This window comes from Papio anubis, chromosome 5, assembly GCF_008728515.1.
Source record: "Papio anubis isolate 15944 chromosome 5, Panubis1.0, whole genome shotgun sequence".
Classification (NCBI taxonomy): Eukaryota; Metazoa; Chordata; class Mammalia; order Primates; family Cercopithecidae; genus Papio; species Papio anubis.
Genome location: NC_044980.1, coordinates 121848464 through 121920552, shown reverse-complemented (window position 1 = coordinate 121920552; position 72089 = coordinate 121848464). Strand labels below are relative to the sequence as shown.

The 72089-nt window shown below is 38.0% G+C and overlaps 1 protein-coding gene across 1 annotated transcript; it reads right to left on the bottom strand.

The window, feature by feature from the left end:
* Positions 1–51201: 51201 nt before the first annotated feature.
* On the bottom strand, positions 51202–70698 carry ISOC1 (isochorismatase domain containing 1). The gene is made up of 5 exons (XM_003900065.4): positions 70281–70698; positions 60285–60404; positions 59973–60176; positions 58295–58411; positions 51202–52425 (listed from the first exon to the last, which is right to left on the bottom strand). The coding sequence occupies exons 1-5, from the start codon at positions 70587–70589 to the stop codon at positions 52279–52281; spliced, it is 897 nt and encodes a 298-aa protein (XP_003900114.1). The 5' UTR covers positions 70590–70698; the 3' UTR covers positions 51202–52278.
* Between the last annotated feature and the right edge of the window lie 1391 nt (positions 70699–72089).

Genomic DNA, 72089 nt, shown 5'->3' with positions numbered 1-72089 from the left:
TATCAGACCAACTGGTTTAAAGCAGACCTCTCAGCAGAAACCCTACAAGCCAGAAGATATTGGGAGTCAACATTCAACACTCTTAAGTTCCAACCTAGAATTTCCTATTTCTAGTCAAACTAAGCTTCATAAGTGAAAGGGAAGTAAGACAAACAAATGCTGAGGGAATGCATTACCACCAGATCTGCCTTGCAAGTGCTCCTGAAACCAGCACTAAATATGGGGGGGAATAAAAGACTGTCAGCAGCCACTACAAAAAAGCACACTGAAGTACATAGACCAGTGACAGTAGAAAGTAGCCACATAAACAAGTCTGCCTAATAACCAGTTAACACTGTGATGATGGGATACTGTTAGCATTCAATATTAACCTTGAATGTAAACAAGTTAAATGTCCCCAATTAAAAGGCACAGAGTGGCAATCTGGATAAAGAACTAAGACCCATAGGTATGCTATCTTCAAGAGACCCATCTCACATGCAATGACACACATAGGCTCAAAATAAAGCAATGGACAAAAATCTACCAAGCAAACAGAAAACAGAAAAAAGCAAGGATGGCAATCCTAATTTTAGACAGTCTTCAAAACAACAAAGATAAGAAAGACAAAGAAGGGCATTATATAATGGTAAAAGGTTCAATTCAACAAGACGACCTAACTATCCTAAATATATATGCAGCCAACACAAGAGCACCAAGATTCATAAAGCAAGATTTTGGAAACCTTCAAAGAGACTCAGACTTCCACACAATAACAGTGGGAGACTTCAACACCTCACTGAGAGTATTAAACAGATCAACAAGGGAGAAAATTAACAAAGATATTCAGGATCTGAACTCATCACTGGATGAAATAGACCTGATAGACATCTGCAGAACTCTCCATCTAAAAACAATAGAATATACATTCTTCTCATTGTCACATGGAACTTACTCTGAAAATCAATCACATTATCAAGAACTGAAATCATAAAAAATCACTTTTTTTGGACCACAGCACAATCACATTAGAAATCAAGACTAACATTTGCCCAAAATCATACAGTTGCATGGAAATTGAATAAATTCTCCTAAATGACATTTAGGTAAATAATGAAATTAAGGCAGAAATCAAGAGAAGTTCTTTGAACCTAATGAGAACAAAGATACAACATACCACACTTTCTGGGACAGAGCTAAGGCAGTGTTAAGAGGGAAATTTACAGCACTACATACTCACACCAAAAAGGTAGAAAGATCTCAATTTAACAACCTAACATTACAACTGAAAGAACTATAAAACAAAGAGCAAACCAGCTCCAAAGCCAGCAGAAGACAAGAAATAATCTAAATCAGAGCTGAACTGAAGGAGACTGAGACACAAGAAACCATTCAAAAGAAAAACAAATCCAAGCAATGTTTATTTGAAAAAATTAATAGTTTGCTAGCTAGACTAATAAATAAGAAGAGAAAGAAGATCCAAGTAAACACAATTAGAGTCAACAAAGGCAATATTAGCACTGACCCCACAGAAATACAAATAACCATTAGAATATTACAAACACCTCTATGCACATAAACTAGAAAATCTAGCAAAAAAGGGATAAATTCCTGGACACATACATTCTCCCAAGACTGAGCCAAGAAGAAATGAAATCTTGGAACAGACCAATAACAAGCTCTGAAATTGAACCAGTAACAAATACCCTACCAACCAACAATCAAAAAAAAAAAAAAAAAAAGCCCAGTGCTTAATGGATTCACAGCCAAATTCTACCAGCTGTACAATGCACTGGTACCATTCCTACTGAAACTATTGCCCCAAAATTGAACACGGAGTCCTCCCTTACTCATTCTATGAGCCAGTATCATCCCTATACCAAAACCTGGCAGAAATACACACACACACACACACACACACACACACACACACACAAAACTTCAGCCTCGATGAACATCAATACAAAAATCCTCAACAAAATACTGGCAAATCAAATCCAGCATCATATCAAAAAGCTTATCTACCATGATCAAGTAGGCTTTATCCCTGAGGTGCAAGACTGGTTCAATGTATGCAAATCAACACACGTGAGTCATCACATAAACAGAACCAAAGATGAAAGCCACGTGATCATCTCAGTATATGCAGAAAAGGCTTTCAATAAAATTCAACAGCCCTTCACGTTAAAAGCTCTCAATAAACTAGGTAGTAAAGGAAGATACCTCAAAAAACCATCTATGACAAACCCACAACCAACATCATACTAAATGGACAAAAGTTGGAAGCATTCCTTTTGAAAACTGGCACAAGACAAGGATACCATCTCTCACCACTCCTATTCAACATAGTATTAGAAGTCCTAGCCAGAGTAATGTAAATATCTTGCTGTCCTTGCTGCAAGAGAAAGAAATGAACAGCATCCAAATAGGAAGACAGGATGTCAAACTATCTCTGCAAATGACGTAATTCTATATCTAGAAAATGCCATAGTCTTAACCCAAAAGCTGCATTAGGTGATAAAAAACTTTAGCAAAGTTTCAGGATACCAAATCAATGTACAAATATCACTTATATGTGGGAGCTAAATTATGAGAACACAGGGACACGTAGAGGGAAAAAACAGACCCTGGAACCTACCTGAGGGTGGAGGGTAGGAGGAAGGAGAGGAGAATTTTCATACACTAACAACAGCCAAGCTGAGAGCCAAATCAGGAATGCAAATCCCATTCATAATTTCCATAAAAAGAATAAAATACCTAGGAATTCAGCTAACCAGGGAGGTGAATGATCTCTACAAGGAGAACTACAAAACACTGGTCAAAGAAATCAAAGATGACACAAACAAATGGAAAATTATTCCATGTTCACAGATAGGAAGAATTAATATGAGCTTAAAAATGAAAATTATAAAAATGAACTAGGAGAATTTTACTTCTGTCTATGGATGATTAAAGGCAACAGTAATTTCCCTTCCTCAATAACTAGAAAACTCAACAAAATTCATAAAACAACTGATCTTAGATATTATAAAATAGCAAATGACTATTACCGTTATAGGTAGTGAGACAAGCATTAGCAGGGCAGGAGGAGGCTCTTCCCCCACACACTAGAAATGTTGGGTGATGGTTCAGCAATTATCACATTGCCTCCCTAAAAGTGATAAATTGGCAGCTGGTTTCAGGGAGAAGCCATTTCCTGATGGTCCATACCTGTTGTACTAAAGTGTTAATTGAATGCAGATGCCAAAAAGAAGCAACTTTCCAGGCATGTGCATTAAGAGACAAAATGGCGGAGTATGACCTTCCAGGGGCATATGACCGGAAAAAGGAAGAAAGCCTCAGATAGACACGTACACAACTTCCTAGACACACTGTGCATGCTCACCTGCCAAGGGTAAGGAGGGCACTGTGCATGCGGACAGCCCAGCCTAAGGGAAGAATGATGGGAAAGGGGTCAGCTTATAAAGTCCTAGGATCATGATTAAACATCATGCTTGTCCTTGAAGTCACCTGATTGGGTCTCTTCCAAGCACACTTTCCTTTCTTTCCTGTTCTAAAGGCTGTTTCAATAAACTTCTACTCCTTCTCTGAAGCTTGTCTCAGACTCTTTTTCTGCCTTATGCCCCTCAGTCAAATTCTTTCTTCTGAAGAGGCAAGAATTGAGGTTGCTGCAGACCCGTACAATTTGCCACCAATAACTCAGTTACTTCTTACCAGTTATATTATTCCTTAGGAAAGACAAAGTAAGCCAGATAATTGTCAGAGCTTAGAGTTTGGAGGCATTTCTATGACACACCACAGAAAGGGGTAACCCTATCAGAGTCTGTTAGTTTTACTGAGCTACAGAGACAAAAATAAGAGTCCAGGGAGATAAAGATAGAATTTGTGGGAGAGAGTATTGGAGAAAACAGAGTTGAAGACAAGAGAGAGAAAGCATGCACGTGCAAGAGAGTGAGCCCACAAAATGGTCATAAACATTTAATAATATATCCAAACTGGAAATAATCTAGATATCCATGAGCAGAGGAATGAACAAACTGTGATAAATTTCAAAGAAATACTACTCAGTAATAAAACATTAAACGATGATATATGCAAATGAACAAATTTCAAATACATGCTAGGTGGGAAAAAAAAACCAGATACGAAACAGCATATATTTTATGATTCCAGTGATATGAAGATTTAGAACTGGCAATACTAAGATTGGTAGTTGCTTGATGTTGGGGCAGGATTGTAGGTAGATTGAGTGAAAAGGAAATGAGGAAACTTTCTAGAGGTAATGGAAATATTCTGTCTTGATTGGAGTGATAGTCACATGAGTAAATAACATTTTAAAGAAACTACACACATAATGCAATTACCTCAATAAATTTTATTTAAAATAAACTTTAGTTTTTCTTATTTTACTAGACAGTGGTAAAAACCAGTATAAATGTGTGATTTGCAATATAATAATATAGATTCCATTTCTACACCCATTTTCTGGCACAGAGCTTCTACAACTCTTATAATTTTCTGACTAATAGAAGTGATATGTGCATCTTTTGTTCTTATGTTTTGTCTTTGACCTCAGTTCCTGACACAGAGCACCTAATCCTTTGGAATTGCCTGAATGATAGAAGCATCTTTTGTTCCAATAGGTGACTCTTGGTGGTCTCCAGGACGGGGGCTAACTACCAGAAAGACCAAGCCATTCTTAGAAGCTTGAGACTTTCAGTCCCACCTTCCATGCTCCAGCAGGGTGACAAGGGCTGGTGATTGAGTCAATAATTGATCATGCCTATGTGATGAAGTTTCCATAAAACTGAGCTTCCAGGTTGCTAAACACATGGAGATGTGCTGGGAGGATGGCAGTCCTAGAGAAGTCATGGAAGCTCCTTACCTTTTCCCACATACTTTGCCCTGTGGCTGATATCTGTATCCATTAACATAATAAAATGGTAAACATAAGCATTTCCCTGAAGTGTGTGAGGGGTTCCAGTCAATTAACTACCCCTAAGAAGAGGATCACCTGATCCGTAGGCAAGTTGGAGGGAAGTTGTGGGTAACCGTCTACTTGTGATTGGCTTCTCAAGTAGGGGGCAGTCTTTTTTTTTTTTTTTTTGAGACAGAGTCTCGCTCTGTCGCCCAGGCTGGAGTGCAGTGGCGCGATCTCGGCTCACTGCAAGCTCCGCCTCCCGGGTTCACGCCATTCTCCTGCCTCAGCCTCCCGAGTAGCTGGGACTACAGGCGCCCACAACCGCGCCCGGCTAATTTTTTGTATTTTTAGTAGAGACGGGGTTTCACCGTGGTCTCCATCTCCTGACCTTGTGATCCGCCCGCCTCGGCCTCCCAAAGTGCTGGGATTACAGGCGTGAGCCACCGCGCCCGGCCTAGTAGGGGGCAGTCTTGTGGAACTAAGCCCTCATCTTGTGAAATCTAATGCTATCTCCAATTACATAGTTTCAGAATTCAGTTAAATTGTAGGACAGCCTGCTGTCTACTGGAGAATTACTTTGTATGAGAAAAGACCCCCACTGATTTTAGTGATCAGAAGTGTGAGAGTGTTGGCTGTATAGGAGAAGAAAATGTTTGTTTTCACTTCACGAAATGATACCAGCTTTTGGCCAGCTTGGGAAAGCATTCGTTTCCAAAGAGGAAAAGTTAAATAATTAGGTAGAGCAGCTATTTTGTTGACTAGACACATTTTTCCTTCTCATTTTTGTTTAGATTTATCTGATACAGATCTGCCTTCCTTAACAAAGTAATTAAAAATATGTAAAGGAAAAAGGATGAATAGTACAGTACATAGAAAAGGAAATATTAACCATGTTGGTTATAGTGCTACTGTATGCCATTGATACCCGATGAGCTGAGCTCATAGTCAGTAAAGCCACAGACCTTATATGCACTTGGTTCTTAGTTAAGCCTTAGTTTCTTCATATAACCAGATCATGACTGAAACAGATGTTAGAAAACCTGTAGTGATGTATAGTAGCAATAAGCAGTAATTTTAAAACAAATGCATCCTTTTTTTGAACAGATGATTAAAATTGATAGTATCTATCTTCATAAATTATACATATTAAAGTTTAATGTAGTTATATTTGACCTTCATTTTTTTAGCACAGTTTAAAGCAATCCTTCTCACAGTAGATTATGCTAAACATTTTTGTATTAAAATATAGGTATTGCCTAGAAAGTTGCAGTTTTGTGAGTTTTATATGAATATTTCTCACTTTTTTTCCTCTATAGAAGCATGTATAACTTATAGCTAATAAAATTTATCTTAATCTTGTTAAATATAACATTTAAACCTGTCAAGTATAACCATAGAAATACATTTGGTATCATTGAGAGACACTCTGGAGGCTTTAAAGTAGAAGGAAAAACTTGATTGAGATCAATAAAAGCAGCAAATATTGAGTAAAAAATGAAGTTTATAAATTGCCAATTCTATTTCATAAGTTTCTTAAAATATTAGCATTAAATATAAATGAACCAAGATTATCTCCAAAAATTACTGAATATGTAAGTATTTATACTAAAATGATAAAGTACAAATATAAGTAATTATGTTAATAACAAGTTTCCGCAGTGTATTTTAAGTATCTATTTTTAGGAAACATTTAAGTAAATTTATAGCACCGGTAAGGATAATAATTCTTTTAAGAAAAAACATCCAATTATTATTTCTTATTCATTCAACAAATACTTATTTGTTGATCACCTACAATGTGTCAGGCACTGTGTAGATGCTTGTAATTCATCAATGAAAAACAAAACACATAAAGATTTATGCCCACATTAAGCTTATATTCTATCATGGAGAGAAAGATGTGAGTAATGAATATAAATTAGTAAGTTATATAATATGTTAAAACTTAGTATAAGTTATTTTCCTTAGGGAAAATAATGAAATAAGCAAGCCAATGTAAAAGAGATCAAGAGTGTCAGGGTTGTGTCTGTAAAATCATCACACCCTAATAATCAACTATACACATTTTTCTATTAAGTATTTTAATAAAAATTTTATGGTGCAAATTTTTAAGAATACAATATGCATGGACATCCTCTGACTCAAGGTTTATTACAACAAAATAAACATTCCAATGAATTGTCAGTTTCTTTAGAATTACAATGGAATGAAATTCTATTTAATTCTTCATACCTTATACATCATTTGAAATACACCTAAGAATAATTCAATTTAAAAAATAAAATGCAGAGTGACATCATCAAGATGACAGAATAGAAGATAAGTCTTCACCACTCCTCCACAAAAAAACAAATATAGACAGTTATCCACAAACCAAAATAGCCCTGAGAGGCCTTAAGGGGCTATTAAAGAATGTGCAGCAACATAGTTGGGAAAAAAAATTATATCCACACAGAAAGAATTGCTAGTGAGATCTACATACCTGCGATACCAGAAGACAGCTAGGAACAAAGATGAAAGGCAAATACTATCTACTGATATCATCCATGCAGTGGAAAACACTGGGGACCCCAGTGGTCTGCACTGCAGAAGACACTAGCATATTTTACCAGAGGTAACCAACAGCCATTCTCACTGGGGAACCCCAGAAAGGGAGATGAAGCTACACATACTCTATCTCAAGAAACAGCTGCTGTTGTGCCACTTGGGGACTGGAGCTCCCATTTCTCCTAATCCTGTATGTACTCAGTCCCCAAGCCATAGCTGTCCCACAAGTACCCACACTCCAGAACTGGGTTCTGGATGTACTGTGCCCTCCCATGTCTGAGATGTCAGAGCTCTGACATGGCTTACCATAGCAAGCCAGTCCATGCTCCATGCTCCAGGGTACAGGTCTCCCTGAGCATGTCCATTCTATGGGCACCAGTAAGCCACGATAGAGAGATAAGGCTTGCCCCAACCCCAGAGCTGTTGCACACCTCTCCTTCATTTCTTGACTCTCCAATTGCCTCACAAGCACTTATGCCTTGCATACTGTTAACAATATGGCAGTAGGAATACCTGCACCTTGGTCACCACTGCCATTACCACTTCAGACTCTAGAGTCTTTCCATGTGCATACATGCTTCAGTCCTCACTTTCTGGTTGCTTCATGGGCACCACTCATCCAACACCAGTGCCACCATCAACCACGGCAAGCAAGCCCACAAGCTGTACTCAATGCCAAGAAAGATCCCCTCAGCTATAACTTCTCCAGTGGGAGAAAAAGAGATTGGGAGGACCTTAGCTGCCATTGCCACCAACAACTCCAACAACCCTCACTGTCACTATGGACAACAACAGAGTTGACTACTGAAGATCCCTGCAATCTTTATCAACATTGAGTTCAGCTGACAGAGCTGTAGGGGCACTACACAGCTGTATCTCACTGGTACCAGAATCATTATTCCCCTGCAGCCAGCACCCTCACATTCCCCTCAGGCTCCCAGCCTTCCTGAGTGCATAGGCCCTGCACCCTGCTGGCACACTACCCTGGGATGCCCAAATAAACCTCTTGTCCTCCCCATGGGACACAGGCACCTCCCACATTTTTGCTGGGTAGATGGCCTTGTTACAGGGCTGGCTCCCCTTGGTTGGTTATCCTTCTGCTGAAGTACACATCCCCTCAAAGGCAGAGTCATGCCTTACTTATTCCCCAGCATCTAGCACAATGTTTGACTTCACAGAGTTGACCTAAAGGACATCAGATGGACCAGTGGACAGAAGGGCAGGTGGTGGGATGGACGAATGGATTGATGAATTGGTAGATAAGGAAGGATGGATGGAAGAGTGGATGAATGGATGGATGGATAGAAAGGATAGATGGAAAGAATGACCCTGTAGGGAAAGTCCTTTGCATACCAAAACTACCCCATAAAGACTGAAAATTTTGATTTCCTTTCCAAATGCACAGATATCACTGTAAAGCAATAAGAAGCATACAAAACCAAGGACACATACCATAACCAAAAGAACATAATAATTTTCCAGTATTTAATACCCCCCAACATGGAGAAAGTGCCTTACAAAAAATTCAAAATAATTGTTTTAAGGAAGCTCAATGAACTTCAAGAAAATATGCAGAAACAATTAAACAAATCCAGGAAACAAAGTGAGAAATTTAACAGACAAATTATTTTTAAAAAGTTCCCAACACATTTTGGAGCTAAAAAATACTATAAATGAACATTTAAAATACAATAGAGAGGAGTAACAAAAGTACTGCTCAAAAAAGGAAAACAAACTGCAAACATGAAGACAGATAATTTAAAAATATGATAAAGGAGAAAAAAGAATGAAAATAAATGAATAAAGCTTATGGAGTTTATGAGGTAGCATCAAAGAGTAAATATTCAAATTACAGGAGTTAAAGAAGGAGCAGTGAGAAACAAAGGGACAAAATTCTTAAAGAAGTAATTACTGAAAATTTTCTAAATAAATATCCAGGTATAGGTAAGTCAAAGGTCTTTAATCAGATTCGATCCAAACAAGATGACACCAAGACATAATATAATTAAACTATCAAAACTCAAAGACAAAGACAAAGAACATCCTGAAAGCAGGAAGAGAAAAGAAGCAAGGGACATATAGATCACTTTGGAGCAGATTTCTCAGCAAAAATCTTATAGGCCAGGAGAAAATAAGATGATCCAAAGTGCTAAAGGAAAAAAAATCTACCAATTATGAATACTATACCCAGTACCCATTTCTGAAGGAAACTTCAGAAATGAAAGAGAGAAATACTTTCTCAGAAAACAATAGCTGAGGGACTTCCTAAAATTCTAAAGGTAGTTGTTCAAGCTGAAAGAAAAGGATACTAGTCACACAGAAACAGCTGAAACTATAAAACTCACTAGTAAAAATACACAAATTCAAAACACACTAATATAGTGATGGTGATGTATAAATCTTCAGTATGAAGATTAAATGACAAAGCTAAAAATAACAGCTACAATAATTAAGAAATAATATGAAAAGATGTACATTGAGACATCAAAAAAAAATAAATGGGTAGAAAGAAAGTGTAGAATTTTTGTACGTGATCAAAGTTATTATCAGCTTAAAGTAACCTATTACAACTATTGATGTTTTATGTAAACTATGGTAATCACAAAGCAAAAACTGATAGATACCCAAAGATAAAAGGGAAGGAATCAAATCATACCATTAGAGAAAATCTTCTAATCACAAAGGAAGAGAGCAAGACAGGAACAAAGGAACTAAAAAACAGAAAATAATTAAGAAAATGACAATATTCAGTTTTTTCCTATGAATTTGGTGTAAATAGATTAAATTATCCAATCAGAAGAACATAAATAAAAACATATGTTCATAGCTTTGAATAAATAACATTGTTAAAATATTCATACTACCCAAAGTGATCTTCAGATCCAATGTAATTTCTAACAATATCCCAGTGACATTTTTTCACAAGAATAGAAATAATTCTACAAATTATATGAAACCAGAAAAGACCTTAAAAATTCAAATCAATCTTCAGCAAAAGAACAAAGCTGAAGGCATCACACTACACGTCTTCAATATATATTACAAAGCTATAGTAAACTAAGTATAATGGCATTGGAATAAAAACAGATACATAGACTAACAGCATACAATAGACAACAGAGAAATCCACACATTTAAAATCAATAAATTTTCAAAGACACCAAGAACATGCAATGTGAACAGAATAGTCTCTCTGACAAATAGTGCTGGGAAAACAAATATCCACATGCAAAGTCGCTTTAGCCAGACTGCCTCTCTAGATGTCTCCTCTCTTGGCAGGGCATCTCTGAAAAAAAGGCAACTGCCACAGTCAGGGGCTTATAGCTAAAATCCCTATCTCCTTGGGACAGAACACCTGGGGAAAGGGGTGGCTGTGGGCTCAGCCTCAGCTGACTGAAACATCCCTGTCTGATGGTTCTGAAGAGAGCAGCTGATCTCCCAGCAGTGTCTGAGCTCTGCTAAGGGTCAGACTGCCTCCTCAAGTGGCTCCCTGACCCTCGTGTCTCCTCACTGGGAGACACCTCCCAGCAGGGGCCAACAGATACCTCATACAGGAGAGCTCCAGCTGGCATCTGGCAGGTGCCTCTCTGGAACGAAGCTTCCAGAAGAAAGAACAGGCAGCAATCTTTGCTGTTCTGCAGCCTCTGCTGGAGATACACAGGCAAACTGGGTCTGGAGTGGCACTCCAGCAAACTCCAGCAGACATGCAGCAGAGGGGCCCGACTGTTAGAAGGAAAACTAACAAACAGAAAGGAATAGCATCAACATCAACAAAAAGGAGGTCCAGACACAGAAGCCCCATCTGAAGGTCACCAACATCAAAGAACAAAAGTAGATAAATCCACAAAGATGGGTAGAAACCAGCGCAAGAAGGCTGAAAATTCCAAAAACGAGAACAGCTCTTCTTATCCAAACAACCATAACTCCTGGCCAGCAATGGAACAAAACTGGATGGAGAATGAGTTTGACAAATGGACAGAAGTAGGCTTCAGAAGGTGGGTAATAACAAACTCCTCTGAGATAAAGGAGCATGTTCTAATCTAATGCAAGGAAGCTAAGAACCTTGAAAAAAAGGTTAGACAAATGGTTAACTAGAATAACCAGTTAGAAAAAAAACAAATGACCTGACGAAGCTGAAAAACACAGCACAAGAACGTCATGAAGCATACACAAGTATCAATAGCCGAATCAATCAAGCAGAAGAAAGGATATCAGAGATCGATGATCAACTTAATGAAATAAAGCGTGAAGACAAGATTAGAGAAAAAAAGAATGAAAAGGAATGAACAAAGCCTCCAAGAAATATAGGACTATGTGAAAAAACTAAACATGCGTTTGATTGGTGTACCTGAAGGTGATGGGGAGAATGGAACCAAGTTGGAAAACACTCTTCAGGATATTATCCAGGAGAACCTCCCCAACATAGCAAGACAGGCCAACATTCAAATTCAGGAAATACAGAGAACACCACCAAGATACTCTTCCAGAAGAGCAACACCAAGACACATAATTGTCAGATTTACCAAGGCTGAAATGAAGGAAAAAAATGTTAAGGGCAGCCAGAGAGAAAGGACAGGTTACCCACAAGGGGAAGTCCATTAGACTAACAGCGGATCTCTTGGCAGAAACTCTATAAGTCAGAAAAGAGTGGGGGTCAATATTCAATATTCTTAAAGAAAATAATTTTCAACCCAGAATTTCATATCCAGCCAAACTAAACTTCATAAACAAAGGGAAATAAAATCCTTTACAGACAAGCAAATGCTGAGAGATTTCGTCACCACTAGTCCTGCCTTTTAAGAGCTTCTGAAGGAAGCACTAAACATGGAAAGGAACAACTGGTAGCAGTCACTGCAAAAATACACACCAAATCATAAAGACCATCAACACTATGAAGAAATTGTATCAGCTAATGGGCAAAATAACCAGCTAATATCTTAATGAAAGGATCAAATTCCCACATAAAAATATTAACCTTAAATGAAAATGGGCTAAACACCCCAATAAAAAGACATAGACTGGAAAATTAGATAAACAGTGAAGACCCATCGATGTGCTGTATTCAGGAGACCCACATCATGTGCAAAGACACACATAGGCTCAAAATAAAGGTATGGAGGAATATTTATGAAGTAAATGGAAAGCAAAAACAAAACAAAACAAAAAACAAAACAAAACAAAAAAGCAGGGGTCGCAATCCTAGTCTCTGATAAAACAGACTTTAAACCAACAAAGATCAAAAGAGACAAAGAAGGGAATTACATAATGGTAAAGGGACCAATGCAACAAGAAGAGTTAACTATCCTAAATATATATGCACTCAATACAGGAGCACCCAGATACATAAAGCAAGTTCTTAGAGACCTATAAAGAGACTTAGACTCCCACACAATAATAGTGGGAGTTAACGCCACACTATCAATATTAGACAGATCAATGATACAGAAAATTAACAATGACATTCAGGACTTGAACTCTGCTCTGGTCCAAGGAGACCTAATAGACATCTACAGAACTCTCCACCACAAATCACCAGAATATACATTCTTCTCAGCACCACATCACACTTATTCTAAAATTGAACACATAATTGGAAGTAAGACACTCCTCAGCAAATGCAAAAGAATGGAAATCATAAAAAACAGTCTCTCAGACCACAGTGCAACCAAATTAGAACTCAGGATTAAGAAACTCACTAAAAACCGCACAACTACATGGAAACTGAATGACCTGCCCCTGAATGACTACTGGGTAAATAACAAAATTAAGATAGAAATAAATAAGTTCTTTGAAACCAATGAGAACAAACACACAACATACCAGAACCTCTGGAACACAGGTAAAGCAGTGTTTTATAGCACTAAATGCCCATAAGAGAATGCAGGAAAAATCTAAAATCCACACCATAACAGCACAATTAAAAGAACTAGAGAAGCGAGAGCAAACAAATTCAAAAGCTAGCAGAAGACAAGAAATAAGATCAGAGCAGTGCTGAAGGAGATAGAGACATGAAAAACCCTTCAAAAAAATCAGTGAATACAGGAGATAGTTTTTTGAAAAGATCAAAAAAATAGATAGACCACTAGGCCAGACTAATAAAGAAGAAAAGAGAGAAGAATCAAATAGATGCAATAAAAAAATGATAAAGGCGATATTACCACTGATTTCACAAAAATACAAATTATCATCAGAGAATACTATAAACACCTCTATGCAAATAAACTAGAAAATCTAGAAGAAATGGTAAATTCCTGGACACATACACCCCCCCAAGTCTAAACCAGAAAGAAGTTGAATCCCTGAATAGACCAATTACAAGTTCTGAAATTGAGGCAGCAATTAATAGGCTACCAACAAAAGAAAGCTGAGGACCAGATGGATTCACAACTGAATTCTACCATAGGTACAAAGAGGGGATGGTACCATTTCTTCTGAAACTATTCCAAACAATAGAAAAAGAGGGACTCCTCCTTATTTCCTTTTATGAGGCCAGCATCATCCTGATATCAAAACCTTGCAGAGACACAACAACAAAAAAAATTTCAGGCCAATATCCCTGATGAACATTGATGCAAAACTACTCAATAAAATACTGGCAAACAGAATCCAGCAGCACACTGAAAAGCTTGTCTACCATGATCAAGTCAGCTTCATCCCTGGGATGCAAGGCTGGTTCAGTATACACAAATCAATAAACGTAATCCATCACACAAAGAGAACCAATTACAAAAACTATATGATGATCTCAATAGATGCAGAATGGGCCTTCAACAAAATTCAACACCCCTTTATGTTAAAAACTCTGAATAAACTAGGTATTGATGGAAAGTATCTCAAAATAATAAGAGCTATTTATGACAAACCCACAGCCAGTATCATACAGAAAGGGCAAAATCTGGAAGCATTCACTTTGAAAACCGGCACAAAGATGCCCTCTGTCACCACTCCAATTCAATATGAAATTGGAAGTTCTGGCCAGGGCAATCAGGCAAGAGAAAGAAATAAAGGATATTCGAATAAGAAGAGAAGAAGTCAAATTGTCTCTGTTTGTAGAGGACATGACTGTATATTTAGAAAACTCCATTGTCTCATCCCCAAAACTCCTTATGCTAATAAGCAACTTCAGCAAAGTCTCAGGATACAAAATCTATGTGCAAAAGTCACAAGCATTCCTATACACCAAGAACAGACAAACAGAGAGCCAAATCATGAGTGAACTCCCATTCACAATTGCTACATAGGGAATTAAATATCTAGGAATACCTCTTACAGGGGATGTGAAGGACCTCTTCAAGGAAAACTACAAACCACTGCTCAAGGAAATAAGAGAGGACACAAACAAATGGAAAAGCATTCCATGCTCATGTGTAGGAAGAATAAATATTGTGAAAATGACCATACTGCCAAAAGTTATTTATAGATTCAATGCCATCCCCATCAAGCTGCCATTGGCTTTCTTCACAGAATTAGAAAAAAACTACTTTAAATTTCATATGGAACCAAAAAAGAGTGCACATAGCCAAGACAATCCTAAGCAAAAAGAACAAAGCTGGAGGCATCATGCTACCTGACTTCGAACTATACTACAAGGCTACAGTAACCAAAACAGAATGCTACTGGTACCAAAACAGATATATAGACCAAAGGAACAGAACAGAAGCCTCAGAAATAACATCACAATTCTGCAACCATCTGATCTTTGACAAACCTGACAAAAAACAAGCAATAGGGAATGGATTCCCTATTTAATAAATGGTGTTGGGAAAGAAAACTGGCTAGCCATATGCAGAAAACTGAAACTGGACCCCTTCCTCACACCTTATACAAAAATTAACTCAAGGTGGATTAAAGAGTTAAACATAAGAGCTGAAACCATAAAAGCACTAGAAGAAAACCTAGGCAATATCATTCAGGACATAGGCATGGGCAAAGACTTCATGACTAAATCACCAAAACAATGGCAACAGAAGCCATAATAGACAAGTGGGATCTAATTAAACTAAAGAGCTTCTACACAGCAAACAAACTATCATCAGAGTGAGCAGGCAACCTACAGAATGGGAGAAAAAAATGTTGCAATCTGTCCATCTGACAAAGGGCTAATATCGAGAATTTACAAAGAACTTAAACAAATTTACAAGGAAAAAAACAACCCCATCAAAATGTGGGCGAAGGATATGAACAGACACTTCTCAAAAGAAGATATTTATGCAGCCAACAAACATATGAAAGAAAGCTCATCATCACTGGTCATTAGAGAAATGCAAATCAAAACCACAATGAGATACCATCTCATGCAGTTAGAATGACGATCATTAAAAAGTCACGAAACAACAGATGCTGGAGAGGATGTGGAGAAATAGGAACACTTTTACATTGCTGGTGGGAGTGTAAACTAGTTCAACCATTGTGGAAGACAGTGTGGTGATTCCTCAAGTATCTAGAACCAGAAATACCATTTGACCCAGCAATCCCATTACTGGGTATATACCCAAGGGATTATAAATCATTCTACTGTAAAGACACATGCACACATATGTTTACTGCAGCACTGTTCACAATAGCAAAGACTTGGAACCAACCCATCAATGATAGACTGGATAAAGAAAATGTGGCACATATACACCATGGAATACTATGCAACCATAAAAAAGGATGAATTCATGTCCTTTGCAGGGACATGGATGAAGCTGGAAACCATCATTCTCAGCAAACTAGCACAAGAAAAGAAAACCAAACACCACATATTCTCACTCATTACTGGGAGATGAACAATGAGAACACATGGACACAGGGAGGGAACCATCACACACCAGGGTCTTTCAGAGGGTTAGGGGCTAGAGGAGGGATAGCATTAGGACAAATACCTAATGTATGTGACAGGTTGATGGGTGCAGCAAACCACCATGGCATGTGTATACCTATGGAACAAACCTGCATGTTCTGCACATGTACTGCAAATCTTAAAGTATAATTTAAAAAATGTGCAAGATATTTCAGTGGACAGTTCACCAAAGAAGATGTAATCATGGCAACGCGGCCTTCAAACAATGCTCAGCATCATTACTAAGGAAATGCAGATAAGAACCACAGCAAGATATCACTACATCCACTAGCATGGCCACAAAAATAATAATAAACATAAAACAGACAATAACAGTGTTGGTGAGGACATGAAGAAATTAGAACCCTCACAAGCTGACGGTGGAGACAGAAAATGGTGCAGCCACTTGAGAAACACCTCAGCAATTTCTCTAACATGTTGAATAGAACTTATCACATGACCTAGCAATTCCAAAAACTCCTAGGCATGGAGCTCAGATAGACTAAGAGGAAATGAAGACACATGTCCATACAGTGATGTATGCATAATGTTCACAGTAGCCCAAATTGCAAAGTACCCAAATATCCATAAACAGATAACTGGATAAACAAATGGAGGTATATTTGTATAGTAGAATGCTACTCAGGAATAAAAAGGAACATACTAATGATACTCACAACAACATGGATATGTCTCCAAACAATTCTGAGCGAAAGAAACACGACAAGATAGAATATACACTGGGTGATTCTATTTACAGAACATTCTAGAAAAAGCAAACTAATTGGTAGTGACAGAAAGGAGACCAGAGTAGGCCTGAGGATGGGGGAGCATGGTTGGATGGACAGGTTACAAAGGGCAGGAGCCTTGGGGGAGTGACAGATATGTTTATTATCGTGATTGTGATGGTGGTTTTATAAGTGTATACGTATGTAAAAACTATCAAGTCATTTACTTTATATATGTAAGGGTTATTGTATAGCAAATATACCTCAATAAAGCTGTTCAAAAATGAAAAAAAATTAATAAACATGGGTAAGGACCTGAATAGATATTTTTCAAAAGACAACATACAAATGGTCAATAGGTATATAAAAATGCTTAACATCATTAATCAAGAAAATGCAAACTAAAACTACAGTGAGATATCACCCATTAGAATAGATTTTATCAAATAGACAAAAGATAAGAGTAAGGATATGGAGAAAATGGAATGCTTGCACACTGTTGGTGGGAATGTAAATTAGTATAGCCATTATGGAAAAAGAGTAGGGGGGTTCTGCACAAAATTAAAAACAGAACTACCATATGTTTCTGCATCCCATAACTGGGTGTATAACCAAAAGAAACAAAATCAGTATGTCAAAGAAATGTCTGCACTCCCATATTCATTTCAGCATTATTCACAATAGCTAAGATATGAAACCAAATTGCATGAATGGTTAAGTGGATAAAGAAAATGTTTATATACAAATGGAATACTACTCAGACTTTAAAAAGAAGGAAATCCTGCCATTTGGAATGACATGCATGAACCTGGAGGACATTATGTTAAATGAAACAGGCCAGAAACAGAATGACAAATACCACATGATCTCATGTTTATGTGGAATCTAAAAAAGTTGAATTGATAAAAAACAGTAAAATGATGGTTACCAGGGACTGGTAGGAGTGTTAGGTGGAGATGTTGGTCAAAAGATACAAAATTTCAGTTAAACAGATGGAATGAGTTTAAGAGATCACTTGTACAAGGTGTTGACTACAGTTGATAACAATGTATTGTACTTTGAAAATCACTGAGTAAATTTTTAAGTGTCCTCATCACAAAAATGATATGTAATTTGATATGTGTTAATTAGCTCAATTAAGCCATTCTACAATGTATATGTATACATATTTCAAAATGTCATGTTGTACACAATAAATATATTCAAGTTTTGTTTGTCAATTAAAAAAATAACCTGGCATCTTCATGTGGAACCAGCTGGACATTTGGCCTTCTCCTTGTTTGACACACCCTCACCCCGACTCCAGGTCTTCACACTTCTTTGGTTTCAATTTTCCCTTCTTTAGCCCCTCTAAATTATGATAAAAAATAGGACAGGAATGAGGGTGAATATATGATAAAGGAAGTACATGACACTGAAATATCAGCGGACATCAGGACAAAGTTTTATGTACCTAGCAAATAGGGTGTGCCTTTTAAAGTGATGAGCAAAGTGACATCATCGTTGTGATCTTCATCACAGAAACACACCCATGTTCATCACCCTTCTGTCACTTCACTTCACAGTAAATGTGAGCTTGACTTAGGAACTCAAGTTTAAAAAAAGTCTAAGCCCTTTTTCTAAAATTATGCATTTTAATTATCCTCATGTTTATTTCAAGAATTCTTTGAAAAAAAAAATATGATGAATTCTTGGCTGACTGGCAAAGACATTTATTGGCTTGTCCACAAAGTACAAAAAGTTTAAGACCCATCTTATCCTTGATATCCTGTATCCAGTTTAATGAGGAATTCCAGATGTACAAAATTAGTTCTTTAGAACTAACTGTACAGGGCAGAAAACTTAAGACGGAAAAAAGAATAGAGGTTGATTTGGTGAGAAAAGACAAGAGAAATAGGATATGTTCCATTCTCTACTTCCCCAAGGTAGTAACAAACAGCAACAATTTAGTGCAAGTGCAGGCTTCTTGCAGCTTTGGGGAGCCTACAACTGGAAATAATAGCTCCTTTTTCATTGTTTTCATGGAACTGTGTACTTCCAAAGAGTTCTTATGTTCTACTTTATTCTTATTTCTTCTACTAGACTACATGCAGTTTAGAGATCAAGGATAATATTATCTCTGTAATCCTTGTAGCCAACACAGTGCTTTGTACACAGAAGACAGCAAATAAGCGTTCGTTGAGTACAATTCATTTATATAACCCTTTCTCAAGAAGCCCCCAAATCAAATGTTCCCATGGTTCTTTCAAAAGGCTGAGTGATGTTTATCTTCTTCAAAGTAGACAAAATGTCAATAGTTTTATTGTTTAAAAAAAAAAAAAAAGTATTTTCAGCATCTTGTCTGGTTATCATGACACCAAACAACATACAGAACATAAATGTTATTTATAAAACGACATGAAGGGTTTAAGACTCTTGGCCCAAGAACATAGTCTGCTTAGATCATCCTAAAACATATCAATCACCAGTGGTATCCTAAAGGTACTCTTCTGAAATCTGTGCTCATAACTTTATCTTAAAAGGCTTTCACATAAGCTACAATAAGCACATAGATGATTATGATTAAACATAAAACTTAACTGAGAGTAGATTTAAAATGCAGTTATTAGAAATTAAATTAGATGTTTTGACTCTTTGTAGACATATTCCAAGGCATTGGAATGACTAGCTTAGGTATATAAGGGCATATAGTCTCTTGATAAGATGGAACAGTCCTTACTACTTTCTTTACCCAATGTTGGGAGAATGTTTAAATGACAATTTGAGCTTCCTAGCTTTGAAGGGGTCAGGAGAAACTAAGCTGTAAAACATAACAGTGTCTTCGTAAACTAAATTGAGTATTGGGTAGGAGATTGACTTTCTATTTCCATTCTCATCTTACCAATTTTTAGCCCTTTCTTTTCATTGATCAATGAAGAATTCAAATAGTTTTGGTAAATGTAAACTTCTAGAAAAACAAGAAATACTACATATTAGTTAAACAAATGTTGGGCGAATAGCGGAGGGAGGCAATGTGAGGAGGCCGTGGTGGTAATCTGTTTTCAGAAAACATTAACATGGTTCTACCCATAATGGCCCTTATAAACTCAAAGTGGAGAATGAGAAGACATTTTTATTGTGAATAACTTGTACAAGGATAAAAACTAAAAGGAAAAAAAAACCAGGCACATATCTAGGAGAGGCAGCAAGAAGAAAAGCCTCCTCACAATCTGTCAACAATGGTGTTATTGACTATTTATTTCAGTTTGCAGATGTCCACATGAAATATCAAACTTCTCAGGGTAAGAAGGAGTACTCTAAAGTCTATAGGGACAGGCATAAACAGTTCAGGTAAGGTGAAGTTGGTGTGCATAGTAATATAATTAGTGGGAAGGGAATCCAACTACAGAACCCATTATCAGTCAGAGTCCAGGACAGGGCACTCGCTGCCATGTTTCCTGATATCTGAAACCAACATAGGACAGTGGTCACAAAAGCTTACAAAATGCCAGACATCGCTTAGAGATAGTGCTAGAAACAAAACAGAAAATATAATCCTATTGTACGTTTAAAGATGTGGCATATCTATAGCTTGGAACTTACACACAACTGTGGTTATTCTGCTAAAGAAAACCATAAAAGGTGCTTGTAGATTTATAGAGGGCCAACCAGAAAGATGAAAAAGAATAAAAGCAATGCTTCCTGCTACATAAAAAACAGATTAAAAATTCAGGACTCTTTAATGGATTGAGTATGGGCTCATGGCACAAAATAATCAAAAAGGAAACACACATGAAAGGAAAAAGGACAAAAACTCCAACTAACAGAACACCTGGTCTGTGCCTTGTAAAATGCTTAAAAATAGAACTACTTTATAAGCAGTAGTAGGTTTACAGAACTTTTTTCCTTAATTAATGACGAAAAAAATTTAATATCAAAGTTTTAGATATACATATATATGCTGACATTGACATGGGATATTAAGGGAATCAGTGTATTTTGGCTCTTCAACTAAATTTCTGAGATGAAAAGCAAGGACAATAACCAAGCCCTCCCACAATAATCCTTTAGTGTCTCTGCCAGAGACAGAACCCAGACCAAGATGGAAATGATTCATTTAGTTAATCCAAACCTTGGAAACACATAAAGGAACATTTAAAGATTGTACCTCTTCTTTAGTCAATTGTCTGTAAAAATTTTAAAGGTTACTAATAAAAACTGAGATATTTGTGATACAAGTTCTTTATTTCTCCCTATATAGTTCTTCTATGAAAAGATATAGCAAGAAAAATTCTCCCCATTTAGACACCTTTCTACTATCAAACAAATGGAATAAAAATGTGTCCTGCCTACTTAAGTCCAGAAAATGCACCCTGCTGTTTCATGGTTAATTAATTATGCAATGATTCATCAAGTTCTTATTTAGTCAACAGAATTATAAAAAGAAATCATAATGAAATCAACACTGAGAATAAGTTATATCAAGGGGCAGGATTTAGAAAGTTATATTGCTGCTCTTCTTCCTTCCTGGCCCCTAAGACTAGTATTCTGGACGTTAGACAGGAATTACTCGCCAGTGAGAATGATGAAGAATTTTCAAGATGTGTTGATGGAACATTGGAAGGTGAACTCAGTTTACCTCTGCCTTCTGGCATTCTTCTGTGTCTGCTTATGGTTTTTATGACAGAGAAGCTTATTGTAAAATCATAAGACAGTTTTAGAAATGCAATGGCAGTGAAAATGCATGAAGTCGTTCTCAGATTACTCTATGAAGTAGACAACAGTAATAATCTTAATTATGTCCTGGCCGAGGCACACATTTTAAGCAACTCCCCTAAAGCGATACATCAGATCATTCCAGAGCCAGGTTTAAAACCTGGTCCTGTAACTACTACCACTGCAAAACATACACATATAAGAACATTGGCTATAGATGGGTATAACAGAAAAAGAACTACAAAGGCATGAGGCTAACGAGTTAGCCTGGAATTGGCAGTGACAAGTTATGATTTGAAAGGGAGCTCTTTGTTGCTAGTTTTAAAATGTGCACATACGCTTACCTCTCCTTCTTTCTGAAGCAATAAGGGAACACAAAAATGAATAAACTTAGAAATGTGGATTTACATGGGGAGATCAGAGTCTTTCACACTTTTCTCAAAGTCTAAAAGTACATGGAAGTACGTTGATGAAAAAGTAATACCATGGGGGAGCCTAAGTGGAAGTAAAAGCCAGCCTTCCCAGTAGAAGCCCAGAATGATCTAAGGTTAGAGGAGCCAATGACCTGAGAGTGCTCCTGGAGGCTCTCCCATCACATTCACATGTCCAGCCCACACCCAGTGGAAAGTGACTATATGCACTACATTAGGGGATGGAAACCCTGGGGAACTGAAAACCATTACGGTCATTGAAAACAAGGAAAGACTGAGAAACTGTCATACACCAGAGGAAAATCAGGAAATATGGTGGCTAAGTGACTTGTAGTATCCTGGATTGGAACGTGGAAGAGAACAGAAGGGGTACATAGCAGAAAAACTGGTGAAATACAAATAAAGTCTGCAGTTGATAGTAATGTATCAATGTTGGCTTTTAGTTTTGACAAAGGTATCACGGTTATATAATATGTTAATAAGGAAGACTACTATCTTTGCGTGTTTCTGTAAATCTAACATTATTTCAAAATTTAAAAAAGGGATTTAAAAATATAGGCAATAGAAATTAACAAAAGGATATAGAGAGTCACTTGTAATTACATATAACAGAGAGACAAGGGAAATTGCTTATTAAGTTGACAAAGCAAGAAGACATAAAAGATTGTTAATTTACAAATATTACCAAGCAAAGATAATTTAACCATTATTTTTTGAGGAAGGTGAAGAGAGACAAGCTGGGGTGCAGGGTAAGTGAACAGAACAAGTTTATTATTTTAAAGCTTAAAAAGCTTTAAAGTTTCTCTAAAGTATCTCTAAAGACAGAGTAAAGTCTTTATTTATTTACAGAGCAAATAAGTAAATAAATTTACAGAGTAAAGTAAATAAAGTATCTAAAGGCTATCTCTAAAGACAGAGATACTATTTAGAGAAGTGAGTTACCAGAAGCAAAAACTTTTCAAAGTGATTGGTTCTTCTTATATATTGCTGCTAGGCATATAAAGTGATATGATGACTTCAGAAATCTGTTTAGTAGTCTCTATTAGAGCTCTAAATATTTATAACCTATCACCCAGTAATTGCACTCTTACAAACCTAAAAGAAATGTATGCATATGTTCACCAAAATGAAATCTATTAGATTGTTCATAGCAGCACCATTCACACAACCCAAAGCTGAAACCATTACACAAATGTCTATGAATAGTACAGGGGCTAAAAAATTTTTTCAAGTTCCAAAGCAGCAAAGTTTATCAATAGTATTAGAAGTCAAGAAACAGTTTTACACTGTTAGTGGGACTGTAAACTCATTCAACCATTGTGGAAGACAGTGTGGCGATTCCTCAAGGATCTAGAACTAGAAATACCATTTAACCCAGCCATCCCATTACTGGGTATATACTCAAAGGATTACAAATCATGCTTCTATAAAGACACATGCACATGTATGTTTATTGAGGCACTATTCACAATAGCAAGGAGTTGGAACCAACCCAAATGTCCATCAATGATAGACTGGATTAAGAAAATGTGGCACATATACACCATGGAATACTATGCAGCCATAAAAAAGGATGAGTTCATGTCCTTTGTAGGGACATGGATGAAGCTGGAAACCATCATTCTGAGCAAACTATTCCAAGGACAGAAAACCAAACACCACATGTGGTCACTCATAGGTGGGAATTGAGCAATGAGAACACTTGGACACAGGGTGGGGAGCGTCACACACCAGGGCCTGTCATGGGGAGGGGGGAAGGGGGAGGGATGGCATTAGGAGATATACCTAATGTAAACGATGAGTTAATGGGTGCAGCACACCAACATGGCACATGTATACATACGTAACAAACATGCACATTATGCGCATGTACCCTGGAATTTTAATATAAAAAAAAAAAAAGAAGTCAAGATAGAATTTATCTCTGAGGGGAAATAAAACTAGGAAAGAATACAAGTGGGAAGCTTTGTAGAACTGATCATACTGTATTTCTTAATGTGTTACCAGAATCTGGTCACTGTGTGAATCCATTGAAATGTTCAGGTATGGTTTGTGTAATTTTCTGGATATATGCTAACAATAGTTTTGTGTATTAAGAAGTTGGCATGTGAGAATGAGGATGGGAAGGAATAGGGCAGGCACGTTGTTGCTTTTTCTTATAGACATGTTATACTATGTTATTTTTAAAAACACATGCATGTATTTGAGTTTTAAATTGAAGCCAGAAATTAGAGTTTATTCTTGTATCTCCAGCATAAAATATTGTGCCTATCAGACAGTAGGCACTCATATACATGGAATGAGTGAATGCATGAACAAATGGAAATCGGAGAATTATCAGAGACTGCAAATAAAGAACTGTGAGAAGAACATGAAAAGGTTTCAACAGAACCAAAAATTATATGTATTTATGATTCACTTAGAAAATTAACGCTCATATGTATTTGACTTGAAGACCTGAGGGAAAACTTAGGCATGGTACTAAAGCGTAAGATTAACTGAATGAATGAGTCTAACGTACCCTGATTTAACAGATCAAATGGGCTTAAACCTTATGTAATATTTGGTGTTTAAAAATTCCTACAATTTATGTGTGGTCAAACATTGGAACAAATTCTCAAAGGCAATTCCACTCTGGGGATCTTTAAAATAATAGAAATTCCTTTTCGTCATCAGTGGTTTAAAAGTGACTCTACTTTCTTGGATAAATAGATCACTGACACTCTATTCTGTATTTGTGTAAGACTGTACCTCAAATTTCTACTATTTGGTTTAAAAATCTAGAAAATTATTTTTGCAGGAATTTTGCTAAATATCACACTTGCTGTTCCTAAAAGTGATTCGTCAGCCATCTAGATTGAAAGTTCTGTCTTCCACATGCACACGTATGTTTATTGCGGCACTATTCACAATAGCAAAGACTTGGAATCAACCCAAATGTCCATCAGTGACAGATTGGATTAAGAAAATGTGGCACATATACACCATGGAATACTATGCAGCTATAAAAAAGGATGAGTTTGTGTCCTTTGTAGGGACATGGATGCAGCTGGAAACCATCATTCTTAGCAAACTATCACAAGAACAGAAAACCAAACACCGCATGTACTCATAGGTGGGAACTGAACAATGAGATCACTTGGACTCAGGAAGGGGAACATCACACACCGGGGCCTATCATGGGGAGAGGGGAGGGGGGAGGGATTGCATTGGGAGTTATACCTGATATAAATGACGAGTTGATGGGTGCAGCACAGCAACATGGCACAAGTATACACATGTAACAAACCTGCACGTTATGCACATGTACCCTACAACTTAAAGTATAATAATAATAATAAATTTAAAAAAAAAAAAAAAAAAGAAAGTAAGTTCTGTCTTCGTTTCCCAGGTTTCTGTTAGATAACATCTCACTCTGACAACTGTAAATGACATCCATGTTCTGATTGGTTGTACATTCATGATCTTTGGTAGAAACATAGCTTTGTCCTTCCTGCACATGTGCCATATACAATTCTAGATATTTATGCACTGTCTCTTAATTATCTTACTGATAAACACAGTTTATTAACAGAGTCCCAAGAAGCAAGCTAGGGAGCCAGGGTTAGTGCTGGCTTAGCAACTGTGTGTGAAAGATTAGACAAGGCACTTTAGATCTCTAAGCCTTTGTCCAGAAGTAACATGAGAATATTGACTCAATAACCTCCCTTTCTTAAATTCCATAGAATATATTTTCATCATGAATGGTGAAACACGATCTTCTTTGGAATGTGTGTGTGGATATCATAATACTATTAGCTTAAACCCCACCACTCATGTAAAACAGTCTTATAAAATGTTATGAAATAATTTGTATTCTATTTTGGAGTCTTCATATTCTGGAGGGGAATGTATACTGCCTTTCTCCCTTCAAGTCATCTAGCTACTTCTTGACTTTTTTTTCCTGTACTAAGATCTGTGGTCCCACAATATGCCTTTTTAGAAGGGAAGCAAAAAATATATACCATGAAGCTGAGAATCACCTTCACTTTAAAGATATGATTTCCTTTGAACACTTTAGCCTAAAAAATTTGGCCTAAATTTTTAAAGAAATTATTTCTTTTTCATTCTTCCAAGCAATCTAAGTTTTAAAAGTCATGTCAATGAATCATCTTAATATTTAATTTTTTTTATTCTTCCAAGCTATCTTAAGTTTTAAAAATGTCAACTAATCACATTTTTATCTCCCGAAAGATACTGCCAAGGTTATACTCAAATTTTAGAATGTCAGATATTTCCAGAATGGCAAAGCCTATTAATTTTAACTACTAGAAAGTTATGTATGTATATTTATTTTCAATCTAGATTTTTTTTATTTAGTTGATTTTTTAAATTTTATTTTAAGTTATGGGGTATATGTACAGGATGTGCAGGTCTGTTGCATAGGCAAATATGTGCCAGGGTGGTTTGCCGCACCTATCAACCCATCACCTAGGTATTAAGCCCAGCATGCATTAGCTATTTTCCTCCCTCCACTCCCCTGACAGGCCCATGTGTGTTGTTCCCCTCCCTGTGTCCATGTGTTCTCATCATTCAGCTCTCACTTTCAAGTGAGAACAGGAGGTGTTTGGTTTTCTGTTCCTGCATTAGTTTGCTGAAGATAATAGCTTCCAGCTCCATCCATGTCCTTGCAAAGGACATGATCTCATTCCTGTTTATGGCTGCATAGTATTCCGTGGTGTATATGTACCACATTTTCTTCATCTATTCTATCACTGATGGGCATTTGGGTTAGTTCCATATCTTTGGTATTGTGAATACTGCTGTAATAAACATACATGTGCACGTATCTTTATAACAGAATGATTTATATTCCCTTAGGTATATATTCAGTAATGAATTGCTGGGTCAAATGGCATTTCTGGTTCTAGACCTTTGAGGGATCACCACGCTGTCTTCCACAATGGTTGAACTAATTTACATTCCCACCAACAGTGTTTCTCTGCAACTTTGCCAGCATCTGTTGTTTATTGACTTTTTAATAATCACCATTCTGACTGGCATGAGATGGTATCTCATTGTGGTTTTGATTTGCATTTCTCTAATGATCAATTGATATTGAGCTTTTAATGTATTGTTGGCTGTATAAATATCTTCTTTTGAGAAGTGTCTGTTCATGTCCTTTGCCCACTTTTTAATGGAGTCGTTTTTTACTTGTAAATTTGTTTAAGCACCTTGTAGATACTGGATATTAGACCTTTGTCAGATGGACAGAATGCAAAAATTTTCTCCCATTCTGTAGGTTGTCTGTTCACTCTGATTGTGCAAATGATACTTTTGCTGTGCTGACGCTCTTTAGTTTAATTAGATTGCCTTTGTCAATCTTTGCTTTTATTGCAATTGCTTTTGGCATTTTTGTTAGGAAATCTTTGCCGGTGCCTAATGTCCTATATGGAATTCCCTAGATTTTCTTCTAGGATTATAGTTTTGGGTTTTACATTTAAGTATTTAATCTATCTTGAGTTAATTTTTGTATATGGTATAAGAAAATGGTCCAGTTTCAATCTTCTGCATATGGCTAACCAGTTCTCTCAGTGCCAGTTATTAAATAGGGAATCCTTTCCCCATTGCTTGGTTTTGTCAGGTTTGTCAAAGATCAGATGATTGTAAATAGGCGTTCTTATTTCTGAGTTCCATATTCTGTTCTATTGGTCTATGTGTCTGTTTTTGTACCAGTATCATTCTGTTTTAGTTACTGTAGCCTTGTAGTATAGTTTGAAGTTAGGTAGCATGATGCATCCAGCTTTGTTCTTTTTGCTTAGGATTGTTTTGGCTATATGGGCTCTTTAGTGATTCCATATGAATTTAAAATAGCTTTTTCTAATTCTGTAAAGAACTGTCTCTACGTTTCAGAATCAGATGGAGTACATGTTATTTTCCAAAATATTAAAAGGGAAACATCTTAGAGTACTTTGTTACTATAACCAAATACTTGGGTTGGGTAATTTATGATGAAAAGAGGTTAATTTTGCTCATGATTCTGAAGGACATAAAGGCAAAGAGCATGGCACTAGCATCTGCTTGACTTCTGGTAAGGGTCATGTGCTGTGTCAAGCTATGGAGAAGTAGAAAGGTGAGTAGGTGTGCACACAGGGCCAAACACAAGGAGCAACCTCACTTTATTGCTGTTGTGAAAACTAATCCACCCCTGTGAGAGTAAGAACTCACTCATTCCCACTAGATGGCATCAATCCATTCGTGAGGGATCTGTCCCCATGACCCAAACACCTCCCACTAGGTGTCACCTCCTAAACCTGCCACACAGGCAATTAAACATCAACACGAATTTTGGTGATGGCAAACGACATTTGCAGGAAGTCTAAACATTTCCAAATATGGCAACCTTCACAATAGTTCAGGTGACAGACTTAGAAGCATTGCTCACTCAACAAGAGGGACTACCATAAAGAAGAAAGAGGAATGTGCTTCTAGTCCTCCAAAGCATAGGGCTTTGAATGAGTCTAACTTCCTCAGTTTTCACATCGGTTAAATAGGGATGTTATTAAATTCCATCCACACATAGTTGAGGGCATACAACATGAGCTCAGAAGTATTAGAATTGTGTTGCACACTATAGAAATATAAGGGCAATAGCGAAAGCATACAATTAAGAGATGGGGTGAGGATTTGTGGCAAAGTTTTACTCAATTACAGCAAATTACCTGGCCCCTCTGGGCTCAGATCCCTCATCTGTAAAAAGGGGGGCTATATTAGACAATATGTGATTTCTCTATCAACTATGAAATTTTGTGACTCCATAATTGCAAGCTGGACAAGTGTATGGTTGGGAGAGTCTGGGTGAAATGACTGTCCTGCTCTCACATAGGGGCAGGACTTAATCCAGTTCACTTTCCACTTGACCCTCTTCTATAGCTCGAAGATGCCTAATACTTCCTAAGCCAATCAACAGATATGTATTGAGGATACCTATATGCCAGGGAATAGGTTACGCTTGGAATTTAAAACATTTATATTTAAAACGTATTAAGAGTGGCTTATCTCTTCTATTGCTCTTCCATAAAAAAAAGAAAACTTTCAAAATAAAACAAAAGCAAGCTATTTGAGGAATAAAATCACAAAGTACATTTAAGTGTACCAATGTCTGAGTTTACAAACCAAATCTCTGGTGTTTCATTACCTAGTGCAGCCGTTTTCTCGCTTTTTAATCCTAGTACAGTTTTTCAACATGACACATGCCTCTATTGTCTTACGTCTCCATGATATAACAAGCATAATTCTTACACAATTTAAATAGTTCATGCAAAAATTTCCTGAAAGTAATCTCAATTTTACAGCAATTTACAGAAAATATGGAAATATGTACACACTTTAACTATTCATGTAAACTCATATTTGTATGTTTAAGAAACTATAAGGGGAAAATAAAAATAAATGTATTTAGAGACAGATTTTCATGTCTATTATGGGCATTTTTTGTGACTGCCATGTTATCAAAGTATTAAGGAATATTAAAAGTCAGGATTGGTTTCACAGGAAAAAGAATAGCCTCAGGGAGGTTGAGTTCAGAGGAAACTTAAACCCCCACAAATGTTTTCTGAACTCACGCTAATATCTGACATTCTTTTTGAATAGAACAAAACCTTCCATCTACAAAATGTGCAACTCCCAGGAAAAAGTAAAGCATCTATATCTAAGTTGCTGTTACCAGCTAAGAAAGGTAGATTTGAAAGCAATTAGCAAGCAGAAAGAACATCCATAGGACCTGGAGCCAAAGAACGATGCAAGTGAACACTTTATTAGATAGAGTAGAATCAGGAAGCAGGGTGTGAGTTAACATTTTCATAATTGTATCCAAGGTTAGGTCATGAACATTGAAGTATCATTAAAGTAGATTTAAAATGGACTTTAACCTGACATCTGAGGATCCACAGGAATTTGTATACATTAACTTAGGGGTCCCTAAATGCTGAGAGTTTTTAATTTTCATCTTTTCATTTCCATGCTGAATGCAAGGAAATTTGTTTTGCTAATTGAACAGCCAAAAATTGTTTTATTGTTTTTGTTTTGTTTTGCAGTGATACCTTATTCTCTGAAAATGTCTTCCAATGGGAAGTATCAGTTGCTCAGGTTAGTATCTGTCAAATAGGAGTGTTTGGAAATCAAATAGCCTGAAAGATTTTTCCCCTTGAGCATAGATTGCTCAAGTTTGAGAAACAGAATAAATAGGAAAACCCTCAAAGAAAACAACTGCTAGAGGTGACCTAGTCATTTCCATTCAGTCTGAATCTATTAGACTCAGAAATGAGAGCCCAGAAAGGTAATTAAAGCTCCCCAAGTGGACATTCAAAAGAGGCTCAGCATAGAATTGTGCAGAGGACTTAGAAACCCACTGTAGCAATGTGATATGTATCTGAAAGCTAGACTAAAGGGAAACGTTTCTTTCGAGATTCATTTCAAAACTATAATTTAACGTCTTGAAGTTTACTGGGATATATGCTTGAAGACCCAAAGGTATTTATTCTCAGTGTTTTCTAATATGTCCAGTGTCATCAGAATCACCTTGAAAAAAGTACACAGTCTCGGCTCAGCCACAGACCTCCTAAATCACAATTTCTTACACAGGGTCATGAAAATCTTTTTAAAATTAAGCTTTCTAGGCGATTCTGATACACACAAGATTAAGAACTTTCACTCAGGTTTAACAGGTAATTATGCAACAGTGTGCCATGTATCCCTGAATAACCCCATTTCTTCCTCCCCAGCACCCCTACTTTCAGATGTAGCATGTATTGAAGATGGTATAAATCTCAGGTGAAACTCAGGATTTTTTGTGATCCAGTGGCATCCGTGATGAGGAAAATACATTTCTCCAAAAACTTATGTGTTTTCTCATTCTCAAAATGCTTGTCAGAAAAAAATTGAAAAGGTTATTTCCTTTTAGAAAATCTATCAGCTTGACAAGATAATGCTAGTAATTAGAAAAATATTCAGTCATATTTTTGTATACAACTAGGGCCTTTGTGGCCCAATTCTATAAATGTCAAAACACTCAAGGACCAAAGCAGAGAATGGTTTATTTCAAATATTTCAGTATGACATGATAGATATTTAGATAGCACAAATGTTTATCTTTTTATTAGAATTAAGTAACCTGCATTTCTGGTAATGCAAGAAAGTTTACTCACTGGAGAAATTTGGAAAATAGCAAAAAGCATATGGAATGTAATAGACTAAATTTCAGCTCCAACTAGAAGGTAAGCTCTGTAATGTAGGAATCATCTTGAGCACTGCTGTATCCACAGTATTTGACTAGTTCCTGGCCCACAGTTTGGCCATTCAATAAGTATTTGTTTAATGTGATTGAAAAATCTATAACCAATACTGATATTTTGGCAAATTTCCTTTACAGTTGAATACATTTGTATTCAACCAGTCTCTCCATCATAAAAAAAAATCCATTTATATGAGTATTTCTTGATATTTCATTCCCTAAAAATTTATTGTATTAGAATTTAAAGAACATGAATTTTGTTTTTAATTACCAACTGCTTTCTGGAAAGCTTGTACTAATTTATATGTCACAATACTGTATTGCACTGTCTTTAGGTTTGCTTGCTTTTACAAGTATTGTGAACAATGGCAGTTTTCTATTTTATTTACATTTCTTGATGAATAACAACATTTTTTATGCTATTATCATTTGCATTCTTTTTGGTAAATGTCTAGTAATTTTCTATGTCCTCATATTTTTGATGGAAAAAATATGCCATTTTTAAAATTGATTACAAGTCTTTCAGTAAAAAAGAATATGTTCTTCTAAAGTAAATGTTGCAGAATTTTCCCTAGCTGATATTTGCCTTTTAAAATTACAGACTTTTTTTTACAATATAGGATTTTAATTATTTTGTGTCCACATTTCTTAGTATTTTCTTATGTGACTTTTTTTTTTTTTTTAAACCTTTGAGATAAGCCTACCTATTTACATATCACTTATGGGAGATAATTATTTTAAATTAGAGCTCACTTTGAAGGTATCATATTTTGGAAAATGTGAACTGAACTTGCAATATTAAATCATGAATGAATAAAGTTATTCTATAACTTCAAAGTGAGACATTTATCAGTAATATTTATTTAGTGGGTTAATACATTTAATGAAAGAAATATGAGTAATAAATGAACATTTTGAAGAATCTTTTAGTGTGGTCTTTAAATATCTAATATCTTATTATCATTCTTCCCGTCCTTAAGACTGTATAAGATAAGCTTAGGAACTAATCATTCATTTTCTGGTCTCAGTTGGCCATCTTTCCAAATCTGCCTTGTTGATTGATAATCTGCTATTTCTGTCCTTCTGCCACTGTGAATGAACTTTAAATCTAAGCCTGGTTGACTTTGTTAATTAAACTCTGAATGTGGTACCTTGAAAAATACAAATACTATATTTAGAAGCCCTAGATATGCTTGTATTTAACATTTCCCTGAACTTACCAGCTCACCGCTATCTGTCTTCATTTTAGAATTGACAATAAAATCAGCTATCATGGTGGCTCAGGTCTGTAATCCCAGCATTTCGGGAGGCTGAGGGAAGCAGATCACTTGAGGTCAGCAGTTTGAGACCAGCCTACCTAACATGGCTAAACTCTATCCCAACAAAAAACATAGAAGTTAGCCAGGCATGGTGGTGCACACCTGTAATCCCAGCTACTCAGGAGGGTGAGATGGGAGTATCACTTGAGCCTGGGAGGCAGAGGTTGCAGTGAGCCAAGGTCATACCACTGCACTCCAGCCGGGGCGAGAGAGTAAGACCCTTTCTTAAAACAAACAAACAAACAAACTTCAGCTATCATGAGAATGCTGAATTTTATAATTTATTTTTGAAGAAAAGAAATTGGCCCCTCCATACTTTGAAAATGACCTAGAAAGCAGGTCCAATACAAGATAAAGAAAGGACAATCTCTTCAATAAATGATGCTGGGAAAACTGGATATCTACATGCAGAAAAATGAAATTGTGCCCATTATCTCATACCATATACAAAAATCCACTCAAAATAGATGAAAGACTTAAACATAAGGCCTGAAACTGTAAACAACTAGGATAAAACAGAGTTAAATTTCTATGACATTGCTCTAGGCAATGATTTGTGGAATATGACCCCAAAAACAAGGCCAAGAAAGGCAAAAATAGACAAATGGTATTGCATCAAACTAAAAAGCATCTGTATTGCAAAGGAAACAATTGAGTGATGAGACAAGCCACAGAAGGAGAGAATGTATTTGTAAAGCAAATGTCTAATAATGAGTTAATATCCAAAATAAAGAATTCAATAGCAAGAAAACCCAAGTTAAAAAAATGGGCAAAGGACCTGAAGAGCTGTTTCTTTAAAGAAGATGTACTAATAGCCAACAGATATATGAAAAAAAATTTAGCATCACTAATCAGGGGAATGAAAATTAAAGCCCCCATGAGATGTTACCTCATAGCTGCTAAAATGGCTGTTATTAAAAAGACAAAAGTGTTGAAGATGTAGAGAAAAGGGAATCCTTGCACACAATACCTTAGAATGTAAATTAGCAAGGCTTTATGGGAAATACAATAGAGAATAGAGGTTCCTCAAAAAATAAAAAATAGAGCTACTTTATGATCCAGCAATTCCACACTGGGTATATATTCAAAGGAAATGAAACAGTATGAGGAAAAGATATCTGCAGTCTCATGTTCATTTCAACATCACTTTATGAACTCAACCTAAGTGTCCATCAGTGGATATGTGGATAAAGAAACTGTGGTACAGATACACAATGGAATGCTATTCAGCCTCAAAAGGGAAAAAAATCCTGTCATTGGGGAAAACATGGGTGAACCTGGAAGACGATTATGTTAAGTGAAATAAGCCAGGCATAGAAAAATATCACATTCTCCCAAATAAACAATATGGCTTCAAAGCTATGGGGAATTTGAAAGGCTTTGATGGAGAATGTTTAGTAAGACACTAAAGCCAAATGAACAGATCACTGGCTGAGAACTTAATTCTATATCTCAGCATCTCATCTGTAAGGAAATTGGATGAGATATCTTCTAAGGTTGCATTTGCTGGAAAACCCTTAGACTTCTAATTAAATATTCACAATCTCTCAACATATCTCACCATTTAAGGTTTATTACAAGAAACATAAAAGATGTATGCCTTCCTACAAACAAGAGAATTTAAAAACAATGAGAAAAATTCCGAAGAGTCTATTATCAAAACAGATTTCAAACAGACTACTGAAAATATCTCAGAGTGGAGATCTAGTATTCATTTTCTTCAAATGGTTTCTAGGTTATCTGATCCACTTTTATAAAAGGAGAGTTGACATATCACCAGAATGTAAGTTCCACAAAGGTAGGGAGTCTATTTTTCTACAAATGAAGATTTAGGTAGAAGATAAATAATAAGCCAGAAATGCTAAGCTGTTATGGATAAAGCAGCATTTAGAGCCTTGTTCTCAAGACAGGCCCAGAGCGGACACCATAGAGCTTCTAGTATAGGTGTTCTGTGCATAGAAGTGCCTCTGGATACAGGTGTACTTGTATCCAGATATGGATCTTTTTGGGCAGCCAGAGCAATGAAGCATGTTGTCCATGCTAAATAAGCTTTAACTGTTTATTCCAAAGTGCCCTTTGGAGATGCTGGCTTTTCTTTATTTCCGCAGACAAGTAAGTGAGCCGGTTAAACTTGAGTAACAGGCATGACTTGCTGGCTACTTGGACCAAAGAACCTTAGTATGAACTTCAAGGTCTGGCTCACCCACATAGCTTTCCAGCATGCCCCATATAGCTGAATAAATTGAATTGCTTCGTTTACTGGGGAGGGGAAAAAAAAAAACCTTAGTTTTTTTTTTATCATAACTAGGATCATTTGACTTATTAGAGATAAGGTACTTCTGGTTCTTGCATGTAAGCCATGCCATCTTCACAGGAAAAGGTAGTTACTTCTCTGTTTTAAGATTGAAAGGCATGCAACATTAAAAACAACAACAACAACTAAACTGCTATACTTTATGTAGAAGTTGAAGACAAGAGCTAAGATCCTTGATTTATACTACTTAAAATGAATGTCTTCTGTCAGGAAAAAAACCTGCCCTGTTATGTTAGGCTTTAAGTATTGAGGAGCTGACACTGAGCTAAGTACTTTATAAACGCTATGAATTCTTCTCGTAAAGAATAACACAAGAGATGTTATCTCTTTATTTTTTAACAGGTGAAGAAATTGGAGTTCATGGGAGTAATTTGATATTTAATTTATTCCTGGTGGTCTCTAAGTTCCCTCAGGTTAAGACACCTGGTTGGTTTAGCCATTCCTGTAGCTCATTATGGGCCTATGTCACAAGGGACTGGAGCAGTGATTTTGCCTTTCACCCCATCACAATGATCTCTTGGGCTCTGTGAAAGTACTGTACATGTGGATGCATCCTGTCAGCCTTATTTTCTGAAAGAGTCCCTAGATGATTTTGTTGTGCAGATGACTTAAAAACCACAGAGAGGAAAGCTACCTCTTTTAAAACTAGGGCAGAAAAATCTCTTAACTCTAGCTTCAAGAGTGCTATCTGAAGACTTCATTAGAATAATCAGAAAACATTCACAGCCAGATATAAGAGCTACCATAGTTTTGGTAGCAGGAACAACTCTCCCAGTGACTTTTGCTATTAAGAATTATCAGATGACTACATAGTAAAAAGATTTATTGGGTAATGACAAGTTCATATTACTGCAAAATGGGAAAAATTGAACTAAGGCAATTAGTTGTTTTCAACCCTGGTGGCAGATTAGACTTATGTTGGAACAATTTTTAAAAACATTAACATCCAGTACTTACCATAGATCAGTTAAATCAGAATCTCCTTGTGTAGACCCAGTAATGGTACATTTAAACTCTCTGGTGATTTTAATATGTAGCCATGGTTAAGAATCACTGTCCAAAGGCTTAAAAGTAAGGTTCCATCAGTCACTTGATAATTATTAGGCAATGCTTCTTACCTGCATAGGAACCACCTGGGAATTTTGTTTAACTACAGGTCCCATCTCAGGAGTACTGAAATTGGGCAAGATTCTGCATTTGCCACAGGTATGATGGTGCTAGTGTCATTTTGAGGTGCACACTGAGTAGCAAGGTCTGAGAGCGCTGTTTTTCAAACTTGACTTCACACTGGAATCACCTGGGGAGTTTTAAAAATAGACCAACAATATCTAGGTCATACCTATAGAGATTCTGATTTCATTGACAGGGAACATGACCTGGGTTTTGGATTTTTGAAAGCTCGTCAGCTGATTCTAATAGGTAGCAAATCTTGAGACCACTGCCTGAGAATGTTTCCATAGATTGAAATAGTGGTCAGGCGTGGTCTCTCATGCCTATAATCCCAGCACTTTGGGAGGCCGAAGAAGGTGGATCACCTGAGGTCAGGAGTTTCAGACCAGCCTGGCCAACATGGTGAAACCCCATTTCTACTAAAAATAAAGACAATCAGCCGGGCACATTGGCAGATGCCTATAATCCCAGCTACTTGGGAGGCTGAGGCACGAGAATCGCTTGAACCCAGGAAGGCGGGGGTTACAGTGAGTCAAGATCACACCACTGTACTCCAGCCTGGGCAATGGAGCAAGACTCTGTTTCAAAAAAAAAAAAAAAAAAAGAGGCCGGGAATGGTGACTCACGCCTGTAATCCCAGCACTTTGCCCTCAAAGTTGGGCAGATCATGACATCAGGAGATCGAGACCATCCTGGCTAACATGGTGAAACCCCATCTCTATTAAAAATACAAAAAATTAGCCAGGCATGGTGGCAGGCGTGTAGTCCCAGCTACTCAGGAGGCTGAGGCAGGAGAATGGTGTGAACTCAGGAGGCGGAGCTGACGGTGAGCTGAGATGACACCACTGCACTCCAGCCTGGGTGACAGAGCAAGACTTTGTCTAAAAGAAAAGAAAGAAAAGAAAGAAAGAGAAAGAAAGAGAAAGAGAAAGAAAGAAAGAGAAAGAAAGAGAAAGAAAGAGAAAGAGAAAGAAAGAGAAAGAAAGAGAAAGAAAGAGAAAGAAAGAGAAAGAAAGAGAAAGAAAGAGAAAGAAAGAGAAAGAAAGAGAAAGAAAGAGAAAGAAAGAGAAAGAAAGAGCGAGCAAAGATTCCTAAACTATGAATGAGGAAGAATGAGAAGAGTAGCACTTGCAGTTGATGAGCTGCACCTCAGACTGGTCTCATGACCTACAGACCAACATCTAAAAGTCAGGAGTGTCATTTTCTTTAGAAGATTTGGAGTCTCTGCAACCACTGGATCTGCGTTTTCCTTTGGCAGCAACCAGGTGGAGCTGAGTAGAACTTGCCTCTTTAAAATGTACATGTGCACTTTCCAGCGTGCCAGGCCCCACTTGTCTCATTTCATTTGTTTGGATTACCTGCCTTGCACTGTGACCAACTGAGTTTGAGAGCTCTGGGTTATGCAGTGCCTACTGTACATTGGCTCCAGGTCACTTGGCCTGACTAGAAACTCCCCAGCATATTTGTCTTTAATCAAGAGTGACTGTATATAAATCATTACCCTTCAATTGAAATTTTAGACATTGCCCTGGTACATGTATTAATAAGCCATCCTTCTTCATGGCTGATATTCAGTAGTTCTTAAGGCCACACAGCTAGTAGTGGAGCCCATAAAACAGTTCACACATTGCAACTCCTCGCCTGGTACTCTAGATACTTAACTTCTGTGTTCTGAACGATCTAAAACGGTTCTGAGAATTAAGTTACATAATATAAATCAAGCACTAGTCAAAGTGACTGGCTCATAGTAAAGTGTTTTATCAATGCCAAGCTGCTTTTATTACCTATTTTGTACCTATGCTATTCACCTGTGCATAGGAGCGGCATATATCCAGTGTATATAGAACAGTTGTTTTTAGATAATTAGACTGTAAACTCCTTCAAGAGATGATAAACTTGAATATTTCCTAGCCTGTTAAAGAAAAGGCCATGAAATACTTTACACATTGAACTGATGAACCAAAGAAAAAAAAAAAAACCTAAAGCAAAGACTCTGGTCTGAAAAGCCCTAATCTGAGAATTTGTCATCTGACGTTCCCTAATTGTGTCCAGTTCCTCATCTTTGCATTAACCACCCTATGTGGCCTTTATTTTGTCTCTCTCACTAGACTCAGTTCCTTCAGAAACAGTAGCTCTCTCTTCCTCAGACCGTCCCCAGCAGAGGGCCTTCCCTTATGTAGGTAATCAATGTAGTACTGAAAGGATAAACAAATGAATCCATATACTCATTCTAGAGAACTCCTGGTAGCTAAGGTTTGCCTGCATTATGTTTTTTTTGTGTACTAAAGTCCTTTAAAACTTCTGCCCCTATAGGCTATTGGTGACACAACATCTTGTGTTGTTGGACAATTTTAATATAAATAAATCCCTATGCACCTGAAATTAAATCTTTCTACATTCCAGTTAGCCAAAATAAGGCTTATTGGTGCGGTATCCAAATTTTATCAATAATCACAACAGGCTTGATTTTTCCAGAACCATGCTTTGCGGTTTTGCAACTAAGTGTGGATTGAAATCATTTAACATCCTCCCTTCCCAAGCATCTTTTTAAAATATCTTTATTAGATCTTTCAAGAGAGTAAATGTTTTTAACAGGTAAAGAGGAGATCCTGAACCTATTTTGAGAAGTGCTGACGAATCAAGCTGATCTAAACATACTACTATTTAGCAAATCCATATTTTCACAGAAATTATTTCAATATCAAAATAAAAATCTATAAAATATGCTTCAGAAAATAAGCTTTCATTCATTCATGAAAAATAAATTATTTCTAACATTTAAAATGATAAACATTCTAAAATGATAATTTTCAAAATGCCCACAACATTCTCATGTCTTGTTCACTTTTTTTTGTTTGTTTGTTTATCAAAAAGAAAATGAGGTAACATTTCTTAGTCATGCATTTACAATTGTGTTCGCATTTTCTATATTGGTTCTTTTTTTTTTTTTTTTTTGAGTCGGAGTCTCGCTCTGCCGCCCAGGCTGGAGTGCAGTGGCCAGATCTCAGCTCACTGCAAGCTCCGCCTCCCGGGTTCACGCCATTCTCCTGCGTCAGCCTCCCAAGTTGCTGGGACTACAGGCGCCCGCCATCTCGCCCGGCTAGTTTTTTGTATTTTTTAGTAGAGACGGGGTTTCACCGTGTTCGCCAGGATGGTCTTGATCTCCTGACCTCGTGATCCACCCGTCTCGGCCTCCCAAAGTGCTGGGATTACAGGCTTGAGCCACCGCGCCCGGCCTATATTGGTTCTTAAAATTATAAATGGTATCATTCACTGAACAATTACAATGATTAATTTTCTCTTCTAAAAATCCATATAACACTTGTAGGCAATCAGTCATATTGCATTCATGTTACTTGGTTATGTGAAAATTCTCTGTGGCTCAATTTTTAGCCCTAAGCAAGCTGCAAGTTTTATTTTAAAGAAAGGTTTACAAAAGAGTATGACATTAACACTTACTCTTGAGATGAAAGGGTAGACATTTTTTGTCATTTCATCCAACTCTATTTTCTCTGTGAGGGCGCTTAGACATATCTCAGACAGGCCTGTGGAAGGTTGCTAGCAAGAGCTACAAGAACCAGAGCCCTGTCACAGACTCTGTCTTCCCACCACAGTACACTGCGTCTGTCTGTTGGGAGACACTTCCCCTCGGACTTCTTGTGGTCTTACATGTCTGGCTGGTGTGCCAAGGCTTCAAGGCCCTGAACACTCTTTCATCCAGGGCATTTTTGTTTATGTTTGTGTAGCTGATAACCTGGAGAGATGAAGTAGCAGCTCCTTTTGGACAAAGAGCAGGCTTGCTTACGGCTTGCTACAAAAGCTCAGTATAAATCCACTGTACAAATGGCATCTGTCTGGCACATATTTCCTCACCCCCATGGGACTTGGGGGCAAGGGGAATCGATGCAAATATGCTAATGTTGATGCTGCTTGCTGTGCCGTAAGTAACACAGTCCTTTGTTTCTGATCCTGAAATCTCATGTCTAGTGCCAGCATCCATGAAACAGTAATAGGCTAATTGATCAGCCTGTAAGAAGAGTAAAATCAAATCCCAGGCCTGAAACTGTCTGATTTTGGCTTGAAAATTCATGTTTAGAGCTCCTTATCGTAGCAACTGATTTGATTATAAATACCCAAGACATATCAGATTGGTCAGTATGAAAAGAAAACAAGGGTCCATATACATGTTCCCAATCCTCTGAATTCTAATAAACTCTTATACTAATTTATATCACAATCATTTATGTCACTGACGAATTTATATTTTACAAACCTTAATGCTAATTAACATATTCAGATACTTAGAAGAGTCAAAGATTTTTACTTTTAGATAAGTATGGAGGTATTTTGTCAGCAAAAGTAAAATATGCAGAAAGTAATTTTTCAAAGTCAATGAGTATTCCCTGTAGACAAAATAAACTATCTCTGAAAGATCTGAATACATGGGTTGAGTGAGTTGACAAAAAAATTTCTAAGAACATTGCATTTTTGAATGCAAATCTAAAGCAAATTAATGAAAACTTAAAAGAAATTTAAAAAAAGCAAGATAGTTGACATACAGTGGAACTTCTACATTTCTTAATGAGCTCGCTAAAGAAAGTATTTAATGTAAGATAGAAGTCTTGAAAAAAAAAAACAAGCTATGTATAGCATCTGAGATTATAGAGGGTTGTCTACATATATCAAAAAGAAACTTAGAAATAAAAAGCTCTCAATTTGCCACCTATGCTTCCTGCATCATCATGACTTGCACAGAGGTTTCTCTAGTGCCTAGCATGGTGTCTGGCTCACAGGACGGGAAAGAGAGTATAATACAACTGTTACAGGTACAGTTACTAAATCCTAGACCAAAATCTCGAGTTAAAATTTAAGCCTCTCCACTTCCAACCAAATGGATAATCTTGGGCTACTTATTTACTTTCCTCTTTAGTTACATCATAGGTTTATAAGGATTATTGAGTTAATAGACATAAAGCACTTAGGTACCTGGCACATAGTAAATATCTAGTGAACAGTTCCTAATATGGGCACTCAAATGTTGAAATAAATTTTATTAAGTCAAAAATCTGAAGCACAGAATTTAGAACTGCAATGAATCTTAGATATGAGTCTAATATCTTTATCTTGTAGATGAGAAATTTGCCCCAAGTGTCAATGTTATTAAGAATGAAAGCAGGTCTGCCATTTCAATGCTTTCCATCATACAGGGCATACATAACCACTAGCTCTTTCTCCAGCATAAAGAGGGAAATCTCTCATTTTTCTTGTGTTCTTTGCCAACTCCCTTCAGCAACCGCAACCATTTTTAAATTTGAAACTGTGTGTGTGTGTGTGTGTGTGTGTGTGTGTGTGTGTGTGTGTGTGTATATATATACATATATATCTCCTCATCTTCCCTATGACCTAATGGGTGTTTAGGGGAAAAAAAAAACATAATTAGGTGATCTTCATATATACACACACACATATACACATACCGTTTCAAATTTAAAAATGGTTGCGGTTGCTCAAGGGAGTTGACAAAGAACACAAGAAAAATGGAAGATTCCCCTCTTTATGCTGGAGAATATATATATATATACACACACACACACACACACACACACACACACACATATACAGTCATGCACTGCATAATGACATTTCAGCCAATAATATACCACATATATGACAGTGGTCTCATAAGAGCATAATGGGGCTCCTCTCCTCTATACAGGTGTACCTTTTTTTATCTTTTACCATATTTTTACTGTGCCTTTTCCATATTTACATATGTTTAGATGTATAAATATTTACCATTGTGTTACATTTGCCTACAGTATTCAGTACAGTAATATGCTGTACAGGTTTGTTGCCTAGAAGCCGTAACACAGGCTGGGTGTGCAGTAGGCTATACTATCTTGTTTTGTGTAAGTACACACTATAATGTTAGCACAATGGCCAAGAATGAGATCATTTAATCATTCATTTCTCAGAATGTATCCCTGTCATTAGGTGACATGACTGTACACATGTATGTATGCAATGTTTGATGTAAAACATGATGTCTACCTACAGAAATACATTGATGAATCTAATATTGACATCATGAGGCACAGGTAAGTAAAACACATGTAAGTTTTGCTTAGCTGTGTGTGTCTTACTTACCTGTGTCTCAGGATAAAGCACTTACTTATTGGCATACCAACAATAAAACCAAAGACATGCTAAAATTCGGGTGATGACTAACAATTTATTTTTGACTTCTTCACTCATGCTTCATGTATTCGTCCTAGAGTGTTGATTTCTTGCAAAAATACTAACATTTCAACGTTTTAATTTATAAAGCATTCCATATTTTTAGTTGGGGCTGCCAAACAGGCTATTTTAAAAGCACAATATGAATTTTCCAGAAGCCCAATTTAAAGTTATGTGTAATCAACATACATTTACAATGAGTGCCTATGTATTAATTATAGGTTCTGTGACAAATCACCTCTCATTTCTTGCATCTACTGTCTGAAGTGGGAGGAATGATTTAACAAGGAAGCAGCTGCAAGAACAATGAACAAATCTGAAGTCGAGTGACTTTTAGAGTTAAGCAGTAAAATATACTGTGCAACTAACAATTATACAAAGAAATTAAATTTCAGATATGACAGTTGTGTTCTAAGTTGACTATTTTCTGCAGTAATACAAAAAGCTAACCTTAAAATGAAAAATGCCACATTATTTAACACAATGGATTATAGGATATACATTTTTCCTCTCTGCGTGATTTTTCTGGAAACAAATTCAGAGCTAACCAGAATGTAAAAGACAGGCTCATTTTAGTCTCCTAATGGCATTCAGCTTCTTGTTTCCCTCCTCCTTTTCTCATTATTAGAGATTGACCATAATGAAAGCATCAGAACAACATTATTACATTCATAAGTCAATCTGCTTGGCTCTTCTGTGTCAAGGATTCCATAAGTTACACGGTCGCCAGTCTTGCAATAATTGCATATGTTTGACTATCAGGCAACAAACTAAGAATGCATGGATTTGTTTAATAAATCTAACTGGCATAAAAACCTAGTACCACTATGGGGGAAATGCAGATCCAAGGATTGCTGGTGAAGAGTCAGAAATATCACCTATTACTGAATATGAGATATTTAGCACAAAAATATCTCTCCTCGTCTTCCCTATGACCTAATGGGTGTTTAGGAAAAAAACCATAATTAGGTGATCTTCATTATTCAAAAACAAATGGAGTATTTTTAAATTTGTGAGATAAAACTTATAAGCCAAGAAGCAAGCAAGGCATAAGAAGCTTCCTGAATCTTCCCATCCATTCAAAAATATTTATTGAGTGCAACTTCTGTGATAAATGCAAGTTCTAGGAGCTGAGGATATGGATAAACGGTGAACAAACATACAAAAATCCTCATGCACATGAAACTTACTTGGGCCAGGCACTGTGGCTCATGCCTGTAATCCCAGCACTTTGGGAGGCCAAGGTGGGTGGATCACCTGAGGTCAGGAGTTCGAGATCAGCCTGACCACTATGGTGAAACCTCACCTCTACTAAAAATACAAAAGTTAGTCAGGCATGGTGGCGGGCACCTGTTGTCCCAGCTACTCAGGAGGCTAAGGCAGGAGAATCGTTTGAACCTGGGAGATGCAGGTTACAATGGGCCGAGATGGTTGCTACTTCACTCCAGCCTGGACAACTACATCTCAAAATAAATAAATAAATAAATAAATAAATAAATAAATAAGAAAAGAAACTTACTTGGAAAGAATCCAAATTTTTAAAATAAAATTTATGTTAGATATCCCCAAATGGCATGGAAAAAAACAAAACAGGAAAGTGGGTAGGAACTATATATGTAGTGGTGGGAAGAAGGACCCTAATTTTAAATAGGGTAGTCTGCAAAGGTCCACTGAAATGATATTTGAGTAAAGATATGACAGTGATAAGCATGTGGATATCTGGAAGGAGATAGGGTCAGGCAGAGAGTACAGCAAAAGCCAAGGTCCTAAGGCAGAGTGTGCCCAAGATGTTCAAGAACAGTAAGAGGCTGGAGTGTGCCTTGGATAAGGTAAACAGGGAGCAAAGGATTAGAGATAAGGTCAATAAGGAGAATTACAGATGGCTGCAAATTTGCATCAAAGACTGGGGACTCTAGCTTTTCCCTTGGGTCTGGCTAGCTGTGACTGCTGTGATCATTGAAGCATGGAGGCAATGACATCAATCCTGCTCCACACTTCCTCTTTAAGAGAACTGGCATCTTCTGCTGTGGTCTCCTGGAGCCCTGAGATACCATGTAAGAAAGTACCACTCCCCTGCAGGGGAGACAACCAAACGTCCATCAGTGACAGACTGGATTAAGAAAATGTGGCACATATACACCATGGAATACTATGCAGCCATAAAAAAGGATGAGTTCATGTCCTTTGTAGGGACATGGATGAAGCTGGAAACCATCATTCTCAGCCAACTATCACAAGGACAGAAAACCAAACACTGCATGTGGTCACGCATAGGTGGGAATTGAGCAATGAGAACACTTGGACACAGGAAGGGGAACATCACACACTGAGGCCTGTCATGGGGTAGGGGTAGAGGGGAGGGATAGCATTAGGAGATATACCTAATGTAAATGACGAGTTAATGGGTGCAGCACACCAACATTGCACATGTATACATATGTAACAAACCTGCACGTTGTACACATGTACCCTAGAACTTAAAGTATAATAAAAACAAGAAAATGACTTGTTAGACACAGGAATAGAAGCTAATTTTTTTTGTCAAAATGTTTGCTGTGATCTGAGTATTTGTGCCTCCTTTCTCCCAGCCAAATTCTTGTTGAATTCATATACCAATGTGATGGTATTAGGACACGGTGGCCCTTAGGGGATGACTAGATTATGAGGGCAGAATCCTCATGAATGAGATTAGCACCTTATGATAGAGACTCCCAAGAGTTGTCTTGCCCTCTTCCACCATGTGAGGACAAGGCAAGACGGCCCTGTGAATCAGACCTGGGGCCCTCACCAGACACAATCTGCCAGCACATGGGTCTTCTAGTTTCTAGCCTTCAGAGCTTCAAGAAATAAAGTTGTGGTTTATAAGCTGCCCAGTATATGGTATTTTGTTATAGCAGTCTTAATGGACAGACAATGTCTTACTCTAATCTCTCAGGCAGAGATTGCTATTGAATAATAATTCATTCGATGGTCAGCTTTACGTGTCAGCTTGGCAGGGCTCTAAGTTCCCAGCTATCCAAATACTAGTCTAGGTGTTATTGTGAGGGTATTTTGTGGATGTGACTGAAGTTCATGATCTTTAAGTAATCACAATTATCCTTGATAATCTTGGTAGGCTTGATTTAGTCAGTTGGAAGCTCTTAAGAGTAGAGGTTTCTAGAAGTTCCACCTGCAGACTGCAACATCAACTTCTACCACAGAGTTCTATCCTGCCCTTCCTGATGACCTGCCCTACAAATTCAGACTTGTCTAGACAGCCTTCCAAATTGGGTAAGCAAATTCCTTGCAATAGATTATTTTATATCTCCTACTAGTCTGTTTCTGTTATTGAACCCTGAGTGATATGGTTTCTAATGAACAACTGGGGAAAGAGAGCAAGAGGAAACACCTAATAATGTAAAAAAGCTTAAGAGCCGATTCATACTTCAATTCTCATTTAAGCGCCTTGGAAAGGATGACCTAGCACAGAGCCCAGAGCATCCTTCCTTATACTTCTCCCCTCTCAGCTCCAGGCTGGTTCAGGAGATAATCCCAAATCTTCCCAAGCTCCGAAGTTTGAATAAGGCTGAGAAAAGGCCAGAGGCCCTAGAGAAAATCTGTGGTTAAGAAAAGGCAGAGTGAGCTATAAAAATATGAAACTGGGGAGCCAAGGGGAATACACAATTCAAGCAGTATGACAGGGTCTATAACCAGAAACCTGTGAAGACTGGACATTTGGAGAAAAGCCAAAGACCAAGAGCCAGTCAGCAAATAAACCTCTGAAAACAAAGCTATTTACCCCAAAAGAAACAAAAAAATCTTGAAGTGATTATGTTTAGCTATGTTTTCCACATCAGGAGAAGCACAGGGCTAGAGAGTTAGGTTCAATTAACACAGATGTTTGATTTTACACACCTCAGATAAGAATTATCCTTCTCTTTGGCCGGGCGCGGTGGCTCAAGCCTGTAATCCCAGCACTTTGGGAGGCCGAGGCGGGTGGATCATGAGGTCAGGAGATCGAGACCATCCTGGCTAACATGGTGAAACCCCGTCTCTACTAAAAATACAAAAAACTAGCCGGGCGAGGTGGCGGGCGCCTGTAGTCCCAGCTACTCGGAGGCTGAGGCAGGAGAATGGCGTGAACCTGGGAGGCGGAGCTTGCAGTGAGCCGAGATCGCGCCACTGCACTCCAGCCTGGGTGACACAGTGCGAGACTCCGTCTCAAAAAAAAAAAAAAAAAAAAAAAATTATCCTTCTCTTTAAGGGAGGAGGTTTCTGCCTTTTCCTGTTCTGCAGTTATCACCTGTGCTGTGACATGTCTCTGACTCTTTGAATCCAGGACTTAAAGGATGTTGGAGACGGGAGCCCATGCCAGGAAACCAGTGATAAGGAGCCCAGCTTGGGACCTGAACCTTTAGGGAGATCTCAGTTATCGTCTGTGGTAGGCAGATTAACAGTCCACAGAGATGTCCATGTCCAGGACAAGAAAAACAGGTAGATTCTGCCAAATAACATAGATAGTACAACTGAAAATATAACTACACTGCATGAATGATGATACAGGGAGGAGCAATGTGGAGATAAGACAATGCAAGTAAGCCAAAATCCTCATCTTCCAGGGGAAACAATTAGACATTAACTAAAAGTTTAAATAACACCTTTCATAAGCATACTATTCAGTTATGAAGGCAGTTGGCAGAGGAGGACAAAAAGTCTGTTAGAGTGGTTTCTTCCAGGGAAGAATAAGGGGCAGGGTAGTAAAGGGAAGGAGTAGGAAACTCCTGCTTTTCACAATACTGTTCCACACTCTTGTTTTCTTAAGACATCCTTGCTTGTTATTAAAATTTAAAAAAAAACGACTACACCCAGTTTTCTGACAAGGACTCATTTCAAAAACAATGCTTTTATTTAATTGGGGGAAAAAGTTCATTTTATTGCAAACACTAAGTGAGCCTAATAATATCCACCTGAAGTCCTGCATGTTTAGGAAGACAGCTCTCTCCTCAGGTAAAAATGATTGCGATTTTTTTAAAAAGCCAAATACAAAAGTATTCATTTTTTTATTGCTGCGCAGCAAATTACCACAAATGTATCAGCTTAAAACACAAATTCATTACCTCATGGTTCTGTAGGTGGAAGTACAGGCACAGCATGGCGATTCTCTGCTCACGGTCTTATGAGGCGGAAATCAAGGTGTCAGCCAGGCCTCACTTCTACCTGGTGGCTCTGGGGAAGAATCTCTTTTCAAGTTCCTTCAAGTTGTTTGCTGAATTAAGTGATGGTGGTTATACGATTTAGGTCCCTACTCCCTTGCTGGCAAAGGCCTTCTTCCAAATGATGGAGGATCCTCACATCTTTACCATGTGGTCTCTTACATCTTCAAAGATAACAAGGGGGAATCTCCCTCCTGCCGGAGACCCCTCACTCTTAGAATCTCTCTAGACAGCTAGAGCCCAGTCCCTTTTAAAGACTCACCTGATTAGCTCAGGACCACCAAGCTAGTCTCCCTATTTTAAGGTAAACTGCTTTGAGACCTTCATTACCTCAGCAAAAACTCTCCACACCTGTTACCTAGTTACCTAGATTAGCATTGATTGCATAATTGAGAGGAGGTGTGTGTATATCAGAGAAGTGGGACTCTTGGGGTCCATTTCAGAATTGTTTCCTACAGCAAGCAAATCAAGATTACAATCTCTCCAATAGGAAAAATAGGTTATTTATGTACTGTAAGTCAAAAATCTTTAAGTATATAAATGCAATGCTGAATTTTTTTCCCTAGCATTATTGAGATCTAGTTGACAAACATTGTAAATATTTAGGGTGTGTGCTAAATCACTCACCTCAAAAAGCCTCAGCAAAAAACTCTTCACACCTGTTACCTAGGTACCTACACTAGCACTTGATTGCATAATCAGGAGGAGGTGTGTGTATACCAGAGACGTGGGACTCGGGGTCCATTTCAGAATTGTTTCCTACAGCAAGCAAATCAAGATTATAATCTCTCCAACAGGAATTAATAGGTTATTTACATACTGCAGGTCAAAAATCTTTAAGTATATAAATGCAATGCTGAATTTTTTTCCCAGCATTACTGAGATATAATTGACAAACACTGCAAATATTTAGTGTATGCTATTTTGATATATGATATATACTGTAAAATAATTGCCACAGCAAAGCCATCATCTCACAGGTGTGTGTGTGCATGCGTACGAACATTTAAGAACTACTCTCTTAACATACATCAAGTAGCCTGTCTTCCAAAAATAAGTTTTCTTGATAAGATGGTCTGCTGTTCAGGTACAATAAGTAAAACTTAGGAACAACTTAAAGGAAAGCAACCTAAGAATTCTAAAAGCCAACTCCACATATTTAAAAAATTCAGTTCAATCATATCTAGGTAATTGATAAATCTCATTATGGTAGCCTAACGATTTTTAAAATATTTTAAATCAAAGTTTACATGGTGAAAGAATGCTCCGTGGAGGACTAAGGAAGCACTAATCAATTTAATGGTGTGGGAAAATTAATTCAAAATTAATAATGAAAATGACTAATTTTCATGTATTTTAGCCATTCCCCCAAATTAGTTAGGAAATGTGCTTTAAAGAAAATCATCAAGGAAGAAATAAGCCTAGATTGAAGGTTATAGCCAGAGAAAGTTATTAGCAGTATGAGTATATCCCATTAGCTTTGCCAATCAAAATTATTGTTACAGAAACTGTAAAATGCATACTCTTTTGTATATATTTATTGTTCCTCTCTCTTTTCTTCGATAATCCTTAGCATTATCACTTAAGGTAAGAAAGTACAGGACAGGGAATTAAGTAACCTCAGTTCTCATCCTGCTGTGCAACTTTGGAAAAGTCATTTATTTCTGGGCCTCACTCGCTGTGTCTGTAAAATAAAACCATTTTAGAATTTGGGAGCTGAAATGGACCTTTGAGATCATGATCTTTATAGTTCCACCCAGCTCTAAAGTCATATTCACACAAACATCAACTTTTAGAGAGGGAATATATTCCACGTTGAGAAACGTATTACTTTAATGGATATAACAGGGTATTTCGTTTCCTGATTGGAATAAGTTATCACTTTAATTTTAGAGTAAGTCTCTACAGATGTTTTAGCATTTCAATAAGTGAATCCTCTTGCTCCTGCTCCCATCCCCTTGCAATCCAACACACGGGACTACTCTTTTGCTTATGTAGTCAAGTTCTCTATTTATATCAGTTGAAGGAATTTCATTATCCTACAAAGTTACAGATGCTTCCAATTTCAAGGCCTAATGCATTAAAATCAATTTGGTTTTTTTGTAATAATAAAGCCTTGTCAGTGACCTGCTTGGCACGAAGTACAAACCAAGAGAGAAGGCAGAATTCACAGTTATTCTGAACTTTAGTATTATATTGACATTCCTGGACCTCTGATATGATTTAATTCAATTCACATTTACTGAGAATTGTATCTGATTTTGTGCCACATCATAAGTTTCCTAGGGGCATATTTTTATCCTCAGCACAAAACACAATGTTTAGAACCTAGTGGGTCTTCAAAATGTTTCCAAAATGACTATATATAATGCACAATCTCTGCTTTCAGGGAGTTTATAATATCGCGGGAAAGATGGAAATACGACAAACGACAAAATGAAATAAAATACTAAACCACATGGTGGTATCTGTGTTATACAGAGTGGCCACCAGAGATGTTAATGTTGTAATCCCTGGAACCTGTGAATATGTTGTTACATAGCAAAAGAAAACTTAGGTTGCAGGTGGAATAACGTTCTGATCAGCTGATCTTAAATCACATGAGCTCTTAAGTCAGAATGAGGAAGACAGAAGAACGAGTCAGACAGATGTGACATAAGAAGAACCAGATACACCTTTGTTGGCTTAGAACAGGTAGAAATGGGGCCAAAAAAGAAAAAAAAAAAAAAAAATGGGTGAATGCTAGAAGCACAGAGCAGCAAGGAAATAGCTTCTTCCGTACAGCCTCCAGAAAAGAACACAGCCCTACTGATACCTTGATCTTATCCCACTGAGACTCATTTCAGAATTCTAACCAAAGAACTGCGAGAATACACTTGTGTTGTTTTACGACACTGTTTGTGGTATAATAGTTTGTTATGGAAGCCAGGGGAAATCAATCTGGCGTCACATAATTGGTTTCATCTGTGAAAAGGCTTCACTGTGCTGGTATTTCACTGAGCCCTGAAAGGTTTGGGGGTGCAGTGGAGGAAAACAGTTGTTTGTGAGTTAAATTCTCGCTATTTCAAATATGGTCCTTTCTGAACAGCACTAGTGGAAACTGTCCACTTTTTGGAAATGTGAACTGTCACCTCAGGCTGCACAAGAGACCTACTGAGTCAGCATCAGCATTTTAACAAGATCCTCAAATAATCTGCATTCATATTAAAGTTTGAGAAGCACTAGGTTAAATTTAATAAAAACTTTTTAAAGGTGCAGAAAGCTTTGATTCCTCTTTTTTGACACTTTTTGACACATAAATGGTTGGAAAAAAGTATTTAAACATACCAGGTTGCTATTTGTTACCACTGCCAATAGGAAAAATAAAAAAATCTACTGCTCTTAATGAAGAAGGCCTTTCACCCTTTAGTAAAATCCATCTGCCCCTATCTACAAAGGATTTTCCTTCTTTGAAAACTCCCATGAGTTGAAAGATTATAAATATCAAGATTTTATTACCTTAAATAAATATTAGAATCCTGGAAGAATACTCATAGAGCCATCTTGTGGAGGACAAAATAATTTCAATCACAATACATTTTAATTACTTTAATATAAAAGACAGCAATGTTCCACATTTCACATATTTGAAAAACATTTCAAAACCCTCTAATAAGTATTTAACGAAAAAAATGTATCGAAGAGTAACAATGACCACAAAATTAATACTACCAGATCATTACTGATACTTTTTGCATTACAATATTTGGAGAGCAGGTGGAGAAAATATAGAACAGAACATGAACATTTTAAAACGATATTCTACCCAGGCTTTATCTTTTTGCTAAATCTTGTGGACACTAGAAGACATATTCAAGATGGTTGTAAAGATACTCAGCTAAAGTCACACTTCAAAGATGTTAAAACAGCCCTCCACCAATAATATGGCATTGCAAACCCTTCTATCCCATCTGTTTACAAATTTAAACAATGATCCAATGAGCTTTTCTCGGTAAAAGATTCAGTTAAAAGACAGAACATTAACAGAGATTTAGTAACAGTGACCGAAATAAGAAATCGGTGTAATCAAGAAAGATATGTAATTATTCAACATCATTTGGTATGGACACATCAATGCAACTCACTCAGTAAGTGGACAACATTGTGAGGGGAGTGGGTAACATGATCCAGAGTCCTGTGGGTAAATTCATATATAATAATCTTATTCCAATCAATCTGTAAAGTAAAAGCACTACATCCACATTAACAATATAACATCTTACAGTAATATAAAAGTGAAATCATTATTGGTACTTCATTTTCTTTAAAGTGCACAATTTAAGAAAACTTCACAAGAGTCTGCACTTTTGAAAGATACGATCAGAGTACACAGTATAGACAAAACAGGCACCTTCATTATAATTTTTTTAATAAATAAAAGCACATTAACAAAAAAGGAAGGTAAGCAGCACCAGAAGCCTTTGACATTTGTAACTAAATGCTGGTACCCAAATGGTCTAGCTGGTTAAGTTTCACTAAGAGGCGCAAAAAAGGAGCCGTTTTTGACTTAACATTTTAATTCTAGTAGAGATAAGAAGAGCTTGTGTGGGCTTGCAGTCCTTCACCTGACTGTCCTTCACCAGTGGGTAGCATACCAGTTCTTCAAATGTCCTACACTTTGGAAAGCAGACCCGACTCTGGAGCACTCGCCTTAATTAGATTCTGAATTTCCTTGAATTTTGGATGGTCCTTATCAGCTACCAGCTGAAGCAGAACAGCCTCACTCGTGGTCACTATGATCCCAGTTCGAGCAAGACGCTTGAACAAAAAGATAAAGGCAAATCAAGAAATGAGCATGAGAATGAACACTATTTTGAAAGAGTAAGACTATCCTGGGATGCAATAATTAGTGTCCTTTACTGAAACCATGATTCCCAGCCATACCGTCAAGTTCAGTGATGGGGATGGATTTCAAGACCGGCCATACCACAAAGTCAATATTATTATTCTTAATATTAGTAAAATGGACTAGGAATAAGTAAAAGGGAAAAGGTAGCCAATGTTATGACATGTGTGCCCAGAACAGGAGAGTCATCAAGGCTAATGACTGTAAAACATGAGATAAGAGAAAGAAAAAGAATGGGTTTTACTATATGCCTGTCATTGAACATCTGGACATTTAGTTGTTGCTATTTCCTGAACACTACTGGCAGGTTTGTGCTTCATCTCTTACTCATTCGTTGACTCAAATGAGGGCTGCTTGTGACTTCTAAATTTATTAAACTTTTATTTCTATTTCTACTACTGAGATTTTTTAAAAGGTGCCTCGGTCCACTTTTCCCCCTCTGTAGTTTAACTGATAATACATGAGATCGTGATGCATATTAATACTTATGCCTGGCACTCCTGGCATTTTGTAGCTCTTCATGTTTTAAAAATGGACGGGTGTGTAATGTTTCTAAAGCTCCATTAGCTGTGTTATGGATATAACTGTAGCTGCTAGAACATTACATTAGTAATTTACTATCAAATTTCATATAAATTGTTTAATTGGATTAAAACTACTATAAGAATTAAAATGATGGTTCTTAATTTCTTTTTACTGCACCCAAACATCTGACCTATAGCATAGGAGTCCTTCCTATAATTAAGAGTACCCTTGTTTAGAAATGACCGGTGCTAAAAGATCTCTCTCTGTGTGAAGAGACCCCCTGGATGATAAGGGAACCATCACTACTGCTGCCATCATAAACATTTTAGTACCACTAAACAAGAGTGTAAAATTCAAGGTTGTGTAAAGTTTCACTGACAGGTCAAGAATGTCCTTGCCAAACTGCCCCAGTGTAATCATAATACTAAGGACAGAAATCTCAAGGAGGAAAAGAGAGAGAAAGGAGAAGAGAAAGGGGAAGGAAGGCAGGGAAGAGAGCAAAGTCAGGGGGAAAGGGGAAAGGGAGGAAAGGAGGAAAATAGAAGAATTCTATAGCACAGATTCATTCTCTGGATTTATGTGTTATCAGAAATCCCAGGGAAAAAAAGACACAAACTGTTATCACAAAAAGCATATATGTAAAACGCATGAAAGAGGAAGTGGTTGGAAACAATTCCTAGGCAAGTCAGAGGAAAAAACCCAGGAAGCACTTGCATAGCTAAATATACTTGCAGAGTGTAAGTCAGTCTTCCTTCAATAGCTGTACATCAGCAGACTGAACCTTTCCACTGGCAGACTCTTTATTTTTATCCGTAATGAAGTAGAAGGAAGTATAAGCCACAACCTACTTGTCAGAAAGCAAGCTTGGACCTCAACGACCAGTACAGAAAAGGGTGCAGGGCAGCTAACCAGAACTTGGCAGTTATTTTTAAAAACAAAACAAAACAAAAACAGCAGGTATTTATGGGGGTTGGGGGCCTGGGGTAAGGCCGTATGCTTAGACACATACCAGGGGTGAGTTATCTCTGAGGATTTTTTTAAGACTTCTGGAAGCCCTAATTTCCTCCTCCTTGCTTTACAGTCAGCTGATTAATCATATCAAAACCATTCAAAACTATGAAAAGATCATGTGCTTGCTTCAGACAGAAAGGCAGATAATAAATGTGATAAGCTGCAGTCCAGTTGTGTGAAAACAGCACTGAATGTCTATTCATTCATGTCCAGCTCTCCCCATCACCAGCTGCCTAGCCCTGCCTTCCTTACTGCTCACTGTTGAATCAATGGACTTGCAATGATTCAGTTTGAATCAAGGACTAAATCATAGGCTTTCAATGTCTGTGAAAGTGCTTTACACTATGTACTCCAATGTGCCAATAAAGGTTAGTTCTCAACAATCTCCCCAGTTCCTTAGTGAGGCAGGAAGGAGAGAAATATGTTCCCAGGTCTAAGGAAGGAATCTGGTGACCCTGGAAGAAGCCTGTCTACAATGTTCAGTCTTCCCTAGTGCTCTACTGACCTGAGCCTGGTCCATTACAGCCTAACAAGCCTCAGTGATGCTGAGACTCAGGTGACCATGGCAGGGGCAGAGTGGGAAATGTACATCACAGAAATACCTTTTAGGAAAGTGAAACCCATACTCTATTACTTTGTTTCAAGATTGAAATGTGGCCAACACTGACTGGGTTTTAAAATAATCTAGCCAGGAACCCGTGTTAGAGAAAGGTGTAGCTTAGCAAACGCAATAGTTTTCAATCTGGCTCTTAGCCGTTCCCACAGTGCCTGCCCTTTCCCAACCAAAGAAGGCGCCTGAGCAGAGAAAGAACAGCAGGAGCTTTCCAAACATACCTAGCAGGTCCCTGCCCACCACCCTGACAGTGCTGGTCCCAAGTCCACTTTCTCTCCTGGCTTAAAATGGAGCAATTAAAACTCCAGCCATTTAATGCACAAGAATACCTGTGCATTAGACTTCTAAAGTTCTCCCCTTATACTTGCAAAACTAATCCAACTAGGCCAAAGGAAAAGAAGGGTTGCTCTGACCCACAAACCTAAAAAATACATGTGCACTAAGTCATGAAAGCCTCAGAGAGGGGGGGGCAAAAGACTAAACCCACGAGATTTCCAAGCAACACTAAAACTCCCCAGAAGTACAAGGACATCAAGGTCAAGAGAGGATTTTATTCGCTTATTCTCCATGCACTCTATAATTGTTAACTGAAAGAAGTAATGTCTTTCAGATGACAAATACCCAGAAAACATTTCTTGAATAAAGCACATGCCGCAGACTCTGGTACAGTGAAGTTTCAATAATGCAAACTATGAATCTTAAAATAACCTTAACAGGCAATTTAGCTAGTCTTGGGAATTATCTTAAGTAGTTATGTTCTAAAGGAATAGAGAGGAAGGGAAGTGGACCACAATGGTATTTTAACTTTCACACTTAAGGAAACAAACCAGAACACTCAACATCGCCCGCCCCCCCCCCCCGCCCCCCGCCTCAATTTTGGGAACAAGGTAAATTGCCTCTGTATCAAATCAAGACTAGGAGGAAAAAAATCTACAGTAAGGCAGGTCTTCCCTATCAATCACCACCTGACTCATCTATGATCGGTTTTCCCTTTCAACCTCAACACTTTAACCCCAGGCAACGCTGCTCCTCCAGGTCCTTCTAAATCCACCCCAGAAAACAGATTATTTCCCTCCCTTCTCAGAACTTCCAAGAGCTAGTCCCTTCTGGGTCTTAGATGCTATATACTTACACATTTCTGGTGACTAACCTCATGAAGACAACAATCAGCAACAACAAAAAAAGCAGCAGCTAACACCTGAGTATCGACTGTGTCACGCACTGCCCTAACTGCTATCAATATATTATCTTATTCCATTCTCACAAAAATCCTATCATCTTGTCGGTATTATCATTTCCATTTCACCAATGAGAAATCTGAGGCATAGAGATTACACAACTTGTTCAAGGACACAAATTTACAAAACACCAGAACCTGCGTGCAAACCCACATTATCCCCACATTGTGTGGATTCCTAATCTGAAAGATTACAGACTGCCTCTCAAAGAATGGTTCAGATGGGAATTGTTTTTAATCTGAGTCTTGTGCAAAGACAGAATTGCCAATCAAAATTTTGTCATTAAGTTGCCATAACAAAGACATATCTAAGAAAATATGAATGCAGGAAAAAAGTCCTTGGAAAAAAGTCCTTTTTTACAAGCAAGGAAGTTTGCTTTGTGTTTTTCATTTCTTACCTCCAAAGTTCTGGACCTCAGCATTACAATAAAGGTCTATCCACGGTGGCTTAAAGAGCTGCTTGCTGAGGTGGTGAGGACCTGACAGTGAAGTGTTTAAACTCAGGTTACCAAGAAAACTTGAAAAGTAGGAGTTGATTAACTCATGACTGTAAGAATGGATTAAAGGTCTGGCCAGGTGCAGTGGCTCATACCTATAATCCCAGCACTCTGGGAGGCTGAGGCAAGTAGATCACCTGAGGTCAGGAGTTCGAGACCAGCCTGGCCAACATGGCAAAACCCCAACTCTACTAAAAATACAAAAATTAGCCGGGCGTGGTGGCGGGCACCTGTAATCCCAGCTACTCAGGAGGCTGAGACAGGGAGAATTGCTTGAACCCAGGAAGTGGAGCTTGCAGTTGAGCCGAGATTGCGCCACTGCACTCCAGCCTGGGCAACAGAGCAAGACTCCATCGCTCAAAAAGAAAAAAAAAAAAAAAAAGGATCAAAGGTCTTCATTGAGACTGGAAGCAGCAGCAACACTTAGTACCTAACTACCAGAGAATCTAATAGCCTAATGGACTTGAAAATAGCTAAACAAAATAAATAATTTCTATTTGTAATTTCAACATAGGATTCTGCTTCAGCAGTAATAGAGAAGGGAGGGCCAATAAGGACCCTAAAACAACTGCTGTGGCCAGCTACCTGCCTGCTTCCCACCACCCTGTGGCCCTGTACTCTTCTCCCTTCTTTCCTCTGATAAGCCCCTCCCCTTTCTCATTTGCTCTACCTTACCACTACCACACACTAGGCTAAAGGGATGAGTTAGCATTCCTACTACAGACAAGGTGGTTCACAGGCCAGACTGTGCATAGGACACTGGAGGGTCTCAACAAAACAAACCCATGTATTTCCCATTCTCAACAAACAGTTAAAGAACTCAGCAATTAAATTCACATGCACATTCCTTTAAAATTATTACAAAATTAGAACTAAATATGAGAGAGAGAGAGAGATTAAACCACAGTATGGAGTGAGTATTTCCTAGGATTATGTGGTAGTTTGCTTTTTAACAGTCTCGGAAAAGAAAACGCTTGACATCCTATTCTTGGGCAATGTTGACAGAGAATTACAGACTCCCTGATTCCACGGGACATGGTGACACTCTAATGCCAGAGTACCATGAAAACAGTGGATGTGGTGTCCACAGTCAATGACACACCTCCTAGTCCCAGAAATTCAAGTCTGAGGAAATCTAATAGTCATCTCTTAGTATCCACAAGGAATTGGTTCCTGGATGCCACCCCACCCCATACCAAAATCTACAGATGCTCAAGTCCCTGATATAAAATAGCACAGTATTTGTATATAACCTGTGCACATCCAGTATACATTAAATCATCTCTATATTGCTTATAATACCCAATACAATGTAAATGCTACGTAAATAGATGTTATTCTGTACTATCATTCTATTTCATTGTTGTGATATTATTTTTTATTGCTTTTTATTTCTATTCTATTCTATTTATTCTATTATTTTTATTTCTGATATTTTCTATCTGTGGTTGGTTGAATCCACAGACATAGAACCTGCAGATACAGAAGGTCCCCTACATGTTAAACCAGGTTAGGCCTGCTCTGCTCTAGCTTTTGGCTAAATGAGTTAAACCCAGTTGAGCTATTTTTAATTTGCAAACCTCTAAACAGTTTAGGTTAGGCTTCTTGGAATATCTCCTAGTTCATGTATAAAACTAGGGCAAACATATGATGAAAGATGCAAAGGACTTTGTGGCAATGCTAGAAACCTAGATCTAAGGAGAAAATGAGACATAAAATAGGATATGGTGGTAAGGCCTTAAGGGTCAGTCAGTATACAGTTGAAATCAATCAGCCTGATGTTGCCAGACCAAACTCAAATTTAGGAGGTAAACATTTCATTACTGTTAAACATCCAGTATTCTTCTAATTTATTTGGAAACCTTGACAAATGATCTATTTCCAAGCAGGACAATTACCTCGAGGGCAAACATCCTGTCCATCATGCTTCTTGATGAGGTGGCATCAGCAACAATATGAACCTCCACTCCTCGGCCAACTAGCTCCAGGGCAGTTTGTTGGATGCACACATGAGTCTAGTAGGAAAGTACAAAAATTGTATGTAATAACATGATAAACTAACAGTAGCTGACAAATGTACAACAACATGATAAAGCAGACAGAGCACTACAAATCATCTAAGGACCCTGTTCTACATCTAGTTTTGCTTCTGATTAGCTAGATAATCTGGAGCATAGAACAGTATCTCTGGCTTTGGTTTATTCATTTGTAAAATCAGGAACTGAATTAGGCCAATGTTTCTGATACTAAGAACCTTAAACATATTCTTAGAGTTCTACAAGAATTTGTTAAAGATTTTGCTTCACGTGGTCTGGATGACCTTCACATAGCTGAATTACTAGCACTCAGTTTTGGTGCAACTTTGAGTTTATTTCTTCATTCACCCTAAGTGTCCAACATGAAGAATGAGTCTGCAGTCTTGCAGACGGAGAACTTAGTGGGAAAACTGAGTCATTACAGGGCACTCTGTAGTAAAGGTAGGCCAAGTTAAAAATAACTTATGACACAGGCAAAAAACACCCAGTTCATATCATTAGCAAATGTATTATACAGATTCCATCTTTGTAAGGACTAACTTGTGACAATTCATTAACAGACACTATAGAGTGAAAACAGGCTTCAACAATAACTGAATCATGTATTACAACCAATGAAAGTACATTTCAATGATGCCACAATGTCAACTTTATCTTCACATGACAAGAGAGTTTTGGAGAATTATCAAATGACACCTCATTAAAATTAGCATTGTAGGACTACTCAAAGATAATTGTGATTGAGCATAAGGTCTAATGATGATGAACAAGCAAAAAAAAAAGTGCAAAGCCAGCAACAGCACTTGGTACGACCTATTTACACAAAACAGGCTTCTTCTTTACTGTGTCAAAATACAGAAATATTGAGCACACATCTAAGCCTGAGGAAGTATCTTTCTACTATTAAAATCCACTACTATAAAACTTACCTTCAAATTGTCAAAATCACATTAAATTAATATTTTGATTTCACTGTTTTAATGTTTTTTTTCATAATTTTTAAAATTTTAGTTTAACAGTTATTTAAAAGCTAGGAATAAATCAATTGAAATCAGCAATAAGAATCCATTAGTATTTTTCCCCTGTAAAAAGATACATACATGATTTGAAGGACAATGAACTACATGACCTCCAAGGATTTTCTAGCACAAAAATATGACCTAACTGAAATCCTACAACACATATATTAAAATAATGCCTTTGGTGAAAATGTGTTCCAAAAGTAGTAGTTAAAAATACAGGACCAAGAATTAATCAGCTTACATACATTCAAGTCAGTTACACAACATCTCGGTATTTTAGTATCCTCTTTAATATGGGGAGACTACTGAGTATTTAGCTCTCACGTGGCTGTAAAGGACTTAGTAAATAAACAGCTATAAAAGGTTCAGATCAGTGCCATGCAAAGAGTGAACATAATACATGGTGGCTATCTTTCCTCATTATGCCTACATGGCATACCATCTACGAAATTATATTCCACAAATATCGAGTTTTCTATAAATAATATTGTGCCTAAATCATAGTAACAGGTACTTACTTCTACTCCAAATAATACAACACTCCTGACTCCGGGAATCTCTGCTAATGCTGCTTCTACTTCTGGTAATACCATTGAAAACTTGGTCTTTGGAAGTACCAGTTTTACACCTGTTAAATCAATTTCTTGAACCGTGCTCCCAAGACCTTTAGGATACTGTTCTGTTACAATAACAGGTATTCCTAAAATCCGGGCCCCTTGCAACTGAAAAAAATAACCAAACACAAAAACAATTAGCTATACATATATATGTGTACATATGAGTATATATCATGATTCAGCAAATACGACCAAATAAACAAACAAGCATACCAGTCTTTGTCCCACACTAATAATATCCCCAAAATACTTGATGGCTGGTCTGAACCTTTCTTGCATATCACAGCAGAAAAACACAGTGCTTGAAGGTGTAAGATTTCCCAGGGTAGTGAGCTGAGGAGAAAAGAAAAAGAATGACTTAGCACTTGTTATACAATGACAATTATTTTCAGTGGAGGTCAATAAAGGAAGAAAAATGGTCCTATTGTTTGAGTCAGTAAGTCAATTTCTACAGCTATTATCCAAAAAAAAAAATATGAATTACAGGAAAAAAAAAAACCAAAAAGATGTTCTCTGAATTGCTTTTCATAGTGGAAATCAGAAATGAACCAACCAACAATACAGACATGGTATAACACATTTTAACACATTCGCATGACAAAACATTCTTTAGCCAATTAAAACACATATGTATATATGTCTTCAAAGAATTCATACCATGCAAGGAAAAATACTCATAATGTTAATTTTTCAAAAGTGAAGTTCAATAGTATTTCAATAATGTAAAAGTATGAATAAAAGTAGTAGTACATTACAATATTAACAAGTGGTTATATAATTAGGGGTGTTGGTAATTTCTTTTTTTTATATCATTCCTTTATTTTCCAAGTGTTATTTAAACAGATTTCCTGAACGTTATTTAAAGAAGTTTCTTTATAATCAGAAAAAGTGTTACAATAGAAAAAAATCTGATGTTGCTGCTTGTAAGTATAAAAAGTAAAACTTAAAATATCTGTAGCAGGAACATAAAAACTAAAAACAAAAAACAGAAGCAAATCCAGAATTACTGCTATCAAGATAGAAATATGCAAATGCTATTCTCAAGAATAACTTTCAGAGTTCAAACAAAATGCAGCGAAATGATACCAAGCACACCATTGCTGTTAAATGAACTGTTGTCTGCTTCACAAGGAAGGGACCCATATCTGACATCTCCATTCTTAAACTATAGTTATCACAATAAGGAAAGTCAATGAATTAAGATGAAAAGTGGATAGATTTCCAAACCTCGTATTAATTGCTGTAGTTGGTCTATAACAATTTGGGCTCAATATGGATCCACCAAAAAGCAAAAATCACCACTAAATATGAGAATTTACTCTCACTGGATTCTTAAAAGTCTGAGGTGCTTTTCTTTCTTTTGCAAATTGCAGGAAGTTCTGGTCCTGAATGAACCACTATCAACACCCTTCCTAACCGCTCCCTTAAATCATGCCTCTAATTATCCTATTTTGCTTCCCCTAAAACCACCTACAGATAACGATTATTAATAATATTCTAGAGGAGTCTGTGTCTGGATTATATGGTGTGGCTGCACCACCAGCACAGCCTTAGACTCTCCTTAGTGTCTCTGCAGGTGGTTGACTCTTCGGAAACAATTACTACATGAATTAAATTAACCATTAAGAAATATTTAATCCTTAATGATGTAACTGTTCTAATTGGTTTGCACTTTGTTTGATCTATGTTCTGGTCTGAAGTACCCTGGCACTTTAATCTCCCTCTGGTACTGACTCTATAGATGTGTATTAATTAGCCATGCACAATCCAATACCAAATTCATGTTACCATGTGAGAGCCACCTGTAATTCTTACTCTATGTATAGGGTTTTCCCACTTTTCCAATAAAGTATGATTAAAATAAATTCTCAAGCATATTATATATTCTAGCTTTGGCTGTTTCTTTGTTTAATTTTTAATGCAAGTATTATGCCTCCACTTTGGTCATTTTCAAAAGCAGTGACTAGGATCCTATATATAAATATAAATGCATTGCTGGGAAGGCCAATTTTTGTGCATTTAGGATACTATTTTAAAAACCAATCACTAAATTATCTGTAAACATCAAATATTGACTCAAAAGGCTCAATATCTACATTTTTATAAATTTGAATAATGGACTCCTAAGCATTCACAACGTGTTTAGGGCACACTACATAAAGCAGTTTGCCTGCAGCAGGCCTACTGAAATAACCGTAATGCAACTAAGCCAGTCTCACCATTCCACAACAGGTGAGAACCAGCAAAAAAAAAAAAAAAAAAAAAGTATGAAAAATAAAATTCCTGGGCAGTTGCATAAGTGTGGTGGATGCCATTCACTAACACGCTTAGAGCTTACACTTGCTTAGAATTCCAGCTCTCAGATCCTATTTTATACTGTATTGACTACCTCTGTATACATTCCTAACAAGTTTCATTGTCTGGATTCTAAATTAACAGAAGGTTATAAACAGCAAATCAGAAAGGAAACCGCTGGAGGCAGGCAAACTGATAGCAGCAAGAAATGATGGCTCACAGAGAAAAGATTCAAAATACAATAAAAACAGATCAAAACTCAAATAATGCTACAGTCTAGACCTCCAGTGGAGGAGTAACAAGCTGTTCCAACTTATAAACTAGGATAACATCATTCCAGCACACTAATTAAGAAACTGTTAAATTATATATTTCAGACAGACTACATTATAAAATGGTCAAGACATTTTTAAGTTGAGGTGTTTAAAGGAATAAATCCTTACCTACCCAGGAATCCTAAATATCCACAGTTGTGGTCTCCAGTTCTTGCTAGCTGATGTTTCCTGCCCTTCACTTTAGCCATGAGTTCTGGACAGGGGACCGCATCAGATGTGTCATATTAGACACAAATTGAGGTAAAAAATACAGCCCTAAAATCCTCACTGCCCTGCGAAATCTCTCTTCTATAGGAACTTACCATCCACAAACTCAGTAAACAAAGAAACCACAGAGAATACAGTGGCAAGGAATGTTTTTAAAGCAGAGTACAGGTTACAATTTACGGAATAAAAATACCCTACCTTTCATAGACATTCTCCACATGCTCTTGAATACAATGTGGAGAGTATCTGTGTGAGGTGTTTAACTTCCAACATCCTCTTAAATGTGACTGCACTTAGTACTTTGCTTCTTAAGAGTAGAGTATAAAGGGGGAAGAGTAACTTTACAGTGGAGAGACCTGAGGACTATGTCTCAGCCAGGTGATCAAGATTAATGTAATTAATGGACATCATGATAATAACATGTACCCTTGATATGATGCGACGAGAATGACCCCCATGACCTTCCTCTTGAAATTTCACAACCCCGGTCCAACAATGAGAAAAACATCAAATGAATCAAAACTGAGGGACATTCTACCGAAATATCTGACCAGTGCTCCTTAAAACTGTCAAGGTTATTAAAAACAAAGTCTGAGAAACTGTTACAGAGTAGACGAGTCAAAGGAGACAAGACAACTAAATGTAATTGGTATCCTAGATTGGATTTTGGAACAGAAAAAGGACATAAGGGAAAAGCTAGTGAAATATGAATAAAGTGTGGTTAACAGTAAAGTACCAATGTTGGTTCTTTGGTTGTGACAAATGCATTCCAGGAATATCAAATATTAATGTTAGGGAATCTGGCTGGGCATGGTGGCTCATGCTGGTAATCCCAGCACTTCGGAGGCCAAGGTGGGAGGATCGTTTAAGCCCAGGATTGCGAGAGCAAGGCCTAGGCAACACGGTGAGACTTTGTCTCTACAAAACATATTTTTTTGAGACACAGTCTCACTCTGTCGCTCAGGCTGGAGTGCGGTGGCGCAATCTCAGCTCACTGCAACCTCCACCTCCCGGTTCAAGTGATTCTTGTGCCTCAGCCTCCCAAGTGGCCAGGATTACAGGCGTGCGTCACTGCACCCAGCTGATTTTTGTACTGTTAGTAGAGATGGGGTTTCACCATATTGCCCAGGCTGGTCTTGAATTCCTGGGCTCAAGTGATCTGCCTGCCTTGGCATCCCAAAGTGCTGGGATTACAGGCATGAACCACTATACCCAACCTACAAAATATATATATATATATATTTTTTTATTTATATATATATATATTTTTTTTCTTTTCCTCTTTTCTTTTTTTTTTTTTTTTTATTAACTGAGCTTGGCGGTCCGGCTCCTCAGGAGGCTGGACCTCTGAGATCCTCTGAGAATGGGAGGTTGAGGCTGCAGTCCAGCCTGGGCAACAGAGCAAGACCCTGTCTCACAAACAAGCAAAAAACAACAGGGAATCTGGGTACAGGAATATAGGAACTCTCTGTACTATCTTTACGACTTTATTGTAAATCTAAAGCTATTCTAAAATAAAAAGGTTTTTTTTCATGGCCTCCCTATGCTATGGTAGTTGGGGGAATAACTTCTATACTTTACAAACAGAAAGGAAGTTTTGTGGCTACCAAAAACATACTGAAAAACTTTAATCATGTCCAACCAATCCTCCCAAATCCTCACCCCAAATCCACATTAATTCCAACAGGCTGTTAAAATCACACAACTCTCTACATTTCGGAAATTTCTTACTTTGACTCATGAAGTTCTCTTAAACCAAAATCTTTAAGGTAACTAAAAATATCGCCAGTAGCCAAACTTTTACATGTTGCAACTGTAAGACAGTCAGTCCTGCCTCAGCAAATTAAAAGTGGACTGGACCAAATGTCACCAGGAATAAAAGCATAGCAACTACAGATCTATGCATATTCAAGGAATATAAACAAATCACATATAAATATATGTATCTACACACCTTCATATATCTATATGCCTACACAGTCTGACAAACACATTTGCACGATACATATACAAATATATATATATATATATATATTTAAATACAAAAACATGATCACAGCCAATGGCTTCCTCAAGCAAGAGTTTAAGAGATCAGATTCAAGTATAAATATTTTGTCCACTTTCTTAAGAATTGTCATAGCTGGGATTTGACCTTAGATTTCATACTCAAAAGACCTTTCACGTCACCCAGCCCCATAGCAAATTACTATAGCGATTTGGAATAATTAAAATTTGAAACTGTAAATGTGATGTTTAAAAAATTTGGTAGTCAATTAGAGTCACAAAATAGGCATGATCTGCCTGGGAGAAAGTCTGGAAGGGGACCTGGGGGATCATTATTTCACTCCCAAGTGTTTCTGAGGAAATCCGATGACCACAGCTATAGTAAGGCCTGGCTCCAATGTCAACTCACAATAGAGGTCTGTGATGTGACTCCCCCAGGTTACAATGATTCTCTTTATAGCACAAGCCTCAGTAGGCATTAGAATCTGAATCCAAATCTCAATTTCACTAATTTCGATTACATGAACTTAGGTAAGTATCTCCAAATGCAATTTCCTTACTATAACACAGCAAGGAAAACAGTATCTACATTATAGGGGTATTTCAAGGATTAAATGGGCTTCATATAATCAATCAATAAATTTATTAGGCTATTCTGATGTCCCTCATATATGAAAAACTATACTCTAAAACTCAGCATATGTTAAAACTTACCCTCTAATGAGGATAAATACAATTAAGATCCCTTTAGAAACCTATAAATATATATAGGAATGCTAACATTGCGTAACTTGTTATGTTAACATAATAAGCAGAATAAGGAAAGTGAATCATAAAGTAATTCATAAAGTAGATTTCCAGATGTTACCAAAACCTTACCAAATCACTGAAACAAGATTGTTCCTGGAAAAACAGATCTGGGACTTTTTAGTTTAGGCTGTGAAATAATACTTACTGGCTCTTATTTTTACAACATATTCACCCATTGTAAACACTGATGTCACAGGCATAAGGTTACAACCCTAGCCTATCAGATAAGGTATGAGTTTTCTAAATCCCCAAAAGAGGCCAGCTGTCTCCACCCACCCCAGGGGTAAGGACTGAAGAACTCCTTAAGACTGTGCCTCAGACTGGGGTGAAGGTGAAGCTAGACAAGCCCAGGACCACAAGAACATTTGAATCTACATTAGGATTCCCTTGGTTAACTAAATGCAAGAAAAAAAATTCAAAATTCAGATTATAGCTCCTACTCTCACAGTTTATTTATAGGTAGCTCTAATGTATTCACAAGGAGCAAAAAAGGATACAATGCTTTAGGTATTATTCTGGAATGTTAATTTTTTTAAGTGACACACATCAAACCAGTGGGGTGGAGACAATACAACCACCTCAGGATCCAGCTGTCTCCTCACTGAGCATTATCTCATCTACCCACTCTTCCTGCCACGCTCCTGAGGCAAAGGTCCTGTAATCAAAAACCACTACCTTCAAACTATCAAGCCAAAGGCGGACAAGGTTCCTTTCCTCCTGCCTTCCCTCCCTTCCCACCATGAACCTGTCAGTCTCTTCTAGCTATAAAATGTTCATGCCCCTGTTTAAAATAATAATAATAGCAATAAACTTCCAAGAAAATGAAAGCTGGAGCAAAATGCCCTGCCAGTTAATCATTTTGGGAAAAGGTCAAAATAACCTTCCCTGGGAAGCCCTTACCTTCTGGCCACAGAAAGCTGCCAAAGCCTTCCCTGCTATGTACAGAAGTAAAATCCCCTCACTGGCATCCTTCTTACACTGTCCATTTCCTCCTCCCTTCTCCCAAGGCTGTGTCTTTCCTGGCCACAGGCTGGAAAATTCACTGGTGGTGGCATGATATCACATTTATGTAAATTCCCATAGTTAAATGTTTCCTTTAGTTAAAACTTAGAAAATACCTTTTGAAAAATTAAAACTTTCAAGTCATAAAAATGACCTAAATTCCCACTATATAATCCTCTCATTTACCTTCTTTCCCGTGTCTCAAAATTCATCAGATCTCAAGCATTTAGCTGCAGACATACAAACTAAGCATGAAACATGAGCTATGCCTTCATCTACCTGAGCTGTCAGCAGACATTGTTACTTTGACAGAATATTTGAGAAAAGAAGTCACCAAAAACTTACCACAGCCTAATACTGGCAATGGGGGTTTTAAGGATCAGTTCTCAGAACCACTAACAAGCACGGGTGCAGTGTGTGGCAAAGGCAGCCACTGTGTTTCACAAGGTCATCAGCCACAGCTGTCAGAACAAGCATGAAGGCAACTCAGACCACAGCGCAAATGAAGAATACATTCTAGGCTAACAGTATGTGAGCCAGGGCCACAGAGGCTCCAGGGCCCAAGTGTGGAGAAATAATAAATCGCTATTTATGCAATGAACTACATGTGGCCAAACCTGTGCTCTTTGTCCCTGCCTTCAAGAAGGGGCCTAACATCCCCAGTAACATGTACTTACTGATGGGCCACCTTGAGTATTCCTAAGTGACAAGCATTTATTCCAAAGAACAAGGAGCAGCATCAAGACAAATAAACAAACAAGAGCTCAGGTTTGTGGCTTGTTTTCCAGACTGCTCAATTCTCATTAAACATGCAAGCAGTAGTGCTGTGTTTGGCTGTAAGTGACTCTCTGCATATGCCTGGCTAGCTCCTCCACACGCATTTGCGGAGGAGCTAGCCAGGCATATGTGGAGACTTGCCATGTAAACTGCAGCAAGTTACTCACCTCCACCTCCCTATGTTCTTCTGCACTTCTTCAAAGTTAAAGTTTCATTTATTAGGTAAGGAACAAGAATTAAATCCAAGTTTGCATTCACTGTGCCAGGCACTTAAAGCTGCCACTCACATGTTTGTGGAATGAACCGTATGGTCTCTTATAACCATAAAACATCCAAGTCTCTAGGATTATACTGTTAGGTTACAAAGGATATACTACAGTAGTCATGAGAATTATCATGACTTTCTGAGATTATACACACATATGCACATGTATGTGTGTATATATCTCTCTTCTCATATAGACATAAATAGGTATCAGAGGTATATACAGTATATACTGTGCACATATCTATGTATATGTCCCTTTCCTTTGTCTACTTCTAAGCTAGGAAAGGCATCTGGCTGAAGAATTCAAAGTGTAACTACTAAAATGAGATAATATAGAAGAGAAAATATTTTAAGAATTAAAAATAAAAAACTATGTAAGTGCAAAAATATAACTAATGCTTAAGAATTATTAGACCAGTTGGTGGAAAAAATATCTTTTGAAGATGGAACAGAGTAATGCTATTGTTATTTTAAACCTCACAAAAAAATGAACTATATATAATCTATACCAAGCAAAACATTTCAAAAGCCACAGGTGACCAGAATTACACAACGCCTTTTGAGAATGTACAAGCATTTTCAGGTACATACATTTCATTAATTTCGAGAATGTTTTTAAGAGCTGCCAGACCAAGGTCCTGAAATTTTCAAATATAAAAATCCTACCTTGGATGGGGGGGACTCTCACAGAGCTGGGGGCTAGTTTAGAATAGCATTATCTTAGATAAGAGCCCAGCCTCCCTCCCAGCCATAACAGGAGATGCTTCATAAAGAAGTCTGCATCCTAAGTATAATCCCAGACCTCTGCAGTTAGTATTTGGATTCTAGCCTTTATAAACGGACTTCTCGAAGGTGCATCCAACATCTGAGTATTCTGGCAGCAGTAACGTAAAAGGACTGACAAAGAAGGCTGCAGAGAGATGCCAGACACGAAAACCCTGGAAGATATAAAAATGGGGAGTCTTAAGCACCTAAGAACTGCAATTCCCTGTCTGGGCAGCAGGTCAGATTCTGGGGTATCAGATCACTGTACCCGGTTCCAGGTTCTCCAGTGGTAGACAGTGCAGTCTCTCAGACTTTGTCCTCTGAATGCAGAAACTTTATCCAAGCTAAAGTACCTGCTTTGGACACTTCTGGCACAGGTGTTGGGGTAACAGGAAACATCATCAATTCAGCTGCCAACTACAGCTGAAAAAAACTAGGGAATAATCATCAGAAAATGGCACTGTTAATGGGTACAAAAAACAAAGTTAGATAACAGGAATAAGGTCTAGTGTTCAGAAGCACAATAGGGTGACTACAGTTAACAATAATTTATTGTATATTTCAAAATAACTACAAAAGTGAATTTGGAACAAACAAACAAATGATAAATGTTTGAGGTGATGGATATTCCAATTACCCTGATTTGATCACTACACTTTATGCTTGAAACAAAATATCATGTCTCCTATATATATGTACAACTATTATGTGCCCATAAAAACTAAAAACAAAAAAGAAAGAAAATGAGTGTCATTTTCGCTCACTGCGAAAGCCCTTAAATATTAAAATCTCTTTTATCCCCGAATCCCACATTTCAGTTTGGTCTTCTGAAAGGAGTTTCTCAGCTAAAGAAATGATATTGACAGTGTACTACCTAAATTATACCTTATAGTCTTTCCTTTCCAAAATACAAATTCGCCAAGTGAACGCTCTGATCCTAAAGAGGGCGGGAGATTAACCCGCCTAGCAGGAGAGCACAGCTTAAAATAAATGCTTGTAAGTAGTCCTCAGGTAGAACAACTATCCCAACCAGCAGGCCCAGGAACTCAAGGTCTAGCTTAAGTTGGGTATTTGTATTTAAGAAGGAATTACAATCCTGGAGTTAAATGACTTTTTCAATAAAGGCGACAAAATGTAATCAAGTCAGTAGACACTTTACTAAGAGGAGGCTAAGCAAATGGTTATTTGCTTAAGGTTAGGGCGCTCTTAAGCCCAAGGACCCAAGAGCCTGGGAAGGCGGAGGGCTGGGGGAAGGGTTTGACTCCCGAAGTTTGCGTTTCCGCAAGTGGTTAACTTAACTCTAGGAACAAACCCTAAGACCAGTACTTCCCACAATCTCATTTCCCCCCATTCTGCATCACCCATCACCCCCCCAAAAAAACAGCTACTACAGCACAGCCCTTTGGTTACGCAGGAGACTGACTGGGACCTGCTCCTGGCATAAAAAGCGACTGCGGGCGACCAAGGACCACACACGTGGGGGCGTTCGCGGGCGCTGAAACCAGCTGCGAGGCCCACGTCCCCGCCGGGGATAGCTGGTGACCATCACCTTTGGACGGGGCATTCCCCAGCCGGCCCCGGAACTTGCGAAAGCCGCGCAGCCCTTCGGACTCAGCCACTCGTGCAGGGCCCGGGGCCCGGGCGGCTCGGGGCACCTGAGGAGCGCGGCGAAGGCGTGGACGGGGACGGGGACAGCACGGGGAAGACTCGGGAACAGGGAGGCGCGCGGCCTCCCGCAGGACCCACCTGGATCTGCAGCGGCACGAGGCGCACCTTGCAGCGCTCGCTCACCGCGAAGCCCTTGGGCAAGTCCACGTACTGGCCCCACTCCTCGGCGAAGAGCTGCACCACGAATTTGCGGTGCATGTCGATCTGGTCACCGTACAGGCTGAGGAACTTCTGGATGAGCAGCTCGTAGCCCGCGCCGTGCGGCACCGACAAGGGTCGCGCGAAGACAGAGAAACAGAAGAGCACCGGGACCGTGCCCGACGGCGCCCCCGCGCCCACGCCGCCACTATTGGGGAGCGCAAGGACCGCCGGCTCCGCAGCCGCCATGTTCCCCTGAGCGTCTGCGAGCTCCGAGGCCGCCGAGGCGCACCCAGCCGGCAGCCGCGGCCCCGCCTCCCGGCGCCGCCAGCCCGCCCGCCAGCTCGCGGAGGCGAAGGGGCGGGTCCTGACGATCGCGGTTCTTGCATTCTCCTCCCCGCCCGGGAGGGCGGGCCGCGGCTGAAGGGCGGGTGGTGGGGCCGGGGTGAGCGCGTGAGCCTGGGAGCGCCTGCGCTCGCCGGACGGGTCCGCCCCCTCCAGCTTCCCCGGCCACTGCGTCCCCGTAGCTCCCTGCTCGCGCCCCTTATGCTGCGGTTCTGACTGCCGGCAGAGCGCCTAGTGGTCTTGCAGACCCCAGACTCGCTTGGGCTGCCCCGTTGTTCTTGTCCCGGTGCTACAGCTTACACAAGGGTTTGCGCCACCCTTCCCCTAACGCTGGCCCTCTTCCCGGCTTCGCTCGCCTTTGAATGAGCAGTGTTCTTGGCAGTCTAGGGTTGTGGTTGGGTACACAGAGCCGCCAGGACGAGTTACCTGTTGGCTCTGTGCAGAGGCATCTTACAACCAAAGGGACAGTCCGATAGATACCCTAAGAAGATCAGCAGAATTTAATCCTTCCTTAGAGGGCCTGTCAAGGTTCAAGTTTTGTCTTTTTTCGGTCCCACAGAACACAGTATCTCTAGGAATGAATTCGATATCTGGCCTCCATTCATCTCAACCTATTTCCGGGAGGACTTGAATTGGTAATATAAATATTATTAATATTAAAAGCAAAAATCTGAACTTTATATTCAAACTGAGGATATCTGTTTTTAAGTTACTTGTAAAAGGGATCACTTTCGAATAAAACAATCCTCTGCCTTCTGCACACTGTAAGGCACTATAATAAACGAATTAGAAAGCATGCATTATGCACAGAAGTTCCTTGGAATTGAGTCCTGCGAAGATAGGCATGGTCTAAACATAAAATTAGATTTTAGGTATTAAAGCTGTCTTCTTCCAAGAAAACCTTTAAGGCAGGGTTTCCCAACTGACGCTGTTGACTTCTGGAATGGACATTTGTCTTTCTTGGGGATGGGATGTCTTGTGCATTTGTAGGATATTAAGCAGCATCGCTGTCTTCTACTACCACTAGATGCCTAGTGACCGCTTCTCCCTCTAGTCATGGCATTCAAAAATGTTTCCAGACATTGCCAATTATCACCCAGAGGGCAAACATGCCCCCTACTTGAGAACCACACTGCTTTGAAGTTATGAAAAGACCATCCTTCGGCGTTTCTTGCTCAAGTGTACCGAAGCAACTAGAAATAGTCACTTTTTTTCTGGTTCTCATCACACTTTGAGAGATCCCATTTAAAACTGTTGTCTGAACCCTTCTGAGCCAAAATGATATTTTTTCCAGATACCACTCCATTGCAAGATCTTATGCCATGACAATGCTCACCAGAGAAACCACCATAAGAGAGACACTATACTACCATGAAAACAACCAGAACAGATGAAGTTCTCTTA

Excerpts from the sequence above, each read along its gene's own strand:
- ISOC1 (XM_003900065.4), bottom strand. The coding sequence starts at position 70,589 with ATGGCGGCTGCGGAGCCGGCGGTCCTTGCGCTCCCCAATAGTGGCGGC. Across the intron at positions 60,177-60,284 it reads TTAGTGTGGGACAAAGACTG|TTGCAAGGGGCCCGGATTTT; the intron begins GTATGCTTGTTT and ends TATTTTTTTCAG. Across the intron at positions 58,412-59,972 it reads TTGTATTATTTGGAGTAGAA|ACTCATGTGTGCATCCAACA; the intron begins GTAAGTACCTGT and ends CTTTCCTACTAG.